Genomic DNA, 68,814 nt, shown 5'->3' with positions numbered 1-68,814 from the left:
CAATCGATTCAGATGACTAATAAATGTGTTCAAGGGAAGAAAAAGGTAAGCCAAGTATACCATGAGCCTAGTCAAATGGCCAATAAGTCCACCAAGTGCACAAATAACAACATCTCGATTCACTGCACAGTCCAAAGCAGATAACCATGACTCTGTCGATGCGTTAAAGAACCCTTTAGAATGTATTAACATTCGAATTTGTGAAGCATCAGAGAAATCTATCCCAGAGAGGGGGGTCAGCTGCATCTTCACAGATCCTGAAGTTAAGGAAAGATATTTGTAAGTTTTCAAACTCTGATGTCTCATCAACTTGCTATCTGAGAAAAGAGTTATCTGCTGGCAAATAAAGAGAATAGTGTTTTAGGAGCATTTACCTGCTGAGGCATATTTTCTTATTGTCCTTTGAGTTTCTTTTGTGATGCCTGACAAAAGAGAATAGGTATTACTATATTAGCTCCTAAAAATACAAGGATTTGAAAATGAAGCATTTTCTGACCTGAGGTTTCATAGATTAATTCTCTAGGAGAAACCTGAAAAAAGAATAATAATAATGAATAACAGTTTCTGGTTCACTTAACCAATCAAAAAGGGCTACAAGAGCATACCTGCATCAACAAAGCACCCAAAGCTGCAGACGAGTCATCATCTTGGACTGAACCCACCCAAATTTTAAGGGCGGCATAGTCTAGGAAAGCAAATCCATAGACCTGGGAACTGCTAGAAGCTAGGGTAACCTGAAAGTTCCAAGAAAGGCTGCATCAGAATAGGAATCACATATGAAGAATGGTAATAAGCAAAATTGAAGATATTCAATTGCAAATTTATAATGTCATTTTACTTAAAAAAGTCCATACCAAAATACCAAGAGAAACTGCAAGAACAAAACTAATTGTCAGTGGAATCTAGAATAATACTATTTGTTTCAGCAAATGCATTATGCACCTCTCATCTAATATATTTGTCATGGTAATCATTCAGATTAGCTGCTCGTTTATCTGGAACGTTCAGATTAGCCACTCAAGAAGAGTTTTCTTGTAGTACTTAGGTAGAGGGCTTATTTTGACCAAGGATATTTTGGCCAAATGAAACTAGAATGTTAGTTGCTTCTGTAGCCACAACAAAACATAGAACACCTTTTCTTTGAGTATCACTTTGTTATTCCATTTTACATATAATTATTATTGCGTTGGGTATAAAAAATAAGTATTAACCACATAAAGGGTAGTCAGCTGCATGCAAGGGGAACTACCGAACTAGTACTAAAGCACAGATCTTAGGAGTGGGTTGCCAACTTTTGGTCTGTATGGCTTAGCCATAACTACATGATCTTTAACAACAAACATCATAGAGAAGTATGGTGGCCCAAAGACAGGTGCAATGCTAGAAGCAAACCTCTTTCAATGCCAGAAGGTGAACAGCATCAGTACCAATGTTATCAGCCGCAGTTGATGGTGTGGACACATGAACCAACTTTCTCTCGATAACCTTGCAGAAGTTTTTTAGGAGGAAAAATGTTACATGCCACTAGAATATTATTGCCTGTAAGGAAGATATTTACACTGCATCACAAATATGAGCACATACTGAATTATAGAGTTTTGTGTTGCACAGGGTATATTGCTACTAATTTAAACCCATCCAGAGTACCATAATTGTGTCTTAAGTAAAATTAAGTTTCCGATGCAGCAAAATGGAAGGATGAAAAATCACAATGTACATGACTATGTGCACATTTGAACAAAAGATAGCCATACCAGAACAAAGAAAATTGGATATGCAACTGAGAAAAGAGAGGTTCTAAAAAGGTAGGCGCATGCTTGCTACTTCTGCCACTAGCTAAGTGATGAACAATCAGTGTAAACACTCAGAATTAATGGTGTTTCATCGCAGTACTGAATACTTACAGAATGTAATCCTCTAGCTTTGGCCTGGTTTGCAGATTCCATTTGTTCTATTCTTCCAACTTTATACCTGGAAATAGGTCAGATTCATGAGCAATAACCTCACCGCTTCAGCACCAAAAAAAGAAGGTAAAGAAAAGGAAGAGGCGCTATCATGGATGTCTTGCAGACCATAAGGTTCAAAAGAAATTTTATGCATTGTAGAAACCAATGAACAGATTTGAATTTCATGAAAGCAACATAACTAACATCAAATTGTAAAGGAGTCAATAATGCAAGAAACCCCTCATTATTGCCACATCAATAAGGATAGACACATTGACCGACCATTACCAACCTGAAGCAGCATGAGCTTGCTGATGTTCAAGATAATGTTATGATAACAAGATAAGCATAATCCTGAAGAACTACATAATTCTGGAAATGAACAAAACCAAACAAAAACATGAGCTATTGAGCTTACCCCCTAGCTACAAGCTTATCAACAGCATCATCTATACCACTTTCTGAAATGCCAACCTATAAATATGAAGTTAATGTCACTACCATTAGGAAATAATCATGACTGAGATGAGATAAAGCATGGAACTGTATTATAACTGTTAGTGAGGTAGTGATGCATTAAATGCCAAGAATTTAAAATTTTAAATCAAGATGGTTGAAAACATGACAAAGTGGTGCATTGCAACAGCCTGAAAGCATTTACCCAAATCAATTCTGGCTTCCTGTCATCCCACACAAGAGCAACACCATATTTTTTTTTTGTATAAGTAGCACATTACTACATAAAAGTTTTCATAAAAAGAACAAGCAGGCTAACATGTGACCCCAGTCATGGAATCAGTCGCCTCCTTTGTCTCTGGCATTGCTGTCAATCTCCAACCTAGCTGCACCAGTCTGCCTCCCAACACAGGACAGCCGTGTATCGCAAACTGGTGGCAGTCCGTCACTCCCACCCACTACCGGGAACTACTGTTGTTGTGCTGCAGGCCACCACCACCCACCAAACACAAGTTGGCGACCACCTCATCGTGCCACCATACCATTGCCTCCCACACTCCTACAACACGGGTCCCAGATTTACCCAAGCACTATCCCCTACCCCCAAAACCCAAATCTAATGGCAGGTGCAGGCAAATGACCGTGTTCCTAACCCGCAAGGAGATCAGCCTCATGGTAGATTAAAAACAAACAGCAACAAGGCCTTTTTGTCCCAACTACCAAGCAGGTTGGGGTAGGCTTCATGTGATAGACTTATCAGGGAAATAACGATAATATAGACTGGATCATAAGATATATGATCCAGTGGTTGTCTGGTTCATGTAACTTCTTAACGAGCAGCACAATATACTGAGATGTAAATGAAATACTTCAAAATTTAGGTGTAATGTTGAAAAGTTCAGAGCAAGCATTTGATAAGCAATACGTACCTGTCGGCACTTGCCCACCCCATTAGCAGTCATTTTCCAGTCAAATTCTTTTTGGCCAATCTCAGCATCTAGTTCATAGAGCTCATAAAATTTCCCCTAGCAATGATATATCAAACACTTTAAGTAGGTTATATACTTATAAGACCTCTAATACTACAATAAGGAGTGCTCAACATAGTTTCGGGGGGCAAAGCAACGCTTCAACTCTGGAATGAACAGCCTCAGTGCAATAGCAAGTGAAGTGCAAAAATGGAAAGTGCAGAAACTTTTGTAGGATAGTAATCAGAACAAAAAATGTCAACATTGGTTATAATGTATAATATCTGGTGATATACATCAACATCGTAAAACAGCTAAACATTATGAACAGCAATTGGAGAATTCCACAGTGAGCCTATACTGAGAAACACTCACTCCTTATGTGATTAAGTAAATGGCTCAGTACCATACAAAGTTTTGTGAGATATTCATCAAACCAAAGAAATAAGTTTTCATGTGTCCTCAATAGAGTATGTTATATGCCATGAATTGAATCATCAATGATGAATCTTACCACTTTGAAAAAGAGGACAACATCCATATATTTGCACTTAATATTCCAGTATTGCTTTTGAGATGTTGACATTTTTCTCAATGCATCAGGCGGAATAAAAAGAGTACTCTTGTCATAAAGTGGATCATTTGGCCGCCTTCTATTTGCATCCCTGATGGCAAATGGATTCAGCCACTCAAATTTGCTACGCGCACTATCAGCCATTTCATCATGATCCTTCCTTTCAATAGAACAATGAGCTGATTTCATCTTCTTGTTCAACGCCCCCAGAGGAGGGCATTGGTTGTTGGCATCCACACTTTGGTCTTCCTGAACTCGCTTCAGGCGAGGAATAACTGGCTGCATTGCTGGTGTTTCTGGTTTCAGAGGACTAGAGTCAAGTCCTGGAAATAACATAGCAGATGCTAAGTTATATTTACTGTTCGTAAGCAGAGAGGAATTCTTTGAGTGATTCTTCAATGGAGTTTCATTTGCCTCAAGTTCTGCAAACAAATTTGTTGGTCTAATATACAAAGGATCTGAAGACCCTGAGCATAGCATGTTTGAAGGTTCCTCTGCACGAGTAGTATTTGAATTTTGCCCAAATCCTGTCACCGCTGCTCTAGTGTATTGACCATTAGCAGAAACCAGTGAGAACTTCTTTGATGAGTGCTGCAAAAGAGTTTGATCTGAACCATAGCCAGTTAGAGGTGTATCAGCACCATGAGCAAGCCCTGGGAAGATTTTCTTTGAGGCAACCTGGGAAGGAGTTTGCACATCAAAGTTCTCATTTAAGGCTGTAGCCTGAATGCAATTAGTATGAGACTCTGAGAATAACTTCTTTGGATACTCTTGAATAGGAGCCTGATTTGAGCCAAGTTCTGGCAACAGTGTGCTTGCTCCAATAAATTCATCAGTGGAAGACCTCAGTGAGTGCATTTGGGGCTCCTGAGAGGGAGCCATATCTCCACCTCCTTCTGAGGAAAGGATTGTTCTGCTGTCTTCGCCGTAAATAGGTCTTGAGAACAATGCACCTGAGCACTCATTTGAGAGAACTTGGTTTTCCACAGGCAAGTTTTTCCCCTCCAAATGTCTAACCTGGGAAGCATATTGATTTCTGCATAAAAGAGAATCAAGCATATTCAGGATAGCAAAATAAGGTGCAAGTGAAAGAGTGAAAGACAATCTGTTTCCTGAGTTCGTAAGCAAACGCTTGGTCGGGCCTACGAGTTAATGGCATGTCTGCAATGAAAAATACTACGAAGCAAAGATATATCTGACCAAGAAAAAATACATGAGATGCAAATGCAAGTCCTACTCTAAAAAACTATGGGCAAGTAGCTCAGCGGAGCACAGCAGTGAATTCAAAAATCAAAATCTAATACACTTTGAGGCTAACAATGACTGAAACGGAGTTACCTAATTGCATATGTGCAATATAAAGACATATATCATGTAGAGTGGTATCTAATAACCCACAAAATGGAAGCCAGACTGATGAATCACAGGCAGAGCTGCAGTAAAAACAGATGAACATATATGGTAAAATCCCTGGACAGTCGCTACTAGACACCTCGAACAATGCACATCCTTAAACCCAGCACTGATGGGTTAGATCCGCACTATCACTCGAAACCCAGAGCTCCTCCCAGCCCAGCAATCCGTGCCTCGCGGCGACTCAAACAGACGGCCTAACCGACGCCCAACGAAACCCCAAAACCCTAGCCTCCCACCACACTAACATGGCGAGTGATTATCGCGTCCGTCCGTACCTGGCCTGCGGCGGCGGCGGCGGAGGGCGCACGAGCCTCTCCAAGATGCCGGCGATGGACCCCATAGGGGGCCGCGTCGGCTTCTCGGGAGGCGTGCCCTCCCCGGAGGGAACCCGCCACGACGGCGGCTGCTTCTGGAGAAATGAGAGGATCGACTGCTGCTGCTGACGCCGCCGCGGTTCCATCGCTCGCTGAAGGGAGGCGCCTCCTACGGCAGGGTGGGGCAGCTACCCCAGCTACCGGCGGCGCAGAGACACACCCTCTCCCCTCCCCAATCCGATCTGGCGGCGGCGGCGGCTGGGCCCAATCGAAGGGATGCCGGGAAGCGGAGGCGCGGAGTGGACGAGCTCGGGGTCGAGGGAAGGGGAAGGGGAGAGGCAGCAACGAGGGCGGGGAGACGAGGGAAGGTGTTTGTTTGGGGGCAAATTTCGAGCGGGAAATTGGCTAGTGGGAGCGAGAAGGCCGCGCCCAAAGTGAAAGAGGTGACGGGTTTCCCATTTTCCGCTGTCCCGCAAGGTTTACGTTTTTTCAGATAATGAGATTGAAATACGTCTGCGTGTTTGGTTTGGGAAGTGATCCCATCCGGAATTAATTCATCCAGCATGTCATATTTGCTTGTAAGTTCGGATTATGCTTTGATTGTACTCAATCCATCCTAAATTATAAGTCGTTTGACTTTTCTAATATCAAATTTGATCACTCGTTTTATTCAAAAATTTGTACAAAATATCAATTCTTTTGTCGTCGCTTGATTTGTTAATAAAAATTCTTCAGTGATGACTTAAATTTGACTATATTTGCATAAATTTTTTTAATAAGACGAGTAGTCAAACTTGAGATCAAAAAGTCAAATGTCTTATAATTTGGAATAGAGTAGTAGTATTTGTTAGTGAAATGGAGTGAACTAATGTATTGTTTGGTTAGTGGAGTGGATTTGATAATGCGCTCGTCTGATGTGGTTTCAACGAGAATGAGGTGGTTCGTGACTTTTTGCCTACTGGTGGAACGACTCGATGAGGATGGGCTAAGCCCGTGCGTCAAACGTTTTGGATCGTCTTGCGCCCTTCCATGACGTGAACCAAACACAATGAGTCCTCCTTTGGAAGGGGAGCAAAATTCAGGAATTGAAAACCTCCATTTAAAAACTAAGATAATAATTAAAATAATATTCTTATAGATTACCCGTCCAGAGAAAAGTCCGGGATCTCAAAGGTATTGGCGTTTCCAAATTAGACTTGAAGATGTTTGCAATCTTCATTGATAAGGGGATATAGAGGCTTGAAGAGCAGGGACAAAAATGAGCAGAGCTCCAACAGCTATGGAGACTGGGTTGTTCGGTTGATAAGTCGGCTGATGGTGTTTTGTTGTGAGAGAAAACATATATCATGACAGATAAATTGTGCATATAAGTTATATTTTCTTGAACTTATTAGCACTGGCTGATGGTTTCTACGATTGATAATTTGGCTAATGTTGTTTTATTGTAAGAGAAAAACATATACGGTGGCTGATAAACTATGCTAATAAGTTTAAAGTTATAGATCTACCAAATATAGTATATAGATTTTTATCATCAAATTCGTGACGTTCCCACCGTAAATTGCGTGGGCACGTGTTGGGCACAAACCCAAAGCACAGGCGTGCGTTGGGGCACATTTCGATGGCCTAGAGCGTGTGATTTTTCTCATCATCAAGACAATAATAAGATAAAAGAAAAGGTACGAGGAGACCGTGATTCGAAAATTATAATGTCCACATAGCACTAGCAAGACGGTAGAGTTTCCTGAGAATTTTCACAAACTTTTTTTTGAACGTAAAGATTAGATTTTTCACAAACCATCGTATATCGTTCGTTTCACAGTTCATCTTTCGAATTTCAGCAAACAATTTCAGAGCTGCTCCTATCTCCCAACTCGGCATGCATGCTGCAGGAGATTGCTCCAGGTGCAACGATGACTGCAAATATATACATGAATTTCTTGGAATTCCATGGCCATTTTATCTCTTCTGAAACTCCAGCACTGGACAAAGCCTGTTTGTTTGAATTTATCAGCTAAATTTATTAGTATAACAAATCAGCAAATAATACTTTTTATCATGATTTATTAGCCAAACGATGTCAGGCTCGTAGGCTGTCAGGCTCGTAGCGGGTATCTCGCCTTGTCCTGGCTCGGCTCTGTCAGGCTGTGAAGAAATCTCAACGGAATTAACGGTGAGCTGATGTCGGCATCGACAAAGTTAGGCCACGGCTGCCTAAACGCTGGCGGACCATCATAGTCCGTGTCCTCATCGGGAAGAAAAACGGAGAGCCAAGGTATTGACAGCGACAGGATCCGAACACCCCGGCCCTGATGACGAGTTTTGGACACGAGCCGCCTAAGTCTGCCTGAATTACCCATGCTTTCAGTTTCAGAGTGATTTAGTTACGGTCACAACTTACGCGATGCAGAGCCTCTGCCTCAGCAAGCAGATAAACAAGAGTATATAAGTATAATAGCACGCTTTAAGCAAGCTAAATGCTCACGTGGAGGAGAGAATAAAAACAAGCTGTAAACTTAAGCCGGTTTAAATACAAGAATAAAAAAAACTCTATAAGAGAGATATATATTAATATTAAAGAACTAATTATTGTATGAGTGAGCTATATTATTAGTCTTGTTCAGTCTCGTAGATTAGCGGTTGCAAACATATAAAGTTTATCCTAAGTTCTCACGCTTTTCCAGGAAAACACGGCTGCTAAGGATAAGACTACCAGTGTCGATCCGTTGCAATTACGGAATGATGACAGCCGTTGGAAGAACAATTGGAGCGACCTTGCCGTATACACAACGTACAGTTCGACATCAGTTTTCTCCCCCTTCTATAAAGATCGAAACGCCGTACAAAGTTGGCTTAAACTTCGTCTAAAAAAATGTCATCAGCAGGCGCGCGATTTTAAATTAGCGGAACGGCGAAAAATTGATGATGCATCGAGATTTGGTCTGTTGGTCTTTGGTCTATTCGAGGAGGCGACGCTTTTGTCGCTATAAAAAGGTGCAAGCCAGCCGTTCGCGTCCGCAGCAACTGAGCTCGCTCGCTCAGGTTCAGCTCAGCTAGTCAGCTCATTCGAAGAGCAAAGGTTCGATCGAGTTCGGCCATGGCGACGCGATGGCAGCGCTGCGCGCAGCAGCTCTCGTCGCACCCGTACCACTCCGCGATATCGTCCTCGCCGTCCTTCTCTCTCGGCGACCACCACCACGACGACGACGACGACGACGGTGATCACGCCGCCGGCAACAGCGTTGCGCTTGCGCCGCACGACAACCTTGGCGCGCTGGCCTCGCCGCGGGTGGCCGGCGATCTGCCCCCGGGCGCGGTCTCGGCGTCCGACCGCTTCTTCGTCTCGCCGGCGCCCACGGCCTCCCTCGTCGTCGACGACGCGGCCGCGGGCGAGGTCCACACCCTGCGGGGGGCGGCGGTGCTGGTAGAGACGTACTCGAGCGACCCCAGGGCGGAGTTCCTGGAGTCCATGGCCGACATGGCGGCGGCGTGCGGCGCCGAGGGGATGCCGGAGCCGGAGTACCGGGAGTTCATGGAGGAGCTCCTGTCCTGCTACCTGGACCGCAACGACCGCGGCGTCCACCGCCACGTCCTCGCCGCCTTCGCCGACCTCACCGCGCGCCGGTGGCCGCACAAGCGGAGGCGGCCCATCCTGGGACTGATGAAGATGAATCCGTGTGTTTCCTCCGGCAGATGGTAAACGATCGGATTCGGATAGTTCGTCGAGATCCAGCTGTAGAGATTTATTTACTTTGTCGCAGGTATAAAATCAAATTTTAATTACTAGTTCATTGAGAACTAGAAAGAGGTGTGTACCCTGGCTAATATATAGCAAGTTGAAGTGCCGTGTTAAAGATAGTCGCTGTGTCCCTGAAAGCTTCAACTCCTAGAATCCGTATCAGTCAATTTTTTCTAACTTTAGCTAATTTTATAGAAAAGAGCATCAATATCTATGACATAAAATAAGTATTTTACGAAAATATGTTCTATAATAAATCTAATGATGATATTAATTTGGTACTATAAATCTTAGCGTTTTTTTCCTATAAATTTGGTCAAAGTTGTAAAAGTTTGACTTAGGACAACTATAGAAGTTGCAGCTTTCAAGGACATAGGAGTAAAATTGGATGCTTTTGAAAAACAATACTATCCCCGTTTCTAAATACATAACGTTTAGGATAAACTTTCCCTCAAAAACGTTTAGGATAAACGAGTACTTAGTTTAGGTTCTACACGTCATATGTTTAAAAACAAAAAGCGAGTACTGTACTCCAAGTTCGTACAGCTCCTTCGGTCTCAAAATATAATACCTTTTGAGTGTCTCCTAAGTCAAACAATCTAGATTTGATAAAATCTATATAGATTAAAGAAACTAATAACAACTACCACATAAGAAAAAATACGTTTCATAATAATTAATGGATCTAACAATGCTCATCGTCAAGTCATTTTTTCTATATATCCGATCAAAGTTAGAATTGTTTATTAGAAATAAGATAAAAGTTGAATAGCTTGATTTAAAAAAGTTATTAAAATTTCTTGTATTTTAATACGGAGCAAGTATCAGCCAGACTATCGGTAGAAAATCACTAGCAGATTCATACATCTTGATTTATTAAAGTAACTGTACGGGGATAGCAAAAGCCAAAAAGCTTACGCTGTAAAATCTCTAATGCATATGTATATAAGTCCTCTTGCGTATTCTACTTATTAAAAAAAGGTATAATTCACCTCTGTTTATTGTTTAATCTTCATGCAATTCGACAGGACTCATCATATATAACCCATTAAAAAAGGTACGAGTCAATTCTTCTCTCTCTCTTGATTGAGTTCACTTTCTGCAAGTCGTTTGAGGTGGATTTTGACTACTGGAGAGATGTCTTGAAAAAAAAGGACTACTGGAGAAGCCCTTACACAGAACTGCCATGTACACACAGCCACAAAGATTACTGACAATAAATATAAAATATTGTAGGCTGAGAGCCTGAGATAAACCAAACATAAGCACCACTTCCCTTAAGAATGCAGCAGGTCGCTCAGTGCAATAATCAGAATTCAGAAGAAGCATTCATCAGCTAGATTTTTGGGTGCTCCAGTGGTGATGCGTCACAGTCTAGACGCATTTACAAATCACCATACAAGTGGGTCAGAGGTGCCCCCATGACTTTGTGAAGATAACTCATCGGCAATGGGGGAAAGTGCTGCTGCTGTCTGTGTCTGAACCTAGTGGAAGTGGAAGTGCCTAGTGACGCTAAACCTGTGGAATTTCAACCACTCCCACAAGGCAAAATGCAAAATACCACATGACTAACTGAACCTCAGCTAAATTACTCAGTTTCATCCTCTGAGTCTGCAAAAACCTGTGCAAGATCATCTTCAGAGTCCCAAAAAGTAGTGTAGGGCTGCTGGGAGACAGACGTGGATTTTTTTTTTCTTGGCCAGATAAAAGTGACCATAGTAAAAGCTCGAATGTTTGATTGCCTTTTTGTATTGATGAAATGATCAATAAAGAAGCTCCTTGCAGTAATTGTAGCTGACAGGCCTACATTCACGCAATGAACGGGTTTGGGAAGTGTTAAGCTAAAACTTTGTCCTTCTCCAGACGTTTTAAATGCCTCTCTTTTTATTGTAGAGACAAATCAGATAAATCAGCCGCACGAAAACAATACTTGATGCGAAGGATAATGCAGCTATTTCAAATATTATATAAGCATTGTTTTAAACACCTCCCGTACTAATTACAAAAAACATAGTAAGTGGAAATAGATAGGAACTTAGGAAACATATCAGCGGGTGTTTACCTTTTGAAACTTCTCCACAGCTGGAATTTTTTTTGTCTTAAGATGCTCTGCAATGGAAGATTCAGCAGGGCCATTTCTGGATAACTTCTCCTGTCAACTTCTTATGTCAAATACTGTTTCCAGTAAATATTGGTAACTGGTTTTGTCTAACGGCCATCCTTCACCTTCCAATTCTGCTTAAAATTAACCATTACATCTTTTGTGTATAATCTATGGCCAATAGTTGAATCATCGTCATACCTAACAAGCAGGAGGATTTCATATGACAAGGTCAGGAAAAAAGGGATAACAAGGAGTTATTGACTTATTTCTCTGGAAATTGTAAACGAAAGGATAGGAACTTTAAAATGAAAGACTCAATGTCCAAAACTGTGAGATAATAATAAAAAAGCTGCCAGACAAGACTACCACATCTGAAGCACATGTACATCCATAGAATAGAAGGGTTCTTATTAATGTATACATGTCAAAACTCTGGTTAGCAGCCATGATGTCATAACGTACTTGTAATCATCCAGACAATTGAGAAGCACCATGGCAAACGAGGGCAGATGCAGGGTGAAAAAGAGATGTGAAACTAGGATCAAATGGTAAAAAAATAATTTGACTAACACTGCATCGCTGGTTGCACGCCAAGTAGCTTGACAAGAAGAAAACTTGTAAAACTTTATTTAGGTCCTGTTTAGTTCCCAAAAATTTATTAAAATTTTTTAAGATTCTCTATCACATTGAATCTTTGGACGCATGCATGGAACATTAAATATAAATAAAAAAACTAATTGTACAGTTTACCTGTTGTGAGACGAATCTTTTGAGCCTAGTTAGTTTATGAATGAACAATAATGCTATAGTAGTCAAATCCAAAAAAAATCATCATCTAAACAAGGCCTTAGACTATCTTTTCATTTACCCAAAAATGGAAAAGAAAAGGAAAAAAAGAATGGGTTGGGCTTTTATTTAGTAGCCCATCTAAAAGCCCATTAATTCAGCGTAAACCCACGTCCCGCGCACCCAGCTTAAAAAAAAAACACTGCTCTAGCGAAGCACGCAGCCTGACAGCCGCCGCCGTTTCTTCTTCTTCCTCGCAGTCGCAGCGCCGGCGCTCCATCTTCTGCTCCCTCCCCCACTCGCGCTCGGCACGCAGGCGACGGAGGCGGCGCTTGGGCTCGGGCACTCAGCGACGGCGGGGCAGTCCCAGGCTCGGCGGCGGCGTCAGCGGCTCCCACTCCCGCCTCGCGCCCTCGCCTCCGTACTCCGCACACCGGCCGGCGACCCTGCGTACGCACCTCCCTCTCCCCTTCCACCTCCGCTGGACCGTTGACGGCGCCCGGCCCCTGAGGCTGCGCTGCGCGCGGGCGACGGGCAGCGGGAGCCAGCAGCCGCTGCTCCACAAAGGCGGTCGCGCCGCTTTGGGAGCGCTTATGCCCCATTGGCCATAGCGAAGCACTATCCGTCCGCTGAGCGCTTCAGCACGCTGAAACGTACGCTTAGTGCCGCTTTTTGGAACCCTTAAAGATTTATCGCTACTTTCAAATAGCTGTGATGTCAAGTATAACCAATGCCAAGCAAGCATAGGGTAGTATTAAGTTTTAGCCACAGGATTGCAAATTGCAGTATATAATATATTTTTGCTTATTATGTTTTAGAAAATATAATCTTAAGAAACATTAGCATAGGGTATTTTTAATCCCCCCTCCCAATTGAGTAGCTGATATTTATTTCATACTCTGAACTTCGTGATGTGTTGCTGATTGTGCTCATTGGCTAGACTTGTTTATGTAATGTTTCGTTTACCTTATTATGCAGTATTGTTGAGATACACTGAGACTTCTTTCTTTGGGTTCTTGATCTCCTGGCATGTCCAGCTGTATAGGAGGATCATGTTATTCTGCTCATCTACAATCATATCAAACTACTAACTGTTGTCATGGTTCAGCTACCTGTCATGTTTGCTCTGAACTATCCATTATCTAGTTTGGAGGACCAATATGATGCACTTTTCGAGAGAAACTACTCATAACCCTCCTTCAGAGAGTGGAGTTCTAGAGGTCCTGTTTGTTTGTGTTTAAGAGTCCGGAACTACACATATAGTACCTGCAAGTCCGCGGCCAGTTTATTTTCCGTCCCCTCTCTTGTATTCCCTTCCTGTCCCCTCTCCTGTAGTCAAATTGTCTGGTCACTTGGTCTGATTGGGATGGGGAGCCAGCAGCTACAGTGGGTTGCCTGCCTGCTGGAGTGCTTGGCTTATTGGAAATCTAGAAAAGATGAGCAAAACGGCACAATGCAAGAATGAAGGGAAATTTTAATGCTAGTGCCATGTTGCTACTGATTTTAATAGTGCGTTTTATTTATTTTTATTAAAAACTTTGTGTGAAAAAGCAGTATCCATATCCTCCCTATGCCCATACATGTATATTTATCCATGCTGTATAATACATAGGTGCCAAGAGCCTGTGCTTTATCTATGTGTGCAACATTGATTGCTTTGCATGTCTCGGTTTATAAGGCTAATTGATCTTTTGTAGCTTTTGTATCCTAATGCGTAACTATTAGAAGCTGTATACATTTATGTTATTGTGCTTATTTTGACATGATTTTGTTGTTTTGCAGACTAATTCTCCAGGAAAGATGAGCTTGATATCCCAGAACGCGGTCCAGAAGCGCCGCCTCAGGAAGAGTGAAGGTGATGATGACAATGACGAGGACATTGGCTCTCCGACCTCCATAGATGCAGAGGGTGGGAAGGAAGCAAAGTTGAAGAATCACAGTAAGGAAAGGAAGAAGAAAAGGACTAAGGTCCAGGAGTCCCAGCAGAACAAAGAGGAAGAGGAGATGCGGCAGCTGGAGAGCTCATTGTTTGGTTCCCTTTATGCACCACTGGAGTTTGGCACTGAGGTTGGGGCTGCAGTAGTAGCTCCTGACCGGGATGCGCCTTTGTTTTTCACAGATAGGTCTGCTGGTGGTGGTGGCATGGATTATTTTCCTATATATGAGGAGGATATTTCCCATGAGGATGAGGAAGACGTGGTGGGTATCAAGGGGAGGAAGCCTGTATGGGTGGATGAGGAGGAAGAAAGGACAGAGGTGGACATCGTGAAGGTTTCAAGGTTGAGGAAGCTGAGAAAAGAGGAAGATCAGCATTTGATTTCAGGGAAAGAGTATGAGGCCAGGCTGCGTGGGCAGCATGCCAAATTGAACCCCTTCACTGGCTGGGCTGATATGGACCGGAAAACTTCTCTTCCTGTTGCGTCAGATGGTGAGTCTGATGATGAGGGTTGTGTCGATGATATCCTTCAGAATAACGATGAGCTTGTTGTCAAGGATACTGTCAAGCTCTTACCTGGGATGCTGGAGTTCTCAAGGCTCGTTGATGCCAATATCCAGGATCCGTCAAATGGTCCTATCCATTCAGTGCAGTTTCATAGGAATGGGCAACTGATGCTTGCTGCAGGTCTGGACAAGCATCTCAGGTTTTTCCAGATTGATGGAAAGAGAAACCCCAAGATCCAGAGCATATTTATTGAGGACTGTCCAGTACACAAGGCCTCATTTCTACCTGATGGCTCTGAGGTGATCCTATCAGGCAGGAGAAAGTTCTTCTACTCATTTGACCTGGTGAATGCTGCTGTTAGCAAGATTGGACCTTTGACAGGGCGTGAGGAGAAAAGCCTGGAGAGCTTTGAGATATCACCTGATTCGAGAACCATTGCTTTTGTCGGTAACGAAGGGTACATCCTTCTTATTTCTGCCAAGACAAAGCAGCTCATTGGAACCCTCAAGATGAACGGAAGCGTGCGTTCACTGGCTTTTCTGGATGGTGGAAACCAGCTGCTGAGCAGCGGTGGAGATGGCCATGTTTACCACTGGGATCTCGGAATGAGGAAGTGCATCCACAAGGCTTTTGACGACGGTTCCCTGGCTGGCATTTCACTTTGCACCTCGCAGGACAGCTCTTTGTTTGCCACAGGCTCCACCAGCGGCATCGTGAACGTGTACAAGGGGGACGATTTTCTTGGCGGGAAGAGGAAACCACTGAAGACGATCGAAAACCTGACCACTGACATTGGCGAAATGAAATTCAACCATGATGCCCAGATCTTGGCGATCAGCTCAAGGAAAGAGAGGAATGGGATGAGGCTTGTGCACATCCCGTCGTTCAACGTGTTCCAGAACTGGCCAGGGCCTCGGTTCAGCCTTCACTATCCACGGTGCCTGGATTTCAGCCCTGGCAGCGGGTTCTTGTCTGTTGGACATGCAGGTGGAAAAGTCCTGCTATACAAGCTTCACCACTATAAAAACGCATGAAACTAGGATGGTTTCTTGGCAAAACCCAGTTTTGCATTATATTTGTACTCTTGAACACTCCATGAATCAAGTGTATGCTGATTCATTCCAGTCATTGTGCTTTATGCTTTGCTGCCGCTGGTTTTGATGCTTCGTACAAGCTGGCAATCTCATACATGTCTTTTGTAGTCATTCTGCTGCTATTGCTGTTGGTAAACTAGGCTAATATATGGAAGTAATCCTGTTGGTAAACTAGGCTAATATATGGAAGTAATCCTGGAGGCTGGAGCCATGTTATGTGAGTATACAGGGGTATATTTATTGCTCTGAATCTGAATCCTTTGGATAGGAATTAGGATGTATGCAAGCATTGTTATTGTTCTGCGCGCCATGTTATGATTTATAAGCATCTTGTCGGCTGTTACCATCAGTAAAAATGTTAACTGAATTTCTGTGTTGCTTTGATCGTCCAATGCAGATGTTCGCAATGTTGGTTGTTGCCATCAGTAAGGATGTCAACTGAATTTCTGTGTTGTGTTGATCGTCCAATGCGGGCGTTCTGTAAGGCCTTGTTTGGTTCCTCTTGCTAAATTTTAGCCAGCTAAGTGGGACTAAACTATTTTAGCACTTTTTTAGTCAATGTGTTTGGAACTTTAGCTACTAAAGTGACTACAATTTAGCTAGCTAAAATTTAGCAAGGAACCAAACATGCCCTAAAGCGATGCTGTACAAAAGTTTTGCGTACTGGACCTTTCATCGGCAATGGCAACGGTCCAGCCTGTACCAGTACCAGCCATCTTCCGATCAATTTTTGGAAGTAAAAAAGCGGACTACAGAAGTGCACGAGCCTCTGAACAACTGCCAACAACCAAGATGATCTTTTTTTTTTGAAGTACTCAATTTTATCTTTCAATGTGATTGAAGCGCAATCAATTGACACAACGGTACAACTCCATTTCTCAGTCTAAAACATGTGAAGGTTTTGAACCAAAATGGTTCAATGGTGAAATGTTCACCTGAGAGTTGTGCAAATTTGTAGTGTACAAGTTCACCTGAGATTATTAATATATTTCTGGTAAAGTCAAGATTCGAGACTTAGTTATCAGAAACACACCAGCTTGTATAATAACTTGGAGGGTATGACTGAAATATCATAATGGTTCAAAATGACAACACTAATCGCGGAAAAGAACACAAGGAATTGTCTCCACCCCTGAAGCCCCACGAGGCTCTAACTTCATTTCAACGGCGGGAGTGGCAATGACATGAAGAGAAAAGACGGTGTGAGAGAAAACATTTTTTTTCCCTCTTGGACCCAGATTATATATAGATGAGAGCAACTCCTTCCAGTCGGTCCTAAGTGTGAAGGAGCATGTCTTATCCCAGACTAAAAACAGTTTGGAGTAGGTCCTATCCACACAATAAATACTCTCTCCATTTCAAGTTATAAGTTATTCCAAGAATCTTGGACAGTCAAAGTATCTCAAGTTTGACTAAATTTATATGATCAAATAATATCTATTATGATACCAACTAAGTATTAGTAGATTTTTTCTTAATTATATTTTTATAGTATACTCACTTTATGTTATAAATTTTAATATTTCTCTCTATAATTTTGGTTAAAATTGAAAATATTTTTCCAAAATTCTTGGAATGACTTATAATTTGAAAATGGAGGGAGTACTCCCTCCATACCCATTTTAGTTGACGTTATGAGCAACTCGGTCATTCTCGCGAAGCCTGACGTTCTGGTCACGCGGGCTTCTAGCTGGACGTTCTTGCCCCTGCCTCTTCGTTGGCCACGCGCGGCTCCAGGTTTCGGGTCACGCGCCGCCTCCTTCCTTGTTCGGCTGTAGCAGCGAGGCAGATCACGCGCCGCCTCCTTCCTCTCGTTTCCTTGCTCTTCGCTTCCTCGCCATGGAGTCCAGTGGCGCGGGTGCTGCTCGCCACGGAGTCTGGCGTCGCTGGTGCTGCTCGCCATGGAGGACGTCGTGCTGGTGCTGCTCGCCGTGGGGGACGTTGTGCCGGACTCGAAGGAGGTCGCCGTGGGGGACGTTGTGCCAGACTCGGAGGAGGTCGCAGAGGACGTCGGCGAGGCGTTGGACTCCGTCGAGGGGCTAGACTCCATCGAGGTGCTAGATTCCATGGCGTTGGACTCCATTACGTTGCAAGACGTCGAGCCGCTGGACAATATGGAGTCGTTCTCCATCGAGGCGGAGGACAACGTTGAGATGTGGAAGGAGAAAAGCTAATCCATGGCGTTCAATAGTAGGCAAGCAAGGCAGGGAGTAGCAGCAGCAAGCAAGCAAAGCAGAGAGTCAGAGAGTAGTAGCAGCAGGCATGGAACGAGTCATCGTCCAGCCGCTCGCATGCAAAAAAAAAAGAAAGAAAAACAAAACTTGCAAAATGAAGCAACAAGCAAAACATGCGGCCAATAGGAATCGAACTCCAAACGCATCCTTGACCCTTTGCGCGTTTGCCAAATGAACTGATTTATTTTCTCATACAAAGAGCATCCACAGCCATATTTATTAGGGACAGACATGGAAAACTAACCCCTAATTAATCACTCCTTGGTTACCACAATCATGTCTTAAACGTCAAGAATTATGAGTATGGAGGGAGTACATAGGAGCAGTATAGATACGTTCATTGCGAACGCTCTCAGGTTGCTTTCTCTCCCACAAAGCGGAGACTAAGACTGGCTAGGAAAATTTAACCGCCACGCGTGGTCTCTATTTTGACTGGATTCTGTATCTTGATTGAATTCGCTTTATGCAGCCGTTTGAGTCGGTTTACAGCAAGGACGATGATTCGGTTTCAAAGACAACCTGAGAAGCCCTGATACGGGCAGTCGTTCGTCAAAGAGCCTGCATGTACAGAACTGCCATATACAGAGATGATGGCAATAAATACTCCTAATAAAGGCTCTGTTTGGTTAGCTTGCTAAATTTTAGCTAGCTAAAGCTGAAGCTCCAAACACATTGACTAAAAGAAGCTAAAATAGTTTAGTTCAATTAGTCATACAAGAGTAGCTAAAATAATTTTAGCTAGCTAAAATTTAGTGAGGGGAACCAAACAGGGCCAAAGTATTGCAAGCTTATCTGAAGTTGCAGAGGCAAGATATTCAGGCAAACATAAGCCCATCTCCCTTAAAATGCATGGATAACATATTTTACAGCTGGTCGCGCAGTGCAAGAATCAGAAGCATTCATCAGCTAGATTTTTGGGTGCTCCATGGTGATGCGTCGCAGTCTAGGCGCATATGTACATACAAGTGGGTTAGAGGTGTTTCCATGACTTTGTGAAGATAACTCATCAGCAATGGGGAAAATGCTGGTGCTGTCTGCATCTGATTTCCGCCAGCCGGTACTAGTGGAGGTGCCTAGTGACGCTAAACCTGTGAAATTCAACCGCTCCTACAAAGGCAAAATGCAAAATACCGCATGTCTAACTGAACCTCAGTTAAGTTACTCAGTTTCATCCTCTGAGTCAGCAACAACCCGTGCAAGATCATCTTCAGAGCCCGAGAAAGCAGTGTCAGGCTGCTTGGAGACAGGTGTGGGCCTTTGCCTCAGCGTTTTCTTTGTCATTGGTGGAGGGGTGAGCTGACCTGGATGCATAGTCTCTTCATCATTCTTCATGTTTCTTTGACTCCGACGAAGCCCTGCACGAGGCTTGTCATTTGCCAAACGGGCAGCAAGACGGGTTCTCTTGCGTGGTACAAACACATCCTCCTCTTCCATGTCGCTCTTGTAGGAATCAGAAACATTATTTTCTTCGTCACTGTCAGCGGAGCTGACATCCCTGTCATTATAGTCTCTGTCTTCCTCATCACCAGAGCTCAGGTCACTTAGATACTTGGCATCCTCCTGTCCTACAGTTTTTTTGTTTTCAGAACTGATGTCAGATCTTCCATTGGCACCTTTGTCTCCATGATGTGAAGCACGTTTCTCTTTTATTAATGCCTCATGTGAATCTTGTTCTTTTCCTTTCCTAAAAAAGGTACAGTACAAGTCTTTTCAAGAACAATGCTTTGTAGTTAACTAATAAAGGAACAATCGATAGAATTTCAAAAGATCATTTAGACATTAACTTATTGAGATTGCAATCCATAATTCATATGTTATTTCTTTGAAGCTAAAAAGGCAACCTCAATTCCCACTTCCCAGAATTTTCTATACATACTATCCCCGAATGTCCATCAAAAGTATGTGCCATGCTTTTCCTATACAAAAATATAACAGGTGCTGATGCAATAGATAAAAATACTAGGGAGTGCTGGAATGGCCCGAACTTACTGAACAGCTCTTATCGCCTCCTCAATGGAACGATCATAATCAGCTGCACACAAAAGATATCCAAGATTCAGAAAAAGACAGTTGGTCACAAAAATGTCAATTTTATTCAAGCGTTTTTTTGAACCCAATCAGAATAGATATTGGCAGCAACATGCAGCAGATACCACAGATGTTATTCTGTGTTGCAGTAAGAATTGTCAACATCATGGACTCACAATTAATGGTTACAGATAGTAGGAAGTTAATTTGGATGCATTTATAGAATGTCAATGGGATTCTGACAGAAGAAATGAGGGATGGAATTGCCACATGACATTCAGCATAACCATCAAGCTGACAGTTCACACCCCAAAGATTCTTGGCCAGATAAAAGTAACCATAGTAAGGCCTTGTTTGGATCTTGTCAGATTTACCTCAGTCCACTTGTGTTGGAGTGGATTGGGGTGGAATTTAGTTCAAGTTCCACTCCAACCCACCCCAGCACATGTGGATTGATGCAAATCCGACTACATCCAAACAAGGCCTAAGTTTGAATGTTTGATGGCCTTTTGTGTTGATGAAATGATCAATAAAGAAGCTCCTTACAGAAATTGTAGTTGACAGGCCTACGTTCACGCAATGAACGGGTTTGGAAAGTGTTAGCAAAAGCTAAAACTTTGTCCTTCTTCTCCTGACGTTTTAAAAGCCTTTCTTTTTTCTGTAGAGACAAATCAGATAAATCAGCAGCACAAAAACAATACTTGATGCGAAGGATAATGCAGCTATATTTCAAATATTATATAAGCAATCTGTGTTTTTAACACCTCTCATACTAATTACAAAAAAACATAGGTGGAAATAGACAGGAACTTAGGAAAAGTATCAGTGGGTGTCTACCTTTTGAAACTTCTCCACAGCTGGAACAATTTCTGTCTTAAGATGCTCTGCAATAGCTGATTCAGCATGACCCTTTCTGGATAATTTCTCCTGTCAACATCTTATGTCAAATACAGTAGTAAAAATATAAGTGCACATCAAATATATATATACATATATATACACATATACATATACAATATATATATATATATATATATATATATATATATATATATATATATATATATATATATATATATATATATATATATATATATATATATATATAAAAGCAAAAGCCCTTACTGATATTTCAAGAAACTCATCAAGGTTAGTTGCAACTGTTTCCCAGTAAATATTGGTAACTGGTTTTGTCAATCGGCCACCCTTCCCCTTCCAATTCTGCTTAAAATCAACTGTTACATCTTCTGTGTATAATCTATGGCCAATAGTTGAATCACCATCATACCTAACAAGCAGGAGGATGTCATATGACAAGGTTAGGGAAAAAAAGGATAACAAGGAGTTATTGACTTATTTCTCTGGAAATTGTTAATGAAAGGATAGGAACTTTAAAATGAAAGACTCAAGGCCCAAAACTGTCAGATAAGACTACCACATTTGAAGCACATATACATCCATAGAAGAGTTCTTAATGTATACATGTGAAAACCCTGGTTAGCAGCCATGATCTCATAATAAACTTGTAATCATCCAGACAATTGAGAAGTACTACCATGCTAGCTATGCACAGGAGGCAGATGCAGGGTGAAAAAGAGCTGTGAAACTAGGATCGAATGGCTAAAAAAAATCACTAAAGCAGCATCGGGGTTGCACACCAAGTGTGGTTAGTTTGACAAGAAAACTTGTAAAACTTCATTTAGATTATTTGTTCATTTACCCAGAAATGGAAAAATATTTCTTATGGTTCAGCATCTGGATCAGATCGACCAAGTTAACTAAGCATACAAAACAGGAACAGGATAAATATTAAGTATAAATTATACAACACTTTCAGCATACTCTAGTTGTCCAGAATACTGCAGATAGCATCAAATTCCATTCTGAACTTTCTGTTCAAAATTTCCCAAGTCATCATATCAATCTATTTCACTTGCAGAAAGATATGCCATTGTTTCATTACATCACATTCTTTCTCTTACTGTTTTGAAACCTATTGATGCGGAGCAATTTAAATTCTGAACATTAGCACTTCATTGACTGGAGATGATAGATGAGAATTGGACAATGACAATAAACAGAAAATGACTTACCAGTATATTGTCCCACTACTGCCACTGCCTAGTTTATCTTTCCGAAAGTTGGAAATATGCATTCCTTTCTTCATTTCATCATTAACATACCACACCACATCATTTTGCTGCATAATAGATAATTTCAGTCAGTTTAATGTGCAGTAAAATACTAGATTTTTTATTTATTAAACTAGCAAGACTGAGCAAAATTCTTAGCATACTGAAATTTGACAAAAATGAAGCATTTTTTCACAATCAGCTACCTCAGATCGGACTTCACAAAGCGCTTTTAGTATCAACAACCGCTTGATTGGATCTTGCTGCTTATACGTCTCGACTTCCTTCCTGCAAACACAAATAGGTTGAAGCAATAAAATCATCACAACATTAGACAAAATGCATTGGTACACCAACACATACCCTGGATTACTTCTGAATGGGTTTGCTCCTTCGGCAACCTGAAACAAAAATAATATCAAGATTTGGGCAAGGCAAACTCCTATAATTATGTCATGGAAAAATACCTATCTAACAACATACCCACGACCACCAATCTGTTAGCTTTTTGGCAGTTACTATAATCCATCCATCCTCATCATGTAGATGTTTGTTAACTGGAGGTATTCCCTGGCATATTAGGTATCAAAGGTGAGCGAACAACATATCAAACGAACATAACATGGTCCAAGATAAAACAAAGCGGATATTAATTAAGTCAGAAGCAAGACAAATTGTGCTAAAAATGTCAAGAGACAAAATTTCATCCTTTCATATGCAGAACTAGAGTAAAGCATGGAGTAAAAGATGCAAAAATTTGGTAACTAATATGCAAACAAGGCAAGATGCCCCACATATGCACCATACACAAATGCTGACTATGTGTGCATGTTTGGTTTCCACAGCTAAGTTGTGTGAGACAGAATGACAGATAGGTAGACACTAAAATTCACAGAAGACCTTCACCATGCTAATGTAATAACTTCAGAAAGATGAACAAGAAACTTGCAGTACACTGAAAGGAAGATTGGACCAAAAGAAATGTGGCTACACATTTATATAACAGTTTACAAAACCTGTGTTTTTGTTGCTGTTTTAATTAAATCATCAGATAATCAGATACTACTTCTAGCTTCAGACAACAAGAATGCTCATAACTACAAGGTGTCATCTAGTTAGGGCGGTCTTCAGGTAATAAATATTGGTCATTTTTTTTTCTCTCTCTGCCTTATCCCTACCTCCCACACCCTCCGTTCGTTCTCTACCAAGCAAATCACGAGAGAAGTAGCATGCGGGCGGTGGCTGAAAACAGAAACACACGGCGCTGCAGGTGAGCGCGTGTGGCGGACTGGCAGCTGGCATGCCAGCGATCACACATGGCGCTGCAGGTGAGCACACGCGGTGCTGGCAGGTGAGCATGGGCGGACGCACGCAGCACCGGCAAGCGAGCGCGGCGGCCGGTACGCGAGAGCGGTGTTGCAGGTGAGCTCGGTGGCCGGTACGCGAGAGCAGCGTCGCAGGTGAGCGTGGCGCCCAGTACACAAGCGTGGCAAGCAAGCAGAGCTCCAGCACGGCAGCGCTAGCGAGCAAGGTGGTGGCCTGCGAGCTAGCAGCTGCGCAGGCAAGCGCACGTGATAGAAACAGACGGTTTCTTCCCAACGCCAAAATCGTCGTTTCTTCGTGCCTCGGTTCGAGCGGAAACGTCATTTCCCTCAGAAGAAACGGTTCATTCTATTCTTCCTCTCTTTCCTTACTAATTAGACTCCCATGTCAACATTTTGCTTAGTTGGCAAGTCATTTACAATCAACTCTCCATTGGGACTGCCCTTATACTTGATCAAAAAGAATAAGGCAACCACATATTTTTCAGTTTATCAGGAAATGGGAGCTTGGGTCAAACCAAGATATAAACTATCACAACCATGTTTTGTACCAATTGAACACATGATAAGAGAAAGAGAGAGAAAAAAGGGAGGAAGCTAAAGTGCAGCCTGTCGCACTATAGGGTGAGCGCGCGCCACGCAGCTCCAGAGAGACCTTACCACGCCTGCCTCCTCCTCCCCCTCCCCAGCCCCCTGCGATGCCGGCATGGGTTGCCCCTGCCCCAACCTGGCCCGGCTGCCACCCGCACCGGCAGCGTCGCCGCCACCTCCACCTTGCCACCGTCTCTCCCATCCCCGCCGCCTGGCCTGCATACCTCCCCATAGCTTTTTTTCTAATGCCGCCAGGGATGGGGAAGAATAGAGGTGAGAGAGGGCATGGGGCCACGCCATCACGCTGGGTTAGAGTTTGCCAAAAAAAAAGAAGGTGATTTATATGGTCTCTGCAATTTTGTTGTTGTTCATGACGGGACTAACACACTAACACATCAGTCATCAACATAGAAACCGTTCCTCTACACAACTAGTCAAACCTGCACCTAATTTTGAACCAAAAAAAATGCAACTCTACACACACTGGCGGATGCTAAGCTATATGCATAGACGCTCCACGAAACTGAACAAGTATAAAGAGCGGGGGGGGGGGGGGGGGGGGGGGGGGGGAGGGGGGGGGCGAACAAACCACCTTCAAAAGTGCAATGTGGATGCGAGCTAGGTCGCGGTTGTTGGACGCGAGGGCCATTTCGATCTCATCCGCGGAGAGCCGCAAGTCCGCCTCGATCACCGGCTCAAACACCTGCGACCCAAGCAACCAGAACAGGAGTCACACTCAGCGCGGGCCGAGAAAAGCCGAATCGGCCCATGCGATCCGCGGATCGAGCGAGGGGGAAGAAACCCTAGGCTCACCCTGAGGAAGTTTAGCACGGAGGCGAGTTCCCAGCGGCGGCGGAGGAGGACGACGGGGTCCTCAGAGGCGGCGGCGGCGGCCTCGTCGGGAGCCGCCGCGCTCGGGGGCTTGGCCGGCGACGATGCCTTGGCGCGCTTCGCCGGCGAGGCCATTGGGTGAGAGAGAGCGGTGGGCGGGAAGGGGAGAAATTTTTGTGGGCGTGGAGGCGGGCGGGAGTTGGTTTTAGGGGAAGGGAATGCTTGAGCGGCGGGCGGGCGGGCGGGGGCTGGGGCCGGGGCTGGGGCGAGCGAGAAGGCACTGGGGGTGGTGGTGGGGGGATCCGGTCTCGGCGGTGGAAACGGTTTTATTATCATTCGTGCGCGAGGTCCTGTCATGGGCTTGGCCGCGGTTGGGCGTGCTACTTTCAGGCCCAACGTTAATCGTGTATGAATGATGCAACACAATAGGAAGTTTATGGGTATTTGATAAGTGGTTTTGGCACATCTAAATAAAATACCTAACCAACAAAATTGCTTGGCTCGTTTCAATGCCATGTAAACGCTACACTAGTGGCACGTTGTTTCCATTTAATTGACTATTTGTTCCGGTTGATTAGTGTTTTGCCCTTGTATAAACGGTTCGTGGCCGGCAGTTTAGCATTTAATGTTTATATAGATAGGGTAGAAAAGCATCAATATGTCATATAAATTATGTTAAGGTATCTCTTGTGGCTAAGCTCTAGAGTAAACACAATGTTAAAATGATCGAGAAAAAGAAGGCTAGTGCTGAGACTTGTCTTTATGACGAGTGGGTCATTTGATTTGACGGAGACGTTTACGACAAGATTGACAAAAAGGGTGGTGGTTTGCTACAATATTAGGTTACCTTTGTGTCAAGATCGACCTTATGCTCATTTCCTTACGACATTTATGCTACTGCACTTCCTTTCAATTCTTGTGTGCCTGCATTTTTTCTAAAATGGCATGATAAATTAGAATTATAGAATTGGCTCGATGTTGCAGTAATCATTTTGCGATGTGTGGAACACAATAGCTGAATCTTAATACGGAGCTACATAGGTAAATGGAGGCTTAATTGAGCAAACTTTTAATTTTTTAGTATCCTAATTCACCGCCCCCCTCCTTATGCACCAAATTCCCTGTAGTTATGTACAAGGGCGCAAGTGTAACAGACCACTAAGCTGTGGATTTAGTATGTAATCCAATTGTTTCTACCTATTAATAAAATGAAACGCAGCTCTCTTACATGTTCGAGAAAAAAAAACTGTAGAAAATAGTCATGGGAATCTTCTACGCCACTGGGTAGATTTTTATTAACAGTGTCTGTGCTTAGTTATTCATTTTGCGTTGAATGTGTGAACTCCTTTTGCAATTGGTAATATATCAAAAGCGAAAGAAATGGCAATAAATCCACGTAAGCCTTCACCACAAAATTATGGAGGACACAGCTCAAATTTATCAAAGGAAACACAGTACCATAATGTATACTACACGGCCTTCAGTATCCAGCATCCATCGAAAATCAAGAACTGAACATGCTTGAATAGCAGGAGGTACACATGATCCTATTAGCCAGAAAACAAGGAGCATTCAGTTGCAACAACAGCCATAGACCTAACGACGGAATGACTGCTGCCCCCCACCGGCTGCAAAGTTAGGGGAGCCACCATATGTAGCTCCAGATCCACCGAATGGCACACCACCTCGTCGCCCTGACACGCTCCCAGGCACATAGTATGATGATGCAGCTGCTGGATTTATATATCCAGCATGGGCTGCGTAGTTTAAGGATCGTGAGATTGGGTTCTGGAAACGCGGACCAAAGTTTGAGCCCCTAGCAGCCTTGGCAGCAGGGAAGGGATAGGGTCCAGCTGCGCCTCGGGATCGCTTGTTCTGGAATCTGCTCGGGCCAGCTGCCTTCTTCCTCTCAGACTTATCTTTCTCCAACTTCGCTAACTTCTTCTTCATGACCTCTATAGGACACACCGATTGTAGCTGGCAGGACTCAACACACCTTATGATGGACCTGTACGCATTGCCCTCCAGGTTGTTTGCCTCTTCCTGGAAAAAAATTGAATCCATCTTGAGCATGAGCAATTAATTACAATAACAGATAATACAGAACGACATTATTCAGAACCCAAGAGCAAAGCAGTCCAAATAACTAGTATAACTGCATATGAGATACTATCAGCTACAAAGGGGAGAAGATTTTTGGTGAAAATCCATTCAAGACGACGATGAACACATCAAAAGCAGAAGAGAATATCAGGGTGGTGCACATGGGTTTAACAATGTCAAGGTCCATTAAAAAGGAACTAAAGTACTGTCGCAATGAAGGTTTTAGCGCTGAAATTAATGTTGTCATTTCATCAGCATAAGGAGGACAAGAAGGAAACATTGAGGATTACAATCTGAAGATGATGGGTGACTGAAAGTCTTCCCTGGGATGCATTTTTTTTTCAGGCTGTGGGTGGTCTTAGCCGTTGGCTTGTTAGTGTTTCTGGACTGTGGAATTTAATTGTGCTTTGTAGTCAGTTGTAACTGGCTTTAATTAGGTTAGTTTGGGAGTTTGCCTAGCCGGCTGAACCCTTTGCATTCAGAAATAAATAAATAGACTAAATACAAGATTATGCAAGACTCCTCACAGGTATCTGGGAAGAAAAAAGGGCTCTGCTCATATTAAATGATTTATTAAGCAATCAATAACAGAGTGATTGAAATAAGGGCAAAAGAGAAATACTTACAAGTGCAGAACTGGAATGTCTTCCACTTTTCAACACCGCCTGGGCCTTATCAGTGGAATTTCGCAGATAGGATTTGAGGAGAGGTACAGGTGGAAATCTCTCAAGCAAATCAGCCTCATGGGCAACAAATATAGCCTCTATAACATTCCCTGACTTTATTAGTTCCTCAACAATACCTGAAACCAAAGTAGCTTTGTCAACTATTGTTTCTCATTCAAAAATGTTTGTTATTAGAGTACACTTGAATTGAACAAAATACTAAATGGAAGTGTCAGATATGACAAAATTCAACATATATTTTAAGGAAAGCCTGGTTCACTTCTCACCTAAAAGAAGGAAAATCTTCAATTTAAAGTATGCACTACCTCAGTCTGGTTAACAGACTCAGGAAGCACATACTGTTGAATAAAAAAACCTAAGATTAGAATAAATTATCTTAAACTTGAAACTATATTAACTTCAGTAAATCAAGATGCACTCTGCCAAGACAAATTATTACAAGCACAAACACAGTTGAATGTCTGCCAACTTCAGTGTAAACTGAACAATCCATGTTCTGCATACTAAGGCCACTTGAAAATCAAAATCATGATGGCTTTCAGTTCAATAAAATCCCATGGTAATTTCAGCAGTCTACATTTTTAAAATGCTCCAAATACTCAAAATATGGGTGCTGTTTCAGCACCAATGGTAACATCATCACCAAAAAAATTCAGCATGTTTCACATGGTTATTTAGATCCAGAAATCAAAACATCAAAGCAAGCATACAGAGACATTGAATACGCTGACAAAAGGATTATCTAAAATAAGGTGTTCAGATGGAAATCCTAAATCCGACACAAGGTTATGAACTCGCATGTCTCATTCTTAAACAAAGATTATTGATTTGTTAAGTGAACTTAAGAAATAGCTAGAATAACAGTATGGAATTTTGTTCTAACAATCTAACCGCAGTAGTTCTGCAAATACCATACAATTACAATCACAATTCAAATAACAATCTGATCCTGACTCAGATAAATAAATATAACTTATAATAAACAAAGGTTAATAGATCATCACCTCGTAGGCTTTCCTCAAATCCAAGCACACAAGCAAACCTAGCAAGCTCCCTCTTCCGTCCATTAGCAACAAATAGCCTTCTCAAGAACTCCTCATCGAACTTGTCCTTCAATCCAAATGCTGCTACCATCTGCACAAATATCTGTGCCTCCGGTTGTTCTGGTGCACCCTTATTGCCTCCTTCTCCCGTCTTCCCCTCCATGGTGCCCACTGCTGCTCCCTTCTTCTCACCCTCAGGTCCAATTTTCTCTGCCCGTTCTCCCTCCTCAGACACCTTTCCCTCTGCCCCTTCTCCCTCCTCAGACACCTTTCCCTCTGCCCCTTCTCCCTTCACCTCATTCCCTTCCTTCTCTAATGCCTCAGGATCCTCCACTTCCTCTGGGTCCTCCTCGTCCCCTGACACAGGGGATGTCTTCTCAGGGTCCTCTTCTTCCTCCTCCACCTCCTCCACCTCCTCTTCCTCTTCTTCTTCTTCCTCTTCTTCTTCTTCCTCCTCCTCCTCCTCCTGCCCCTCCTCCTCTTCTTCTTTTCCTTCTTTCTTCTCTGTTGCTCCTGAATTCCCTAACCCATCAGCTTCGGCCATCTCTACCTCTTTGTCCTCGGAAGAGAATTTGTCCATATTAATCCCAAAGCGCTCTTGCCACTCTTTGGTTACTGCAAACGCCCTCTCAACCAATGTATCTCCTATCTCAGGAGGCTTCCGGTCGTTGGAATCGAGCAACGAGCGCAGCAACATGCCGAGCACCCAGCATTGGTCCTCGCCGACGCCACTGCCAGCGGCTAAGAAATCGCTTACCACGTCGAGGACAAGGCGGGGCGGGTCGACGGCCATGGCGACGGCGGGGCCGGCCTCCTTCCGGACCACGGCGAGCTCCCGGCGGTGTGCGGCCATGAAGCGCCAGAGCGCAGCAGCATCCATGCGGCGGCATATCCACCGGAGCGCGCCCTTGATGTCGCTGGGCGGTGGCCCGGTGGATTCAGTCTCGGCCTCAGCGACGGCGGCGGAGAGCGCGGCGGAGGCCTCGGAAAGGCGCGCGGGGACGGCGGACTCGCGGGCCTCGAGCGCCGCGAGGGACTCGGAGGTGGAAGCGTCGGCGGCGGCTAGGGCTTCCTCGAGTGCGGCGGAGCGGGAGGCGAGGTCCTCCTCAAGCGAGGCGAAGTGTGCGAGGGCGCGCGACCAGGCGCCGTGGCAGTCAGCGAGGATCTGCTGCTGGGAGTCGAGGTGGGCGAGCAGACGCCGGACCTCGCCCACGGCGGCGGAGTCATCGGTGGTCGCCATGGCGGTGAGGGCTGCGGGGAGGGAGGATGGGGCCAAATTAGAAGAGGAGCCGTCTGGATGGACTTGTTTTGTTGCCGTGGACATGGAAGTGGAAGTGGGCTTTGTTCTCGATTTATATTCGGGCTCCAATGGGCTTACTTATGTTAACCGGATTGGGCCTAGCTGGCCAAGTCGGTTTGGAAAAGGAAATTTTATGGGCTCATGAAGATGGACATACTTGTTTCCCTGGTGTTGACGTGTTATGTACTATTATCCCTGAATAAATAGATTTATAGAGTTAAGTCAAAATTTTAAATTAAACTTCGACTGAAGGAAGAAAGCTTTTGAATATGTGATTTTCTTTGTCAGGGAATATTCGATACCTTTTTCTGTCTCTCTCCTATAAGGGATTCAATCGGAAGGAATTTCCTCACTTCGCTTAGAAAAGTCCATCAAAAAATTATGACATCAAATTAGTACCATTAAATATATTCATAGAATATATTTTTTGTAATATGTTTATCGTAGAAATAATTGCTCTTCTTATAAAGTTAGTCAAATTTAAGATAATTTCACTTGTACGGGTTCTAAAATTGATTTATTTGAAGACGGATGAAGTATTTATTATCTATCTATCTATCTAAGTCGGCTAGGTTTCCACACAGAGAGATCCATGCATTAGGCACGAGGAGTGACAGTGAGAAGTGAAAGGGATGTAGCCATGACGATGCCTCTAGACAAGGGAGTGGAGCCCATAACGTCATTGTTGAGAAAAAGGCTTTTTCCAGATGACCCCTCGCTCAACTCGAATTTGCAAGCGGTTGCCACCATGGTATCACTGCCCGTAGATGTCACTTATGAGCATGAAGCCATCTAGTTCTCTTCTAAAGTGAACCTATGAGAGGATAGATCTAGTAGTTACTAGTTAGGTAAGGAGCAAAGGATCGCCGGGGAAGCAAGCACTAGATGAAGAGTCTAGAAACAACCACCATACTTCATGGTGCAAGAGCCACGTTAGAGAAAACAAACTTCATTGTCTATTGATGTAGCCCAACACCATCAGGGCATCAACTCGTAGCTACCATCCATGGAGCATGTGGTTGCTAGAACCACCTGTCGTGCAAACATTCCAAACATGGCCTCTGTCATGTGCCACCATAAGCCTAGGAACAACACCCCACACTTCCACTTCCTTGGCTACACCTAGACCATCGTGACACCACCTAAGGACGTCCCAATGCAATTTTTGGTGGGAATCCACTCAATCAGCCAAGGGGAAGGCTGGTCTAACCACGACAACGATAAATCAATCTTCAGCGTACGAAAATGGGGACATTGAGGGGAAGAGAAGTAGTGCTCCAATATATGTCATTGTCCTTGTAGATGTGGACTTCCTATATGCGCACCAACAATGGTGAAATGGCTATGAGAAAGACATAGGCACGGGGACAATTAGTATTAGGAATCTAGCAACGTCAACTAAATCAATCATAGTAACAATGCAAAGGGTCCAATTGTTGGTGATGTCTCCTCTAGGCAATTCCACAATTTGAAAAAGGAAAAATGACAGTGCTATCCAAATCCTCCAACAACTCTAATAAAAAAAATCTCTAACTACTTGGAAAAGAAAAATCCTGGCACCGTCGAAATTAACCCTCCAACCATCAAAAGGACAAGATAGATCCTCTAGGTAATAACCGAAAAATGCAAGTGATCTATACAGGTTTTCTTTCTCAACAAAGGCAATTGCTGTGTTCTAGACTTTGCATAAGTTTTATGCACAGCCATCTATTACCATAAGTTCAGCCAATGAATATAATCATGACAAGATTAAAAAAAAACTTAAAATTGTAGTTCATGAAAAGTAGAGTGGAAATTCACGGCAGGGGATGGCCGCTTCATTTCATCCAATCTGTATAATCATCGTACGTAAGCAGGATATATTCTCCAGTTTTCACGCATTTGGAATAGTCAGCACATGCACTTTAACGAGACGTGCAGCCTTCTGTACACGTTTGGATCTCCCCTGCATCGACAAAATGGAGCAAGCACCATGAACACTGTTGTTTTCAACAGCAGGCACCAGGCACCAGGCCGAGACGATGACGTACTGTACATAACTGAATGCAGTGTCTGCTAGTACTGCACACTGAGTCAGCGGACACCCACTGCAAGCACAGGATCTAGCTGGCGGGCCTGGCGGCCGCCACATCTGTTGTAACGTCAGTTTCGAGTCTGTTTACAGGTCTCCTCCATGAGGTGTATCCTAGTCCTCTGACTCCAGTCTTTAAAGGAAAGGGAAAAAAATAAAACAAAATTAAGAACATCGCTGGATTCAGAGCATGACAAACCCCAGCCCAGCTCATTGGGACCGATCGATTCCGCCTGACAGCTTTGACGAGCTGCTAATTTCGCCAACTGTTGCTGTCAGAAACATGACGTATTGAAGTTCATCAATTCATATAGTTCAGGCCCTTCGCCCAAAGACGAAACCGCCGTGCATCTGAACTCTTATGACCTGACCAAGCATAAAGTACCTACAGTTTGCATGCATGACCGAGAACTGATCCAAATTACTCACCATTTGGCAGTCATAACGGGGCACTTTATGCTTGGTCAGGAAAAGGATGCTGATAATTAAGGCGACTAAGATACGGTGGAAGTGGAATGTATGCTTGTTCGTTTGGCCTATAAGTTATAGGCTTATAGCGGAAAATATTGTTGGCTGATTTGTTGCGAGAGAAAAACACTACTAGATGGCTAGCAGATTCGGCCGCTAAGTTCAGACTAAATTTAACTAATTTTTAGTTGGCTATCGATCAGCCTTTCTATCAAACAGACTCGAATCATGCTGGTGTGCAGGCGGCGGCCGAATCGTTGTCGATTAACGTGCTGCCCACAAGCCGTCCAGCGAGTTTCTTTAAGGTATCCAATGCAAAGAGGCAGCGCCGGGCACGAAGCAGATTCATCAGTACTACAGTCTACAACACTGCACTGCACCGTGCACCCTCTCACATGGTCTCACATGCATGGGATGAGAATACGAGATCACTCGGACTGTTGGCTGTGCCTGTGCTACTCAAGCCAGCAAGTAGTAACCTCATGCAGAAGCATTTTATTATTCATACAAGATCTAGCTCATAGCTCATAGCTCATACTAGCTAAGCTAGTTTTGGTCCAATTAGTGAGATAGTTGTTAGTTGGATATTAGCTAACAGTTAGCTAGATTATTAGCTGAACTTGTTTGGATCCAAACGAGCTAATTATTACTACCTCCGTTCCGAATTATAAGACGTTTTGATATTTCTTGATCATTGCTTTTTCTATATATCTAGACATAGTACTCCTTTCATACCTATAAAGAAAGTTGTTTTGGGCAAAATTCGAGTTATTTTTCTATATATCTAGACATAGTACTCCTTTCATACCTATAAAGAAAGTTGTTTTGGGCAAAATTCGAGTTAAACATTAGTAATATAAATCATGAATAACTTTTAAGTTGTTGAGTTTGAAAATATAAAAACCCCATATGAACATATTTGTCTCGAAAAATACTTTTATAAAAATATACATATTCCACTTTTTGATAAATATTTTTATAAAATAAAGAGTAAAAGTTAGGTAATTAGGTTTTAGAGACCATGTTATTATTCTAAATAACTTTCTTTACAGATACGGAGGGAGTATATTTCTAAATGCATAGCAAAAGCTACACATCTAAAAGAACTAAAACGTCCTGTAGTTTGGAATTGAGGGAGTAGTAGCTAAGTATATATTAGCTTCATAGATCTAAACCGGATCTAAGATTGTCTCCAACAGAGACAACCTAAACGCGAGACCCATTCGGCAGTATAGGTCGCGCACAGTAAAAGAGTACACACCCAAATCTTGTCCTTCTCCAACATAGCCTGAGACCAAGCCCCAAATCCTGCCGCACACACAGCACAGCAAGGTCGCGCCCCGCCGGAGCCGCGTCAGTCGTGCCCCGCCGGAGCCGCGGTCCCGCCACGCCATCTTCGTCCGCGCTCCCGCTGCAGCCGGCCGAGCTCAACTCACTCCTCTCCTTCCTCCACTCCGACCTCGTCCGCGAACGGTTGAATGAGATAGAGAGGCCGGAGATTTACGTATGCAGGAGAGAGGAGACACTTTTTTGCGTTTCACATCGCAGGCTATGTAAAATAAGTACTCCCTTTGCATCTTTTGTTGGAGGCGATTGTTTGTAAACAATGAATTTTACGTATGCGTCCTAGTTTGCCAACTCTATTGGAGTCGGTCTAAAAGACCAACAAGAACCTGAAGTTTGCGTGGTCTTAAAAAAAATAGGATCATATTCCATTATTTTCTGGATCAAGCTAGCTAGCTGACGATGAAAAGCATAAGGGGCTGGGCGGGGGAAGAAGAAAGTTGGAAACGGCATGGATCTTTCCTAGGTAATCATCATGGATGGCACCACGCTAATTGCTGATGCACGCAAGCAATCAGCGTTCAACAGAGGACAGTCCGCCTGGTCCCATGTGATAGCTGCCTGATGACCACCTGCGCTCAACTAATCACGGATCGTCGTCTTCATTCTCCAATCGATTTATTTTTCTTGTAATGACGACTAATGACGCAGAAAGGGTTTATTATGCATGCAGCATGGTCACATGCACACCAGTGTGGCACACACAGGTACCAGCACTGCAAATCCATGATGGCAATTGCCAAGCTAGCTACAAGTGACAAGCCACTGGTATATCACTAAGCTTCCTAGCAACTTCTTTTTGGCTAAATGTAGGTTTCTATTCTCTCTCTCCTCCCGGGACAAATTAATGCCAGCTAGTTCATTTCAAGGCAGATTAACTAGTATTTACCATTTTAACAATTATTTTACTTAACCCCAGCTACAGATCACCAAGACACTGTGGCTAGAATTACATCTAGTCCACAAGATCTCTCGTATATGTCGGGATCGACAATTCGGAACTGTACAATGAATCATGCATTGTGTAAAATACAGTACAATGCATGTTTCCTGTTGGTTCGTTCACTGTACAAGGTTCATGACCGTGTCCAAGGCACCAACAAATGGATCAGTTTGAAAAAAAAATGGTTTTGAGGTTGGAACAGAGGAGAATCCAATGAGTCGGCTAGTGCTAATATAACAGAGATCAGGATTAATATATACAGCTAATAGAAAAAGGCACTGACTGAAGCTGCAAATGTTAGCAATTCAGAATTCAGATATGCATCCCTCACTCACTTGGCCGGCCGGTAACGTGCGCAGCTATGTACGATACCCTGATACTCCAAGTTGCCGTACCCGTATCACCATCGCTGCTATACTATCCGATCGATTCCGATACGTCTCGATATGGCTTGATGGCTCCAATACGACAGCAGGAAAGTATCTTTTGGGAAAATACAACTTAAAAATGTATCAATTAAATTAATCTCGATAATTTTGCCATATTAATTTCGTGTGTGTGTGTGTGTTTCAATAGCTTCAAAGTGAAATAAAATAAATGAGGTTGAAGGAGAAAATCCACTGACATACATATATATTGTTAAGGCCTTGTTTAGTTAGAGATGTGAAAAGTTGTTGGTTAGCACTTTCGTTTTTATTTAATAATTATTATCTAATTATGAATTAACTAGGCTCAAAAGATTCATCTCGCGATTTACAATTAAACTGTGCAGGTGCCGCAAGATTCGATATGACGAAGAATCTTTATTTATTTTTTTGTTTGGGGGTGAACTAAACAAGGCTTAAGTATGTATGTGTAGCCATACCGGTGTATCCATATCGTCATGATGTCATATCCATATCAGTGTACCCATATGGCCATATCCCAAGCATAACGTTGCATCATAAATGTGCAGTAACGGGGAATGCAAGATAGTGCCAGTTTTGAGGGGATAGATAAGATATGCTGTTCAACAACAATCATGAACCGCAATACATGCTTGAAGCCACTTGTGACTAAACAAAACACAGCGTTGTATAAAAGAAGTACACCAAGATGAAGTGCATACGAAAAGAATGCAGCTAAAGATTCCTTCTCACAGCGCGTTTGTCTTTTAAGAAGATGGGCACACCAAGATTGCTTCTTCTAGAATACATTTAGTATGTGACCTCTCGCTTTCAAAGAGAGAGGGACAATTGGTTAAGCAGCAACAATGGTGTGACGCTAACCCCACATCACATCAGCCTAGCACGACACACACACATGCAAATTTTCAAGATGTTAGATTAGGATTTAGGATGAAAACATTTCATGTCCCTTTTGCAATTTTTTTCCACTCTACACTGCGAAAACGGCGAGCTACTTGCATCACCCACTCTGATTGAAGGTGAAGGCGTGTGGATTTTTCCTGAAAATGGTCAGACTCAGGCAGCATACTTTTATGATGAATCAATCAGTTTCTTTAGTTTGGTCAAATTTGCAAGCATTTGGTGCATTGAAAAAGCGGTGTGTACAGACTCCGATCAACTTCACATGGAGCGACCCACTTGCCTAATGTCCAAGAAACATGTTTGACCAAGCGGTTCATCCATTATACATAATTTGGTTAGAAAATTATATAATATATTAGCACTATGAATTTGTAGTCTTTTAGATCTTATCTTATCCCAAAAGATTCCTAAAACTGACAAGCATTTTTTCCGGTAACATTCAAAACAAACCAATCTTTTCATCAAGTCAAGGTATAATGTTCAGAACAAACTAATTATTCGTCGCACCTTTAGTTAGCAACAAATCAAATCCTGAGGCTGTAGAACGTAGTATTCACATGTTTCTGTGATTTTGCTGTGGGCGTAAATGTGTTTGTCATATGTGGTGGTATTTGATTGCTGGCAACTGACAAAGTACAGAGTTTGACCAAAACCAATGAAGATTTGTAGGAGATATTCATCAGTGATCCGAAAAAAAAATGAATGCATGTACAGATGGGGATGGATGCTTCTGTTTTCACAGTTCACGGCACCAAAATTGGGGGAAAAGATAAACAAAAAAAAAGGATCTTGCCGCCGGGCGCCGGCGACCGGCGGTCACTACACGGCGACCCTCTGGAACACCCTGGAGGGGACGGCGAAGCGCGCGGAGAAGGATCGCGAGAGGTTGTCGGGCTCCACCCACGCCTCGCCGTCGTCGAAGTTCTGCGCGTAGCTGTACGCGTCGTAGGGCTCCCTGTGCGGAGCCGGCGCGGCCGCCGGCACGCAGCCGGTGGAGCAGAGCAGGATCCGCTTCTTCTCCCGCATGATGCGGCGCCACAGCGCCCTCAGCCTCGCTCGCGCCGACGGCCGCGGGGCCCCGGCAGAGTAGTAGGGCGTCCGCGGGCCGCCGACCTTGGAGGAGGAGGAGGATGACGAGGAGTGGAAGACGACATCGTCGTCGTAGTAGTCGTCGTCACCGTCGAGGTCGAAGCCTGCGCGGACGAACCCCCGCCGGGAGATGGAAGGCGCGCAGGAGCAGGAGGCCTGGCGCTGGAACCGCGGGCTGTAGCCGCCGCCGTCCATGGGGACGATGAGCACGGCTGCGGCCTGCGAGACTGCGGGGCGCGAGGAGAGATGGCTGCGGCGGGACTGCGAATGGGAGGCGGGAGGGCCGGAGTGGCCGCGCCGTGCGTGTATATATGGGAAAGGGAGACTAGTGTGGGCGGTGGGTGGTTTGGGGGATTTGGGATGAAAAAAATCATTTTTTTTTTTGCGAAACAAGAAAAAAAATAAAAAAAAAATTAGGGCTTTCTAATCACGCGTTGACTAGGTTCTTCGTGGAATCGTGGTTGGCTAATGACAAAATGCTCGTCATAGGAATCACAAGCCATGCCACGTTTGTTTCCATGAAAATGGAATGGATGTGTTTGCTTGGACGACCCAAAGGTTTTCTCCTACATACTTCGTGCTACAGCTAGCAAGTTAGTAGTATCTTTTCTCTCACTCAATGTAATGAAGTATTTGATTGTTTTTTATTAGCATAGTACTAGATCATTGCAGAAATGTACTCCCTACGCTGGCTAATCAATGTGTTCCCTTTGTGTTTTTTCTTGCTTATATATACTTAATTAGTGACTAAGATGTGATTCTGATACAGTCACAAAAAAGAGAGAGAGATGTGATTCTGATACTACAGTTGGTGAAACTACTCACAAACCAGCAAATACGAATGAGCGGGATATACGACTTGTTGCACAGTACTCGTGCCAATGATAATGAGCTAGCTATTTTTGTTGAATTTAATTGAGTTTGGCCTAACCTCTAAGGCCCCGTTTGGCACGGCTTCTCCAGCGGCTTCAGGAGCCGTTTGGAGTTGTTTTGTGCCAAACGGGGTAAAATAGAATGGCTCCACCAATGAAGCCCCTAAAAACGTACTCTCACAGAGCTTTGGGGTGTGAAGGAGCCAAAAATAGTGGCTTCGCCCGGCTTCACCTCATCCTACGTAGCGTTGTGTGAGAGCACATTTTAAGGAAAGAGTTGTTTTGCCAAACGGTTTACCAAAATGGCTCCAGCTCTACCGATAGAGCTGTTTATGGAGCTGAAGCTCCAAAAAACAGCTTCGCTAGTGAAGTGGAGCCGTGCCAAACAGGGCCTAAGGCTCTAAGCACGTAAATTTCAAGGTCTATAAATGCTTGTGCAATAAAGGATTAATCCAGTATGGGAATCAAATTGATATGAGAGATTGACTCAGTTTAAATGAGTTGTTACTATGTACATCTTTTGTGAGTTTAAGAAAGGTAGAAGGTGAGGTGCACACATGTATGCACGCAGTGACGTGCACAAACAGACAACATGAGTGGTATAACACAATGAAACTTTTGCAGCTCTAAAATCTCGCGGTAGTTCTATATTTACCTATTTATAAAGTATAAGAAGTGTGAGAGTGAGGAATAATGGGCCAAGGATAGAACAAGAGTGAGTGACAAATAGATTTCTAAAGAGAATAAAAATAAAAGACGATTTTTTCACCCTTTACTACTACATATAAATTAAAGTATTTCCATGAAAATGGAACGGATGCATTTGCTTGGATGACCCAAAGGTTTTCCTACATACTTCGTGCTACAGCTAGCAAATTAGTATATTTTTTCTCTTAATTTAATAAAGTATTTGATTTTTTATTAGAATAGTACTAGCTCATTATAGATATGCACTCCGACCCGTGTCATCAGCCATGAGGTAGTATGCTGCTGTGAGATCGCCCTCTTTGGGCCTTGTTTAGTTCCAAAAAATTTTACAAAATTTTTCAGATTTTCTCATCACATCAAATCTTTACGCATGCATAGAGTATTAAATATAGACGAAAATAAAAACTAATTGCACAGTTTGGTTGGAATTGACGAGACGAATCTTTTGAATCTAGTTAGTTCATGATTAGACAATATTTGTCAAATACAAACGAACGTGCTACTATTCCTATTTTGCAATTTTTTTTGGAACTAAACAAGGCCTAGTGCTTGGATTGGGGCAAAAATGTTCAATGAAGCTGCATTCAATTTATGGATTTGTGTGTTTGGAGCTACCTTCATGATCTTGTTCTCAGTGCTAATGAGATGCAGATTGGGCTGGTGGTTCTCTATGTGAATTTTCTTGCTTATATATACTTATTAGAGCAACTCCAGTAGCCCCTAAAACAGAGCCCCTACTTTTCATTTGGGTGCTCTCCCTACTTTTGGGTGCCCAAAATTTTTACTTTCACTCCAACAGTACCACCTAAATGAAGGCCTCCAAATCCAAACTGGCAGACAATGACAGGTGGGACCCACTCGTCATTGGGTCAAACATTTCGCTACCGCATGGCCACAAGAAGGGGAGGCTCGACGCTCACGATAACCATGGCTACGGCTGCTCCCGCTCATCGAGGAGAGGCCACTCTCACCGGAAGGGATGGCGGCGAGGCCCAACGGTGGAGGTCGGAGGTGGAGGGAGGGAGCGCGGTAGTGAAAATTAGCGCTGGAGGGAAATGGGCGAAGCTGCGCTTGTTCGGTGTGATGAGGTAATTGCCACACCACGCAGGATGAGGGCTGGACTGTTGGGCCAACAGAAATGGGGGCTGCAGGGAAGATTTGGGTGCCCACCCCAAATTGGAGGCTCTAGTAGGGGCCCTGCTGGAGTGCTGTTTTTTGCCTGGGCACCCATATTTAGCTATAGGGGCTCAAGTAGGGGCCCTGCTGGAGTTGCTCTTATTGACTAAGATGTGATCCTGGTACAACAGCCGGCAAAACTACTCATGTTACCAATACTTAGAGCCTATTTAGATCAATTAGTACTAGTTACTAGCTGGCTAAAAATTAGTCCAAACTAGCTAGAGTTAGTTTGCTAGTTGACTAACAACTAGTTATACTCTTGGCTAACAAATTAGCCCTCTGTTTGAATGGACGAGAGCTAAAAATTAGCTGGCTAATAATTAACTATGTGCATCAAAATAGTATTGCTTTAGTCTAGAAAAACCTATAATTTGCATGGGATAAAAGAACATTTTTTGTTTGGATCAACTTCTTTTTCTTTCAGGGCAATGTTGATCTATTCGTCATAGACAAGATTGTTCCTACTCTACATGCTTTTGGATGTCAACTTTTGGGAAATTTAAAAGTATTTTTTTGTGTGAAAAAAGGTCCTTTCACGTGGAAATGTATTCACTCTTTTCGAGGCCGTTTGAGACTATTTCCTTTGCATGTAGAAGAACAGTATTCGATCGGAAGGGAGAAAACACCGTTTGTCGTCACAAAACACATATGCGCGACTTTGTTAAGAGTCTGTGCAGGTAAGAAATCAATTAGCTCCATGTTACGGATTACTACCTCCTAACCTGTTAGCTGTTACTTTGTCAGTACTCCACCAAACTTTTGCCCCGTAAGATAAAGACCAAAGCACATTTTGGCGCTTGCTCAGTCTAGATTGGCGGTTTGTCTTGGTGCAGACTCAATGCACATCATTACCCATTGAGTACTGGATCACTTTGGAACCAATGCAAGAGACTGCTCAGTTCATAATTGCCAGCCCTAGCTTAGCTACCTCCACCAAATCCAATTCTACTGAATGAATGTACTTTTCCTCATTTCCTTGATTTTATATGGGTGTCTTCTATGCTGTGCGCATATTTATTTAGCCATCATTTCTATTATTTGGCAGTCTCAATACTACACCAAGCTAGCTAGCTAGTCCTTCTCTTGCCAACTGGTGCAGCATAAAGACCTTCAGTTAGGCCTGCCGTTTGGCAATGGCAGGTTCAGCTTAGCCAATCATGCATGGACATGGACTCATTTCATTTGGAGGATGAAACTAATAATCGGTGTACTCTGTTATGTTATATATAATCGGAGTTGCCGTTTCACCAAACAGGAATAGAGTGACGGACTGCTGCATCGGCTACATGCTTGTTGATATATACTCCTACTTTTGTATGAAAACGAAACGAGCTGGACCGATACTAACTGGGTTTATGAATGACATGACAACGAGTGTCAGTTGAGAGGGAGACGGCATGCAGTTACATGGTCCTGTCACCCTAATAAAATCTCTCCTTCTAGGAGAGTTCGACGAACTACAAACATGCGTTGAGAGGGAGACGGCATGCAGTTACATGGTCCTGTCACCCTAATAAAATCTCTGTTTCTAGGAGAGTTTGATGAACTACAAATATGCTAGCCATCCTTTTAAAAAAGTTGCAGATCTCCAGGCATCAGAACTGAATGAAGAAAAAAAAAACTCCAAATGAACAGAAAAAGGGAGTAGCGGCTGGTGTTCAGTTCAGACTTTCAGAACGCCAAATTTGACTAGTGGCATCTGCAACTCCAAGCATGTGTCGCTGCGTCGCGTGCAGATCTCCAGGCAAGTTTGTACGTGGCCCGTGGGAGTATTCAATGAGGGCAAGGATCCAAGTATCTATCTATCTGACGGTCAAACGAAGCAGGCCAGATTCGTGGCAAGTTGCAACCAAAATCTTTCAAACTTGTTTGACTCCAGATTGCTCGAGCCGAGTCATGCCCTTGCTTTCACAAGAGGAGATGGATGGCTGTTCAGACATCTCTGTCCCAAGAACTGTTCCCAATAAACCAGATCAAGTCAGACCATATGGCCCTGCTGTGGTGGCCATAAACCTGAATTTAGTCTAAAACGAATATGCAACGCTCAGCAATACTCACAAGATCTAGCAATACAATGCGATCCGAACATTTTCGTTGACAGTTTGAACTTTGAAGTATTCGGTCGTGGTGATCCTTCCAGTATTGTTTCAATGATTTTTTCCCTTTAAAAAGGGGCAACTCCCAACGATACAATGATACAGGTAGCCAACGAGGAATAATTACGACATCGACAGCAAGTAGGAATTTTAATGTGGTCAGGACAGCGACCTCTGCACAGCTGAGGTACAGCACGCAAGAGTAGATTTATCCAACAGGCCATGCCCGCCCCGCCAGACCCAGGTCGAGCTGCTAAAATGGTTGGCTCAAGTTTGAGCATGTTTTGGTTACTCCTCTTGACTAAAAAAAAAGGAGTGTAGCAAAAAGTCGCAACGCCCAACAACTCACATTACAGCAAAACAGCCATATTACCACTTGTTAATTGTTATTGCCCTCTAATACCTCAGAAGATCAATGTTCCAAAGAACAAATGTTCATGAAGCAGAAACCTGGTTAATATATACCTTCACTTAGTCCATATGACTATATTGTATAAACCCGTAGTTTTTCTTCATGGACGTATGAGCTTCAGAAAACAGAGAATTTCTGGAATGCATCCAGGCTGTCAGTGAGCAAAGAGCTTAGTCCTATACTGTCGGTTCCACTCAAGAGTCTGGGGCAAGATGCTTCAGGCTCTGGGTTGCCAGCTGACTCATGCTGAAAGAAATATCACAATATACATAAGAGTTACATCAGTAATCACAAAACCAAAGAAGTCTAAGCATCCGAAACATATCAATGTTGTTAGGGTCATAATCGGTACCATTGAGGGCTCTGCATTAATACCATCGCCCAGTACTGATGTTTGACCGTTTAGTTCCTCCATCCTACCATCAGTAGCACATTGCTGCAGAAACAAAAAGCTCATAAGCAACAATGTTTGTGACAAGACAAAATATTACAAGAGCACCTGTACCTGATCATCTGTGCCAGTTTCTGGAATTGCACACAAGACAGATGGGGTCATAGCAGCCATGCTGTTGCCAGGAACTGAACTTGATGCTTGTGAAGTTTGATTCTGGAAGGCAAATGCATGGCAAGTTTCTTCAGCTTCCCAAAGGGAAGGATTTAACACCTTTGGTTGGCTACTTGGTTGCTGACGCGCAATCAGTGAAGCAATAGCAGCATCAAATGAATCACATGTGACAGGGATCTGCTGGAGACAAGTGTTATTTTGTGAAGGCGGTTGCTTGCTGTCTTGAGAAGGCGCAGCTTCAGATAACAGTGCTCCAAAACTAATATTAGATATGGAGTCAAGCCAAGAAAGTGGTGCCACCTTGCTTGGATTATCCTATTTTGGAATCATATAGAGTATCAGCATTCAAGTACAGATAATGGTAATGAATAAACAATAGTATTTGATACTCACCACCACTTGTGAAGTATTTGTTTTATTCGCAACAGTAGGTGTCACAAAATTATTAGGAAATTCACCCGAACCAGCCAGTTTATGTTCATCGAAAACAAGATCAGGAGGCTTGCTGCCAATACTCTTGTCTGTGGGGTGTGCTGTTGCCAAGGATGGTTCACTACTTTGTTGCTTCAAATCAGAGCCAAACCAACCATACCTTCATAATAAATAAGTAATATTTAAACATCAACTTCCACAATTGATGTGCATGGGTACAAACACAAAAATGAAATACACCAGCGTTCCTTATAACTCGTCTCATAACGTCATCTAGATCCATATAAATTCCTAAAGTGCACATCTGGGTCACTAAACTTGTTAAGTATGCTATTCAAGATCCAAATCACCCTAATCAGAAAAAGCTTGCACATGTGGCACACAAATACAGCACCTAAATTGTAGTATACATGGTATCGGTGGCAGCCATGGGCACATAAATACTATAATAGAGCAGGCAGCATCTGATCTCAAGCTCCACACTTAAGTGCGACATATGTAATTACTTGCACATTAGGGTGTTTTGGACCTCAAGTACTACATTTAACAAGTGGGGACCTACATGTGCATAAGTGCATTTTAAGTATATAGGGACCTAAATACACCGTAGGACAAGTTCATGAACCACCAATGCATTTTGCTCCAAACAAAAATAACTATTTATAGAAAACAAATTGAACCTTAAACGAAATGTTGAAGGGGAGCCAACTGTAACATGCACATCAGCTGCTGTGCAAGAATCCTCAAGAGTCCATCTTGCACTGCCACATATAGTGTCCAGTCTAGTATCATTAGGGAAGAGCATGAGCTCGCCTTTTGCACACTGAGAACTGCCCCATTTTGTATTCAGATGCTGTACAATTGAGGACATCTTCTTTCGAGGAGCCAAAGTCAATTCAAGGTAAGGGTTGTGTTTTTCCTGTTAGATTGAATGAAGTAATAAGCAATGCAAATATAAGAGAGAGAACCTTCAAACAAGACTGTATATTGTGGCATGGTGCTTATATGAAGCTCTACCAAAAAAAATTGAGGTGCAGAGGTACTCACTTGCTGCATAATCTCTTGAATGGTCTCATCTATTGGGAAAAGTTGAAGTTTGATCTTTCCAGAGGGATTAGGTGGCCGAGCAGATAACATGATAGCATCACTGGATGGTGCTTGCATAAGACTGCCAGTCTTTAATGCTATCTTGCTTTCGGTATGTGATTCAAAAGGAGAGAAATCGGCTCCCTTTCTGCGCTTTGCAGCCATATTGCCTGCAAATGATGCTCTTGATAAGTTTAGAAAATTGATGATGTCCTTATGACACATTTCCACAAACTTAACAGTTTGTGCAATTGTTTCAATTCAGTTGCATCTACCAAGAAGCACTTATTCATACTTTGACTTTGGTCTGTGTTAGATTACGATTTCAGTAGATAATTGGGCATGCCAAAGAAGACAGAGAATTGATAGTGCCAACACATCACCTGATGATTTGTTGATATGTGCACTAGCTTTCAGGCTTTGAATCTTATCAGAACCAGATTTGGTATTTGCTCCTGTGCCAGATGCATTACTTTGATGCTGATGAGCTTTCATTGTTTTGCAATATCAGCAGCAGCTTCCAGTACAATCTCCCCTCTTCAAAATTCGAAACACTTCTCCTGTAGATAGCAAGTTGCGCAATCATTTATTCAATGTAGTCACTGTTCATTGAAGTTCATATTTTCTTTTATTTTAAGGGTTTGGCTTCATGGCCATGGCTCAGGAGAGGAGCCTTCTCACTGAGAGGCCAGAATATGCACTGGCTGACAATCTCAAACCAGAAAAGAGACAACTAACACATCACTGATCATACTAAAATCCAAACAATAGAAACTGATTTCTACCCCATGTTTATGATAACTACTGGGGCTAAGCTTAATTCACAAACAACAAGTGTATGAAATAAAACACGCACTTCCAACAGTACTAAAATTCCATAACACTGTTTAACACAATTTCTGATTTTTATTGTATAAAACGAAGCCGTTGATCAGAATTTATGATTTCCTATTATTCTAGCTCCTCAATGCACTGTGATATCAATCGAATGCTTCCTACAGTACTAAGATTTCCTGATCAATTTTAACACATGTTCTGAATTTTCTTGCACAAAACCACCCAATTAATCAGAACTTCAGAAGTTATGATTTCAAACAATCCAGCTCTTCTATGCACTGTGATATCAACGGAAGACAATCTCCAAGAGTATTTTTCCCAGCGATTTTTCACTTCTACGCTAAGAAATTATTTCATTTCTGAATCAAGAGAAACAAACAAAGGGGTGAATGAAGTTAACGGGAAATTTTGGTTCCTTCCCCAATCCAAAGCAGTATGCACAATACGTGAGCCGAACCCTAAACCTAAGTATCCTGACTCCGTGATCCTCGAATTCTACTCAACAATCCAGCGGTTCAGAATCCCGAAACGCCCCGGATCAAGCAAGTCCCAAACCGCATCAACCCGGAACCCTAAGTTTCGAGGGGGACAGACGAGGCATACCTGACCCTAGATCTCGCCGATCCTGAGCCGCCCCTGAAGCAACGAAACCCTAGCTCCGCCCGACGAGACACGGCCGGAGCGTCGGCCTCGTCCGCCACAGAGCAAGACGCAGAGGGCGGAGGGGAACCGAAGAGGAGCGCCGACGCAGGACCCTTTAGCGCCGGAGCGAGCACGCTGGCGGCCGCTTCAGCGAGCCCGCCGGCGCGAGCGCGCGGATGGAGCGGGGGCAGGGCGCGACAGAGGGAGGGAGGAGAGGTGGAAATTTTCAGAGATTTTGAAGTGAAAACACGAGTGGCCTCGCTTGCCGCCTCCACTCGTCTTATCACGAAGCGCCAAATTTTCTCCAGTGTCGTATGCATTCGGATACGTAGAAACGTACGCGTAGACACGTGCTGGGCCGGGACTCTCTACGGAGGGAGTAGGCCTGTGTGTAAGGGCCCATCAAACGAACCCAGTGGCCTATTGGGCCGGCCCTGCGGTGGAAGCCAGTGGCGCGTGATGCCTCCGCCGGCGCGGTGTACCAGCACCCGGTCCACGGAGCTGGCGTAGACCAGCGCCACACGCGACACCACACCATTCGCCAGTCGCCACGCGAACGCGATTGCTCCACCGCCTCCTCGCCGTTCCCGACTCGCTTCTCCCGGACTCAGCGGGGTGAGGGGACGGGGGAGGCCCTTGTGAGATGGCGGCGCACGCGGCGAAGAAGCGGAGGCCGGAGGAGGAGGAGGAGGCGGCGGCGGCGGAGGAGGTGCACCTGGCGTTCCGGGGCGCCGCGAACGCGCTGTCCCAGGTGTACGCGCATGCCGTCGCGCACCAGAAGGCGTCGTTCGTCGCGGGCGAGCGCCGGGCCATGGTGTGTTCCCTTCCCTCTGACTGTTCGTTTCTTCCAGCGTTTCCCGTTTCCCCCTCCGATCGGCGGCCCGCGTCGCGCGGACGCTGCGATCTTGGCGCGAGTTCTTGGCGGTCGGGGTGGTGTCTGATTGCATATTACGCGGAGCTTAGGGGGAGATGAGATCTTGCTTCGGTTTTCCCGGGGTTGATAGTGTCATATAGGATGGGGAAATTTGTTGCTTTTGCTGACTTCTTGCGGAGAATTTAGTATGGGATAGTAGAATTTGGGCGGAACGTGCCACCGCGCCTGTTTGTCAAGTTTACAACTTTACATGCTGCAGCTGGTTACTCCGAAAGGAAGATGGTGCAGCGATCTCTGCACAATAAAGAGGCAATTTGGGTGCCGAAGTAGGTTTCAATCTTTGGATGCCGTGTGCAGAGTCGGGGAAACGTAAACGTGAACACAAGCTAATCAAGACTTGCGGGCTGGTTGTCCTTGAACAATAAAGGGGCTGGGGCCTTGTAGGTGTTCTCCAAATGCCTGTCTGAATTCTGAAACCTAAATTGACACAAACTAGCATAATTGTTGGGACTTGTCTAATAGTACTGCTCTTGAACGTCTCGTTGACTAATCATCCTCTTCATGGAGCTTTGACAGGAAAATGTACATCAATGGCTGTCCAGTCAGCTTGAAGAAGCTTCAGAGGTGCCTGTTGCTGCTATGCTTGCATACTTGCAGGTTATGTTAACATCTTGTCTCCGCCAATTTTCCTAACAGTTATGAAACCTTATCGATAAACTAAGATGATGCCATATGTCTTATGCAAGGACCACAGACAAATCTATTACTAAGTGTTGAGAGATTTGCATGTTGTCACAGCTTTTCACTTTAGGTTTTTGACCTAATGATAGGAGTTTAATAGTTGGACCTGCTAGAACTAAGATATGTGCATTGCATAAGATGTACTGTTAACAAATGTAATCCATGAATCTAATAAGCCTGAGAGAACATAATGTTACAATAAATGTGTTGGTCCGCATATGTGATTCTAACACAATTTTCTATGATACTATGGGTTGGAGTTTATTGTGCCTTGTTAAGCTCCAAAGTACTACTGAGAGTAAACTATGAAACTATTGTAAAATGATAGCTAGTGCCTTGTTATGCTCCAAAGTGCTACTGGGAGTAAACTATGAAACTGTTGTAAAATGATAGCTACGCTACACGTAAGCTCGATGCTGTCTAATTGAGACTCGTATATCAGTACATACACCATTGTCAAGTGAAATGTTAAAGCTGTTGACTGTTTCCATTGCAACCTCTTGGCCTTGAGACCTCATTTGGAGACAAAATTGTTGCCTTTTTAGTGTAGTTGCTGCTACTGCTTCTGCAGTATTCATATGTCCCAAGTCCTTGATGGTTTCTCTTCTGTACGCAGAATGAGATTGAGCACCGCAGAGGGGATCCTGTAGCATCTCCGCAGCATCCAAGTCAACAGCAAACACATAACATCCCTCCTGCAAATGTTCAATGCAATCCCTTCTCGTTTGGGAACATAGCTGCTGCGCTTGACTCCCGGATGGATGAAACAGACCAGACAAGCAATTCTGGCGTGCCAAATTCTCTTCCCGACCCTTTACGGCAAAATTTCCACTCAAATCATTTGATCCAGGCTTCAGGGTATGGTTCCAACAACTCATGTCCCAACAGAAATGCACCTCGGAACAACCAGTCGCCACAAAATCAGGACTCTGTGAATTGCAATTTAACTGCTTCCATGGATATGCATTGTGATGGTCCTTGAACGTGAGAACCATATGAAAATTTGGAAGCAATTTGTCTTGGTTTGTTCAAGGCATCTGGATCTGATCTTCACTGGCTGAAACCTCAAAAATCTCAATATTTGTTGACCCAGAACGAGAAGCCCATCGGTTAGAGATGGTGTGTTTGCCACCAGCTATGTCTCCGTGTATTGGATTGTTGACGTTATCTGCCCTTACTGACAGAATGTACATGTCACACAGAGACCCTCTTGGTAGGCAAATATGTTGATTGCACAGGTTGGAACTTGAAAGCAGTATAATGGTTGGTTACTGCCGCCTTCGGCATCAGTCTTTTCCTTATGTAGCAACTAGCAAGTGCAAAGCCATGCTCAGCACTTTGTGGTGGTGGTTTCTTCTGAACGAATTTGCTTGCTGCATTATGTGTAAAAGCTGCATTTGCAGTAGCATTGTTTCATTATTTTTTTCCTACTCCATAAATGTGATCATGAATTCTTGTAACATCTCTTTTCATCCAAACATGTATTTTTACTAATATTTAACCTAGAACTAGAAACTGGAATGAGCATTCTCGAGGACTCGAATACAGCAGACTCATGGTTGCTCATTTCTTATCACAGCAGATTGTCAAGTCAAACCTTTCAGAATTATTATCTGACAACTTTGACAGGCCAAGGTAATTTTGTGATACACGAAGATCACGTTTCTGAATATATAAGAACAGCAAAGACTAAACCCCAATGTCGGACATCATCTGGCATTGGACCTAAGGTGTACAAAACATGATCATTTAGCATTGGTCTAAAGACGTTCATGTGATCTTAATCTTTTTACAAGGAATATATGAATGCCACAATCGCTAACTGTCTTTTAGCTGTGGTTGTGGGAATTTAACGGATGATCCGTCTTTTAACTGTGGATGGTCACTCGGTCCCAAAATAAGTGACACTTCATCTATAAATCTGGACAATATATGTAGCTAAAGTGCCACTTATTTTAGGAATAGGACGGAGTGTACCGGCACTCGCAGATCCAATAAGGCGTGTCCTCGTTTTGTGGTTCATCTTCACCGTTTATATAGAGCAAGTATAAACAGGAAAAAATATGTTTTACTTCAGTAAATATATTAAACAAGTATAAAAAGGAAAAGATATGTTTTGCTTCTTCAGTAACCATATTAAACGAAGTTACAAGTATACAAGTTACGTACAACTCAAGCAGTTAAATAAGCTTGTACAACATCTGACGTCAGGTTGAAATGAAATCGCACAATGGGAGCAAGTCCCGTATATGCTTTGGAAACCCCATCTAATATCAGCTTAATCACATATCGTGTGAACAAACCGGCGAGTCGTCCTTGATCGAGAGATTAGCGTCCTACTCGCCGGCCCTGCATGCAGCTGCTGCCAGCACTGGCCGTCAAGTGGCCTCCGATGTCAGATCCGGGACTGGCCTTGTCAGCAGGGGAGAGGGCAGCCGAGCTCCTTCGCCGCCGCACTGAGGAAGGCGAGCGTCAGCCCGGTGGCACGGCGGCTGTGGGCTTCCCATTCTATGCACCTCTCAACGTCAGCTTGCCAGTTGATGATGCCTGCGGCCAGGCACCGGTAGGACGGGTTCTGGATGCCATTCCGCTGCTGTTCCCCTTGGATGATCTTGCTGGGGTTCATGGATCCGTTGTTCAGGATGTCACGGAGGACGGACATGCTGAGCGCACGGACGTGTGCACTTGGGTGAGAAAGGCAGCGGATGGTGGTTGATAGACGGCACTGCAAATCATATTCAGTTAACCTGCTGAGTTATGAAGGAGGCATGGTTTGGCATTTTAATGAATGAGAACGAGGGTAGATAAAGATGGCATGCCTTTAGCAGATTACAAAGGCCATCAGCAACCGATAAACCTGAATCTCCCCATTCAATAATAAGATGCACTGCTCGAGCAGTTACTTCGAGAAGCTGCATGTATCCACCAGACAAAGCGACAGTCAGCAGGCATATATATCATGCGAGTTTGTAGTGCATGGAAATGATAGTTGGTCATGTTTAATGACAGCAGAACATAATGGAACAGAACAGACGATTTTTGTTAAAGGTATTCTCGTGTTACGAAATCTGATGAGCGAAAGAAATGTCACCTCAAGTTGTGGCAAAGTACAAGCTTCCCCATCAACAAGCATTCCATCAGTAGCACGAAGTAGAAGGTCAGAGGCACTAGCAAGTATCACCAAAGCTTCAGGGCTGTCATGGTTCCTCATAAGCTCAGCTATAAGCTTCACTATACGTTGGTTGACTCTCCACATCTTCTGACCTTGTTCATCGTCTCTAGCAATCCAAGGCTGCAAGTCCTTATCGGCCTGCGAAAAAAATAAGCGTCAAGAAAGATGACTAGGAAGCGGGTGCATATTCACGTTGGCATTGTAGTTAAAATTTGTTTTGAAATAGAATTGTCAGAAACCAAAAAAAATAAGAATGGCTGTTTTCAAATAAATTAATCAGAAAAGGAAAATGAATTTGTTTGAAGTAAAACAAACAAAATTTAAACCAAAATTAGTTTTGACCAAACATGCGAATATAGCAATATCGTGACCTGGAGAACGATGGCAGTTGAGGCCTTGGTTGGTGAGGCTGAAACGACATCACAAAGTGCATCCACAACCTACACATGAGAAACAAGGATTGTCATTTAGCCATCAGAATGTTAACAACAATATTAATGACTTCATACTGCCACACAGGCTTATAAGAACACATAAATATACCTTCCTCCATCCTTGGTGAGCTGATGTACTTTCTGCAGACATCTGCATTTCGGGAGAAGCTATGAGCTTCTGCCAGAGCAATGAGACAACAGAGAAGCACAGCTCTTGTTTCTCAGATAATACAGATCTTAAGAGAGTTTGTGAACCTCGGTACCCCCCATTCCGATCCATGGTAAGGAAGTTTGCCAAATCAGATGCTTCCACCTGTAAGCTTGCAATGGATTTCCCAGATGTACTTGCAACATCGCCATTCAGTAGAACCTCTTCTGCACATTTCAAGAGTGGTCTTGAGAAACCATTTTTCTTATGTGATGTTGAACCATTCTTGTTTTCCAACTTGACACTATCCGATGAGCTGGTATTGTTTTCCTCACAGCGATGTTGATTATCCTTCTTTACTGGTGTAAGGGTCAGGTGAGCTTCAAGAGGCTCGGCTTTGTTCACAATGGAGGACACTGTTTTACCATGTAAGTCAATCAAATGGTAGAGGGATGATGCCCTGGTAGAAATCTCAGCATCCCGCTTACATCTCATCATTGCAGAGAGTGAAGTAAGGCACGGCCTAGACCGACGAAACAACTCAGAAACATGAGCGGCAACCATAGCTGCTGCAACTATTTCATTTGAGCTATAGCTCCATGAGGTACCAACTGATGATGGCTTCAGGGAGAAAAGGGCTTCCAAGATGCCAAGAATTCTGCGAGTATGAAGAATTGCTGAGCTGATGCTACTGCGTGGCTCATTATTGATCCCATTGTTTTTTCCAGGTATGATAATCTTCAGGGAATCCTTTAGATTTGAATGCGATCCATTCTTAGAAATGCAAGGGAACAGGTCGAGCTCACAAGATAAGGCAACAACTGCAGCTAGAACATATGAATCAAACGTAGCAACAGGGCCTTGTCTCTTCTTACATCTGCTTCTTCCATTTGTTAATCTTGAATGCTCAGTGGCTTCCTCGTGGGAATGGTTATCACTACCAGTTGGTCTTTTGCTGCCCCCTGGCAAAGCTTGATGGCTGACACAAACGGTTAACACCACAAATAGCAATCGGGAGGCAAGGTCCATTGAGGCACAAGATTCAACAAAGAGTGAATGTATCATTGTGTGAAGTTCAGCAACAGCAAGGTTCTTAGATTGACTTCTTGGCTTTCTAGATTGCTCTGATGTTTCAGAAGGAAAAGCTCTCCTAAGTATAGCTTCAACTGTTGCCACAAATATCCTCATCAGGCATGCTTCAGATGGACTTCCACGAGGTAGATACTCGAATACTTTTAATAATGGTAAGTACAGGCTCCATGACAGTGTAGGTGGCTGAAGCGGAGCAGCTACAACAATTTCAGGTAAATCAACTGCTGATGAACTTAGCGGTAGCAAACCATAGGCAGCTTCCCAGATGGTACATATTCTCCACTCAACATCAGGGCCATGAGCACACAACAAAGAAGCAATGCCTTGTGCAGTGGCATCGATAGTGGCCTCAGATGCAGGAACTTCCAACTTCCAGTAGTTAAAGGTGCAGACAGAAAAATGAACAATGCAAACAGTCAGCAATAAATCAAGGGGAAGCTAATTTCCTACTTTGGGTTGTTATAATTATAACATCAAAGTAGCTGAATATTGTAAAAGATTATATCAAAGAATATATGGTTCAAAGAACATCGTAGATCATAAAATAAATAAATAAATAAATAAGGAACTAAGGTACCATACTATATCAGCACGTATAAATGTGAAAATTCTTTATCCAATACACATACAGATTAAGTGTAGACATTGTATCAATTCACTGCAATGTTTTGGCTGATCAAATACCCTAAATAGTCATATTAAGGTGTCTTCTGCCCTGAACTTAGTTTGACAGTGATAAAACTGGCTAAAAATGTTGTGTAGAGAAAAGTTTAGCTGTGCTTTCACTAGACAACAGTTAGTGTCTGAATTGTCATCATATCCATAGCTTCTTTAGAAAGCTTTTAAATTGATTTTGAGAAAAATTGTTGCATACCTGCTTCTTATATGATGATACATAGCCACCCAGTGGTTCATGGTGTACTTCAACTCCTTCGGCATGTCTCAGTGGTGGAAAAAGCAGCGTTGGTTGGGAAAGTATTCGGAAAAGCAAAGCAGCTGCTGTATCAGCAGCAATACCAGCTCTCATTGACATTGCAGTTCCAATCGCACGCAAGAAATGCAGATGCATCCAGTTCTTTGGAAGCTACATAAAAATAAAGTATCACAGTTAATGAAAAATTACACAAAAATATGTGGTTGGACAATTTTGTATCATAGGCAACTTGATAATTTTGCACTCGAAGGATAATATGTGAAGTATGTCATACCCGCATGCCAGAAGCATAATCTTCGGCTGCTCTAAGTAGCTCAACTAGCTGTACTGCTGCATCAAGTGCGTCCGGAGCCCATGATGGTGGTGCTTCGAGAAGACCAAAAAGCAACCTTTGTGTAGCACTTGGTGTAGCAATTGCATAGTATCTGAAAAGAAAATAACCCATTAAAAATATTATCTGGAAGTGGATTAAGCATCGCAGTGAACTGGAGCTTACCTATGGAACAAGCGAGCATATGGTTCAAGAGGGGGCAGGCCAGCCACCAAATGCTCGTCCAAGGGTGTTGTTGGTGGAGGTAGCAGAAGTGCAGGAACAGCTGCTGCTGTTAAATTTGCTGTCTCATAACGAGCTACCTCCTCATCACAGACACTTAATATAACTCCAGCTCCATTAGCAACAGCCCATCTAGGGGTGGAAGGCATAAGCTGTGGGTGCTTCCCAGATCCTCGGCTGCAAGCTAAATCACCCAGGGATATGTTACAATTTTTTTCCATACACAACAAACATTATCAAGTACTACCTACATCCCACAATATAGATACTTCTGGGTTTGTCCTAAGTAAGACTATTTTAACTTGGACCACGTTTATAGAAAAAATAATTAAAATATTGAACACCAAATAACTGCATGGTGAAAATCATTTCATGATTGGTCTAATGATACTAATTGGTGTCCTAGATATCAATATTTTCTCCTATAAATTTGGTCAAAACTAACACAGTTTGACTTAGGACAAACCTAGAGGTAGCTATTAAGGGATGAAGGATTATATGAGAAAACAGTCCTCCAAACTCCAGGCTCAAGAGTAGGGAGAGAATGCATACATAAGAAAGCCCCCTGGCCCACACACACCACCACCAAAAATAAAGAAAAGAAAAAAAACTGTCCACATTCCACCCATTAATAGATGTAGATCTCAATATATTATTATAGTTTATCCCTGTGGGATTTTAAAATAGAACAGTTCCACTGCAGAAATTGAGAATCCAAATTTCTAGCTACATGCTCCATCCGTCCCTTATTAACTGTCGTTCTCGCTTCTCAAGAAGTCAAACATACTCAATTTTGACCAAATATATACAATAAAATATTAATATTTATAATACATAACTAGTATCATTAGATATATCATTGAATCTATTTTCATAATAAATTTATTTTGAGATACAAACGTTGCTAATATTTTCTATAAATGTAGTCAAACTTAAGAAAGTTTGACCAACAAGCTTCCCATGGCGACAGTTAATAAGGGACAGTATGATATCTCTACATATAAGAAAATGAGATATTTTTTGTTACTGTAATGCTGCAAATCTATAATATCAAGATAAAATATTTGGTGGTTGATTTTATACCGACCAGTAGTTGGAGGCTTCAATTCTCCACCAGCAGCATATTTTCCCATTACACCCCCACACCTGATAAATGTGAAATAAAAACAAAGTGCTTAGCCTCTGTTACAAAGTACAAGTGTATTCAAGCAAACAATTAACTTTGAGCAGCAAATTAATATATTCCAACAAGCTGAAAAGCATCTCACAGCAGAGGACAAACAATTCCATTTGTGCATCTGCATCACATCACAGTAACTAGTTATTTCTGAACTATATGTCCTCATACTATTCCTAGCGGCATGCTTGAAATCAGTAAATTGCAGACATGGTTGCGGTATAGACTGGATAATGAATTCCTTCCCTTCTGTATTATCATGGATTCATGGCTAGCTGTTTGTTGAATTCCTTGTATACATTGTTTATGATATACTCATTGTTGATAAAAATACATAATCTGGAGTTTTAAGGAAATTCAATAAACAGAAAAGGTCAAATACAAATAATATTACTCACCATCGAAAATAGTCGCTTCGAATGCCCAAAGGTGCAGCTAGCAATATGTCAGTGATCCACGGGGTTAGTGGCCTCAATGGTTTCCGGTCAGATTCATTTCCTGGAGAATTATTAGATTTCTTATCGGTCGAATCACTAGATGTTGCCTGATCAGATGTGCTGCTACATTCAGCTTCACTATGTTGGCGCTCAACTTTGAATATTGGCCTATTATAGTGAGTTAAGACTCTAAGAATTTCTCCACAGGCCAAGGCCCACTGCTCTGAGTACTCTTGCTGCGGCAAAAATTATTAATGAGAAACAGTATAGAATAGTGAAACTCAAAGTCAACACAAAGAGAACAACTGAAACTAACCAAGATAGTAATGGCCTCACCTCAGAAGTATGGCTAAATAAAGAGATGAAGGAGCTGAATGGGGGACCATGCCTATCATAGCACAGCGTCCCATCTATGATGCGTGAAAGAATTGGATGTACAACAGCATGACCATGCTCCGGATGATGAAGAACAAAAGTTGCTGTAAAATGCAAGTAAAAGCAATGTCAGATTCTTTCTTGAATTTCCTGACAATTGTCCATAAGAAGTTTGTATTACCCAATACTTCATCTACCAAGCGACTTTCTTTTGATGGATAGGAACTTTGAATGAGCTGCACAGAAGCAAAAAGAAAGGGTAAATAAGGTAAACACATCTGGCATACATTTTGCCACAACAAATACTAAACTGTAGTAGGAGATGAGGTACCTGAGCTACATCTTCAGGGAATTGCTCGCTGTCAGCTGTAAACTGGCCAAAGTACTCAACATAGGCCAAAATTTGTGCCTTCAAACAAAAAATGACCAAAGGTGTTTGTGATCTACATCAATTATCATGAAAATTATAGCATAGACAACAAAACTCAAGAAGCAAGAAAGATACCTGCTTCTGCTCCACATCCTGGGGTGGAGGCCAGTACAATGATGTGAACTGGAGACCATCAATCCACTTCACATTTGAATCTGACATGCTTGGTAGCTCAAGAGCCTGCCCAAGAAACTAGAAAGGCTCTCAAAGGGAAAGAAATAAATTACACACGTTGATCCAATAACCAACAAGGGCACCTGTAATCAACACCGTGTTGAAGTTGCCAGTCAGTTCATCCATCTATGCCACCAAAGTCCTACTCTTAGTAATGCTACTTGCCTCGAAACCAAGAAACTTTCAGTAAGACACAAGTTCTCCTAAGTGTACTGTTAACTTCTTCGATCAACCCCCACAGAGGGGGGGCCTGCATCCCCCAACGTGAACAAGTATCATATCAACCAATCCCAAACATAGTTGCTTAAAAACCTCTGCATTAGAAATATATAACAAAAAATAATAGGGGTAAATGAATAATATTGAGAATTAATATTTAAGAATGAAGCAACTAAACAACAAATATAGGAACTAACAAAAGAAATGAGATGAAGCTAAAACAAAAAAATATGTATAATCTGCTGATAGATCCTTTAAATTTTTTAAGATACAATAAATGCATGATCAAACAAAACTATTACTAAAATAGGGGATGAGAAAATTTCACTTATCTTTTTAAGGCAGTAATTTTCATTTAACAACAAATATAGGCAGTACTTATCTGAAATTTCAGCGCCACAATCCAAAATGGACACTTAAACTACATTTCTGGATCACATAAATGAAGAATCAATTTGGTAAAAGCATTTTAAAATATTCAAGATGATGGGTTTTTTTTCGAAACCATCCGCAAGGGGAAGACGATTTGGGAATCAACTATTTACCCTTTATTAGGAAGTTCTTACAGGTGCCTACATCTAAAAAGCCGTCCATTAAGGTTCAGCAATTTCGAGGACTCAACTTATCACCTAATTTCCTGTACTGACAAACAATTCGTAGGAATAGGATGACTGATATGGAAGTTCAAGGTAACATCCTTCTATTTTGGATAAATAATCTTGTATGCTCAACTTGCATATTCCTAGTACAGGTTGAGGTCAGTAATTGTCTGGTATAGTTCATCGTCAAAAAATACAATCAAACAAACAGGGTAACCAAAGCAGACGTGTTAAATAAAGGATTAACAACAGAAACCTTTACTGGGTACAGTTCCAAAAGATTATCCACGCCCTTATAACTTCACAACCGTAATTACAGATTCTCCACTGTTTTTTTTTAATAATTCTACACAATGATATGACACCGTAAATAGCGAGGCCAAGCTCAAATCCACACTATTTGCAATCAACGAGCTAAGGATCTAGTAGCCGAAACAAAAACCTACAGAAATTCATAGTCAAGTGCATCCGCCACGCATCGATCCGTCGAGGATAGCCAAAACAAAATATGGTAACTACAATCAATCAGCTCAACCTCGCCGCCAAAATTTAAACTCTTCGTCGTCCAATCCTCCGCGTCTCTAGTAAATCTATCACCAGAACCCCCGATAAAACCACCTGCTCCTAAAAATATCTACAAATCCATCCGACCAGCTGGCACAGTAGCCGCGAACGGATATCCGTAAATCAACGGGCAAAACCGCAGTAAATACTAAATACAGCGCCGGAAACACGAAACCCGCGCAGAAAAAAATCCGGGAAAAAAAATCAGGAGCATTACCTCGACGGGGGGCGCTCTAATCTGAGGCACTCCGCGGGCAGCCGGCGGCGTCCGTGCGCAGATTTCGCGGCGGGGCGGCGGGTGAGGCGGAGGGGAAGAGAGAGAGATGGCGAGGAGCGAGGAGAGGCGAGAAAAAGATTTTTTCGCGATGCGGGGGGTGGTGGTGGTGCGGCCGCGTTATTTCACCCGCGCGCCACAAGTGGAGGCCCACGCGGGTCGCTGCAGTCACCGACAGGTGGACGCGAGGTACGTGCAGGCCCACGCGTCGGCGGGTGGGTGCCGCTGCGGGTGCGGGGGGAGGGAGATACTTATTCGGGAACGGCTCGAGCTGGGGCTGTGGGCTGGTGTGGGAGATCGCCTCCTGGCGCTGCTGACATGGCCTTGATATTTTCGGGGGCGGCATGGCATGGGTGCATGACCCCCATGACATGCATCCATCCATCATGCGCATGCCCCCTCTGAAATTGCGATTTGCACCTCCGTTTGGGAATTAAATTTTAATAGCCCCCTGTGTCTGGTGCCTGCCTTTTCCAGTGGTTCAACACTAACGGGGTGTTGGTGTTACCACTTGCGATCTTGGTGGAGGCACAAAGAATAGATAGTTTCTTGATTTTTATAACAAATATCCAATGATACTCCTTGGGTCAAAAAAACAATTCTCTTATTTTGTGTTTTATGCTTATCTTTGGTCGCGAACATGCAAATTTTATCGTAGTTTATTAAGAGGAAAGGAGTTTTTAAGATTACACCCAGAGCGCCCAAGCAGGCTAGAATAACGTGGTTTGGTGTGCGAGTGTCAACCTAAACTGAACTTCCTAATCTGTTGCAACACTCGCAAAATGCTTAGTTCTATTACATATTTGACTATGTAGCGACGGTATAGCTACAGCTGCTTAGACAACTAATATACTCTCGTGTCGCTTGGCACCACCTCGTGGCGATGATAACGACCGAGAAATAGTTCATGCATGGCCGCCCATTTTGAGGAGGATAGAGGGGCCTTGAAAGTTTCCTCAAAGATCTTGAAGTCCGACTCGTCCGGGTGATCTTGACCCCCTTTTTCACCTTGAATTGGTCCAAATATGTCTCCTTGAACATTAGAGATTATGTGACTCTGAAAAAAAATTCAACATAATTCTACATGTATATCTTAAGTAAATGTTTTTGAGCTAATTAATTATGTACATTTAACTTACATGGGATGGAGATTATATTAGGTAAAAGAAGGGATTAGACGAACAAGCACTAAATCCTATAAAAACATAAGTATTAGTAATTAACTAAATCATGATTCATTAACAAGAAGTAAGCACACATAATACTAGATTTCTTGTTGTCCTAAATAAACAAAACTAAATGGTTTTTGAAAATAGTGGTGCTACTGTTTGAACTTGGAAGTTAGTACCATGCATGGTGCGCGTGGATGCTACATACCGGACCGTGAGACACGACAACATAATAACATAACCTTTCCGGCGCATAAGCATTTTTCTTTTTTTAAAAAAAAACGGGAGTTAGATAAATTTTGATGCTTTGTCAAGGGCGAGCGAACAAGCAAAAAAGAAGGGTCTCATTAGAAAATCTGGTAAACGATAAGCCAACGTGAGACTGGACTTTGCTGGCCTACCGGCCGTCCGATGCGTAGAGATCGACGCGATCCGACGGCCGGTGTTAGAAGCGTGCTTTGACAATGGACGTCGTCGTCGTCCACCCTGCTGTCTTTCATTCACTCACCCGGTGATAGAAGAATTTTAAAGAAGATGGCGGATGACATCAAGGGGGCGGCAAAGGCAAGTTGGACGATTTGTCGATGACGAGCGGTGATAATTGGACGGTGGTGGTGCGATGTGCGCACTACGGCTTTTTAATTGTTCGTCCACTATCATGGTGGGGCCCCCGGCCATGCTGCCTTTGGCTAATTTGTGCTTAGGCCTTGTTTAGTTCCGAAAAGATTTCGAATTTCGGTACTGTAGTATTTTCGTTTGTTTGTGATAAATATTATCCAATTATAGACTAACTATGATCAAAAGATTCGTCTCGCGATTTACAGCTAAACTGTGTAATTAGTTTTTATTTTCGTCTATATTTAATGCTTCATGCATGTGCCGCAAGATTCGATGTGACGAAGAATCTTGAAAACTTTTTGCTTTTTGGAGTGAACTAAACAAGGCCTTAGATTAGATCCGTGATTATTAGGTCTGCTTTGGATGCTTAACAAAGGCAGGAACAGCTGGTTGTTGTTTGCATGCTCTTGCTTTTTCCGAGGGCCGGTGCATATGGTGGTTACACTTACACAGTGTGTGTTGTGTGAGAAATGCAATGGGCAGATTTGACGTGCAATCATGCATACATAGAGGAAAAGCTAGGCTTTAATAGGTGAATTAGCTCTGTCAATAACACATCATTAAGGAAAAGGAGTAGTAGTAGGAAGTACCGATGTCTCTTCAATTAAAACAAATTAAACTGCAATAGTAGTAGTCCATATAGGAACAGTTTTTTGCTTGGAAGCACACGTGCATGCTTTTTTAGTATCATAAACACCGTCAGTTGTAGTTTTGTATATGTAAAGACACGTCTATTCACACACGAATACATCACCGTAGTCCCCTGACGATGAGCGCCATACTTATGACTCGAGCCAATTTTGGGATCAACAATGTCATATGAGGCTGATGAGTTATGTACAGTACAGCATGCGCAAAGTGACATTGCTTGTCAAGTACTAATAACATTGCTTTGTTGGTAGTACGAACTTGCTGGGAAAGAACTGACCGTACTGGCACATGCCAACCAGCAGATGAGCCCCAATTGTCACCACACACACGTTTTGCAAACCATGTACTCGTACACCAGTATAAGGTTAGTAGCTATCGGAAGGAAATAAATAATGGACCGTACTGACATCAAATTAAACCAATTTAAAGTTACGTACACTAAGCGCCAAGACTGCATTACGCTACGCGTCGCCGTCGCAAGAATCTCCGGTGAAAAATATCGAAAAGCAGCTTTCAGGTCCCGACCGAAGTGTCTAGAACCATCCAGCTTGCATATCTTCCTCTTCGCACTAGCTACTCCTACACACTTCTGCCGTAACGGGATTGTTCGCGTGCGCGTCAGCGCGTGGACTCCGTCGCGGGCCACGTTGCTGTCGCCGGATTCGTCCGATCAGCGCTGGACGGCCCGCGGGCGGCCACGGGACCCCCACCCAGTTGACCCCGTACGCGACGGCGACGGCCGCCGGTGTGCGGGCCCCGCTGGGGGGTGTGCGTGTCGACGAGATGACGGTCCAAGCGGGCGCTGTCGGGGCGTCGTGGGCCCGGCACCGTGCGCGCCGCGTAATGCTCTGTATCTTTTGCTCGGCAAAGACAAGGCGGAAGATTGTCTTGGCCAACTAGCCACTCCGTTTCAAGATGAGTGTGATTCTAAATTTAATCTTTTTAATTTAACTAAGTCTATACCAGCACATGGGCCTTGTTTACTTCCACCTAAAATTTCAAAATTTTTCAAGATTTCTCGTCACATCGAATCTTTAGACGCATGCATGGAGTATTAAATATAGATAAAAATAAAAACTAATTGCACAGTTTGGTCGAAATTTACGAGACGAATCTTTTAAGCCTAGTTAAGACATGATTAGACAATAATTACCACAAACAAACGAAAGTACTACAGTGTCACAAAATCTTTTCGTCCAGGAACTAAACACGGCCATGGTATCTAACAGATTTACGGGATGTTTAGGACTACTCCACAAACTTCACCGTAGATTAGCTCCACAAAAAACTATAGAGTTTATAGAGTACTTCTTTAGCTGCTCTCATAATTCTACCTTTTTTTTCTCGAACTGGGTGCATGGAGCTGAAAACATGGAGTAAAGTAGTCCCAAACATCCCCTAGGGCCGGCTATAAGGGAGGGGCACGTAGTGCGACCGTCGGAGGCCCATGAAGCTTGGGGCCCAAGACAATATAGGTAATTAGTACATATGATTTCCTATTTGGCATAATAAGTATTTGAAGATCCAAAGATAAACCAGTCAAAGCTGTAGATTACTCTTTCTTCCGGTCTTATTGTACATAACGGTAAGAAAACATCAGGTAGTACACACGCCATCAGAGTAAGCAACACACCAACAACCATGATGGATTAGTATTTTTAATTTTTTTTTCTTATTTGTTTTGTGTATTCGCTATGCTCGTATAGTGCTAGGGCCTAGCATTATAAATTTATAATTCAATGTAGTTATCTAAATATATTAGATGTTGCCTAAGAAGCATTTGTCGAGTACTCAGAAAAAAAGAAAAACAAGAAGAACAAAGTATTGTTATATTTTATGAAATATACATATATTACAAAGTAATTTTTGTTATCCGTACTATATACAATAATTTTGATATAAAAATTAGTTGAACGAGCCCTTATCTTCTTACTTGCCTAACGACCCTTAAAATTATATAGCCGGGGGCTTAGTATAAACATGCTCTATGATCAAATTGTACGGTAAAAAAATTAATATGCTTAGCATAATGATTGATCAAACTTAAATCTGTTTGATTCCTTAAAAAAACAAGAACCACATTTTTTATAGGACTAATGGAGTATGTTCAAATACTTCATCCGTCTCAAGAAGGTGAGATTTAATTTTATTTTTAGTCAAATTATCTTCGTTAGACCAAGTTTAATTTAAACAAAAAAGAGTACAATGAAATACCTACTTGGTGTCATAAACATTAATATTTTATTTTATAGATTTGATTAAATTTTAAATAGTTTAACTTAGAACCGACCAAAGTGTTATTATTTGTTGGGACGGATGTAGTATGTGTACATTTTGTTTTGGTAAAGGAAGATGACGATGAGGATGACCATGAAGAGGAAGAAGTACATGAGGATGAAAATTCAGACGAAGACTATAATCAAGTACTTACCAATGAACTGAATTTCTCTGCTCGGGTTTCTATGATGTAGGACAAGGTATCTGTTTTGTACCTTTGGAAATACTCATTATCCCTTAGTCTTAAATAAATCAATTTCTAGAATCATGCTAAGTTGAGTTGTCTTAAATTTGATCAACTTTATTGGAAAAAAGTAACAACATATGTGACACAGAATAAATATATTATAAAAATATATTTCATGATGTATTTAGTGATACAAATACGCTTTTATAAATATTTAGTGTCCTTTTTTGTTATTTATATCCATTGTTCCAAAACAAACATCTGCATTGCCACTTTTGTTAACTTAGTGTACTAGCTGCTACGATCTAGGATTTGTTAAGTAATCTGTATGGCCATTAATGATGTGTGTCTTATCATATGCAGAACATATTGGATCTTGAACAGATTTCACTGTGGTCTGTTCGACTCCACAAAGAACATCAGCGCGCTGCAGTGTGTGGGCATACCATTCTATTCTAATATGCCAACTGCATATGGGGATAATTGAACCTATTGCGTAAAGGAAATATCTATTAGTGATTTATTTGTGAATTATGTTTCTTCTATTAGTTTACTAGCCAAATATGCCCGTGCGTTGCTACGGGAGCAAATATACGTTTGTAAAAAAATGAGCACTTTGTTATATTTATTTGTGTTTTATCCTTTGTATTAAATTTGATAATTTTTAAGCTTTTACAACTGACTTTGAAGCAGACTGTCCATATATAGTATATATACATGCTCTTAGACTTTTTAGGATTTTTATTTCATGCGCAATGGCGCCTTATACTCTCTGGTTGAAAGGAGCCTAATAAACTTTTGAATTATGATTTTTAGATTTGATTTTGATTTCATATAGATTGTATAAGTTTCTGTCAATTTGTCAATTGTTTGTGAAAGACAAGAAGCTAACAATATACTTTTTATTGGTAAGCCGAAGTCTATGTGAATCTTGAAATTGATTTTTATTGTGCGTTGCAACGGGGAAAAGCATCAAATGGCCATAGAAAGTTATGACATAATGTTACATTCTATTTATATTTATGTTTTTTTATAAAATTTAAAGTCTATAATTTATTTTATTGATAACCATGACATCTATGGTATTAGATAATTAATATTTAAAATAATATATAGCTTGGAGACATATTTATTTAATAATAATAATAGAAATTAGTCAAACCTTCTCTTACTTTAATATTACCTCTTCATATACCTTAGGATTATATTAAAAATGAGAAGTTTGTTGGTAGCTTTATTTTTTATTTAGATTAGGATTTCTATGAATATTATATATCAATTAAATGTATGTAGATTATAAACACATGGACTTATAAAGTGTTCATATGACATAACAACACATCATGCAAAGGTAGTGTAAATATCCTCAAGCATAAATTTAGTTAGATTAGTAAATCAGTAAGATATACAGGAATTGTGCTAAAACTTTTACCACAAATCAAGCATCACAATAAATAGGCTATTATAAAATTTTCATAATAATTGAAGCAAGATAACTACAATTTTAGTTTTACACTAAAAAGCATAGACAAGCATCTACTAGCAAAAAAATATACTAAAATTTGTGATTTTTTTGTTTACTATATGGATCTAAATATGTGGAGCTAAACAAAATTTGTTTTGTAATTTTTAGATTTTTCTATGAATTACTATATATTTATTAATTTTTATAGAAGATTTTGCATTAGGAACCTAAAAAAGGTTCTATTTTTTTTCCTCTTCCAGTCTATGTACGGGCCGATTGTGGATGCGGTCTATCTACGGGCGGCCAATTGGCTGACAAATTTACACTTAGGCCCCTTGAAAGGTCCTAATATGGCTAGAGGGGGGTGAATAGCCTATTTTAAAAATTCTACAAACTCACTAGAGCAAGAGGTTAGTAAATAACAAAGCGAAGCTTTTTGCTCTAGCTCTAATAAGGTGTTTGCAAGCCACCTATCCAACAATTCTAGTTGATATAATCACTAGGCATACAAGAGCTATGTCACTACTTACACTAGAAAGCTACCTAAAGTTTCTATACAAGAAGAAAGCTACTCTAGTTTGCGAGAATGTAAAAGAGATGGTTTGAACTTTATACCGCCGCGTAGAGGGGATGAACCAATCAATAATATGAAGTCCAATCACCGGGAGAAATCCAATGAACAATCACAATGGAGACACACAATTTTTCTCCCGAGGTTCACGTGCTTGCCGGCACGCTACGTCCCCGTTGTGTCGACCAACACTTGGTGGTTCGGTGGCTAAGAGGTGTAGCACGAACCTCGTCCTCACTAGGACACCACAAGAACCTACCCACAAGTGAGGTAACTCAATGACACGAGCAATCCACTAGAGTTACCTTTCGGCTCTCCACCGGGGAAGGTACAAGACCCCTCACAATCACCGGGAGATGGCCACGAACAATCACCAACTCGTGCCAATCTTCCTCCGCTGCTCCAAGCCGTCTAGGTGGCGGCAACCACCAAGAGTAACAAGAAAACCGCAGCTAGAACGATCCCCAAGTGCCACTAGATGCAATCACTCAAGCAAATGCACTTGGAATCACTCCCAATCTCACAAAGATGTATAATCTAAGAAGGAGATGAGTGGGAGGTGTTTTCTTAGGCTCACAAGGATGTCAAGTATGTTAGAATGCCAAGAGATTAAGCCCCAAGCCGGCCAAACATGTATTTATAGCCCCTCAAACAAATAGAGCCGTTGGCTCTTACACTGGGCGAAATACGGGGTCACCGGACGCTCTTAAAGGCGCATCGGACGCTCAACACCTGCGTCCGGTGCTCCAACGTCAGCCGCGTGTCAGAGTCTAACGGTAACCTGCATTGCACCGGACGCTGAGCAAGTTAGCACCGGACGCGTCCGGTGCACACCGGACTCATGCGCAGAGAGCTCCGCAAACACACAGGGTCACCGGACGCTAAGCACCGGTAGCGTCCAGTGCTCACTGGACCCATGCGCAGAGAGGGTCGCAAAACGCCCGCACACCGGACGCGCACCACCGGACGCTCAAGCCAACGTCCGGTGCCTTACCCTAGCTGGGCCAGGCACTGTTTGCACCGGACGCTCAGACACAACGTCCGGTGCCTCAGTGGCCAGCGTCCGGTGAGTGTTTTCCGCGACTTCTCCAAAATTTCCACCGGCGCAATAGAAAATATGCACTTCATTTTCTCGAAAAGCGTCGAAAATATGCACTTCATTTTCTCGAACCCATCCTCTCTCTACCCTTCAAACTCCACCTCCTTCTCAAAGTGTGTCAACACCACAATGTGTAAACCAACATGTGCACGTGTGTTAGCATTTTCACAATCATTTTCTTTGAAGGAGTTAAGTTAGCTCACTATGTTCTAAATGCATGCACATGAACAATGACACCTAGTGGCACTTGATAACTGCTTAGCCAAAGAATTCCCCTCTTTATAGTACGGCTATCTATCCTAAATGTGATCACACCCTCTATGGTGTCTTGATCACCAAAACCAAAACCCTAAGCAATACCTTTGCCTTGATCTCCATAGGGTTTTGTCTTTGTCTTTCTTCTTTTCCAAGTTGAGCACTTGATCATCTTGTGGTCATCATCATCATCATCACCATGATCATCACTTGCTCCATCACTTGGCATGTACCAACCTCATTAAGTCTACACACACTTAGTATAGAGGTTAGTACTAGGGTTTCATCAATTATCCAAAACCAAACTAGGGCTTTCACCCCTGTATTTTCTTTATTTTTACTATGCTCTAATGTGTATAGAAGATTTTGCATTGGGAACCCTAGAAAATCTTTTATTCTTTTTTTCCTCATCTACAACGTACCGGCGACGATTCTAAATGGAAACAGATAGGCAGGCGACAGACTGAAATTTTCTCCTTTTATAAATAGGTATAGATTTATCTTTTCTAGACATCACCATGGCGTAAGCACGAGCAATATACTAGTTATTACTAAGTTAGTCTTTCAATTTACCCGTGTCAACGGACCATAGCGATGCTATAGCAGCTCAGGAGATCTCTCCGCTAAATACTATGCCCATTATTTAGATCACTGCTTTTACTCTTTGTTAGGCTTATTATACGGAAACTTAAAAGTTTGTTGGTCATCAAGGAAACTCTATAGTTTGCACCTATATGTTTTTAGGAGGTTATTAATATTCAGTTCCATGTACCAATAAGAGCACTAAAACATGGTCCTATATATAGTGACTTCACGGTAGACATACACACATTTTTTTGCTAGGGTGTCAAATATTTCAAATTGGAGGAAGAAGCGTAATTTTGTTGTTGTTAGGTGATGGATGTTAGGCCTTGTTTAGTTTGTGAACGAAAATATTTCGTGATACTGTAGCATTTTTCGTTTGTTTGTGGTAATTATTGTCTAACTATAGACTAACTAGACTCAAAAGATTCGTCTCGTCAATAACGACCAAACTATGCAATTAGTTTTTATTTTCGTCTATATTTAATACTCCATACATGCGTCTAAAGATTCGATGTGACGAAGAATCTTGAAAAATTTTAGATTTTTAGGCGGAAGTAAACAAGGACTTACCGGCCGCTCTTATGCTGCTGGTTGTAGCCTAGTAGTATCGGTAACCCAAACGTAAAATGACTATGTCCAACGGTTTTATATTTTATCTTTGGCAAAATATGAAGTTTGTCATGTTTCAAATTAATATGGGAGGGAGAAGAAAAGGTTACCTTCAATGGTTTGGCAAAATTGAGTTGGCAAAATCCAAAATGTGGACCCAGTGGTTATTTTTTCAGGCGAAAATTTTCTTCGCGCCGTCGACTCTAAGGTTCAAGCAACAGCCGACACCAACACACAAACCCTAGACACCATGGAAACCCGATGCATATACTGGAAGGATGAATCCATGGTCATGGCGTACGTACCTCCCTCACAGCCTGCTTGATGAAGATCGCCTCACACACAGAGAAGAAAAACGCGCGGGGCTATGCAATGCCAAGCACAATACACGGTTGGCATACATGACAAACATGGCCAGTAATTTGCCAAGTTAACTAAAATACAAAGACCATTTGCCAGATAGAAGTTTTTAAGACTTTTTTGCAAAACAAGAATGCCTAACTAGGTTGAAAAGATCCGTCTCACAAATTACATGCAAATTATGTAATTAGTTATTTATTTTATCTATATTTAGTGCTCCATGTATGTGTCGTAAATTTTGATGTGATAAGAAATCCATAAAATTTTATAATTTTTTTAAGAACTAAACAAGACCTAACCCTTAAAACAAGGATGACTAGTTTTTATATGTGTCACGTTTGGAAACCATCCTTAGAAATATGGATGAGGATGTGTGTGTAGCATTGGCAAGTATGGCATCCTTGCCATGCTCAAAAGTGAGGGACAAATTTGGTAGGCATACATGCATGCTGCTGCATGGCGCATGCAAGCGAATTCGATGCCTGGCCGTGGCGGGCCATGCATGTGCGACACTCTCGTACTCTCGTCTACTACGGCACTTGCCCACGTGTGCCACGGCGGCACACTGTTCTTCCGGTTATCGGTCGACGTGGACAGCAAGCAGCGC

At 42.5% G+C, this 68,814-nt stretch overlaps 9 protein-coding genes across 13 annotated transcripts in view; 3 read left to right on the top strand and 6 right to left on the bottom strand.

Annotated features, from left to right (window-relative positions):
- The window catches only part of LOC8056514 (DNA mismatch repair protein MSH7), a 9,903-nt gene extending 3,840 nt beyond the window's left edge, over positions 1-6,063 (bottom strand). Inside the window, exons 1-10 of the mRNA XM_021455376.1 lie at positions 5,636-6,063; positions 3,885-4,980; positions 3,332-3,427; positions 2,365-2,420; positions 1,905-1,971; positions 1,393-1,485; positions 606-734; positions 497-530; positions 375-422; positions 61-257 (exon numbers count right to left, since the gene is read on the bottom strand). Of these exons, the coding sequence (XP_021311051.1) occupies positions 61-257; positions 375-422; positions 497-530; positions 606-734; positions 1,393-1,485; positions 1,905-1,971; positions 2,365-2,420; positions 3,332-3,427; positions 3,885-4,980; positions 5,636-5,820 (2,001 nt within the window). The 5' untranslated portion in view covers positions 5,821-6,063. The remainder of the gene's footprint in view (positions 1-60; positions 258-374; positions 423-496; positions 531-605; positions 735-1,392; positions 1,486-1,904; positions 1,972-2,364; positions 2,421-3,331; positions 3,428-3,884; positions 4,981-5,635) is intronic.
- LOC8056513 (transcription repressor OFP14) lies at positions 8,577-9,532 on the top strand. Its single transcript, XM_002457185.2, has one exon. It carries the CDS (start codon positions 8,772-8,774, stop codon positions 9,372-9,374), a length of 603 nt encoding a protein of 200 aa, XP_002457230.2. The 5' UTR covers positions 8,577-8,771; the 3' UTR covers positions 9,375-9,532.
- On the top strand, positions 12,520-16,141 carry LOC8078766 (U3 small nucleolar RNA-associated protein 18 homolog). 3 transcript variants are annotated; one of them, XM_002457184.2, is made up of 2 exons: positions 12,520-12,753; positions 14,099-16,141. In XM_002457184.2, the coding sequence occupies exon 2, from the start codon at positions 14,104-14,106 to the stop codon at positions 15,778-15,780; it is 1,677 nt and encodes a 558-aa protein (XP_002457229.1). In that variant the 5' UTR covers positions 12,520-12,753; positions 14,099-14,103; the 3' UTR covers positions 15,781-16,141. The 3 variants fall into 3 exon arrangements, with proteins under 3 accessions (XP_002457229.1, XP_021311320.1, XP_021311319.1); XM_021455645.1 differs by having other exon boundaries at positions 14,086-16,141; XM_021455644.1 differs by lacking the exon at positions 12,520-12,753 and adding an exon at positions 12,851-12,956 and having other exon boundaries at positions 14,086-16,141.
- On the bottom strand, positions 18,868-25,194 carry LOC8078765 (DDT domain-containing protein DDR4). Its single transcript, XM_021455531.1, has 11 exons — positions 24,961-25,194; positions 24,740-24,850; positions 22,718-22,804; positions 22,598-22,635; positions 22,441-22,522; positions 22,196-22,302; positions 21,228-21,390; positions 20,940-21,029; positions 20,649-20,760; positions 20,064-20,106; positions 18,868-19,758 (listed from the first exon to the last, which is right to left on the bottom strand). The coding sequence occupies exons 1-11, from the start codon at positions 25,111-25,113 to the stop codon at positions 19,233-19,235; spliced, it is 1,512 nt and encodes a 503-aa protein (XP_021311206.1). The 5' UTR covers positions 25,114-25,194; the 3' UTR covers positions 18,868-19,232.
- Positions 26,376-30,132, bottom strand: LOC8078764 (FRIGIDA-like protein 4a). Its single transcript, XM_021457457.1, has 3 exons — positions 28,772-30,132; positions 27,708-27,883; positions 26,376-27,021 (listed from the first exon to the last, which is right to left on the bottom strand). The coding sequence occupies exons 1-3, from the start codon at positions 30,048-30,050 to the stop codon at positions 26,575-26,577; spliced, it is 1,902 nt and encodes a 633-aa protein (XP_021313132.1). The 5' UTR covers positions 30,051-30,132; the 3' UTR covers positions 26,376-26,574.
- LOC8078763 lies at positions 36,836-37,630 on the bottom strand. Its single transcript, XM_002455011.2, has one exon. It carries the CDS (start codon positions 37,528-37,530, stop codon positions 37,066-37,068), a length of 465 nt encoding a protein of 154 aa, XP_002455056.2. The 5' UTR covers positions 37,531-37,630; the 3' UTR covers positions 36,836-37,065.
- LOC8056512 (TSL-kinase interacting protein 1) lies at positions 42,223-46,413 on the bottom strand. The gene is made up of 8 exons (XM_002455010.2): positions 46,126-46,413; positions 45,069-45,245; positions 44,647-44,855; positions 44,280-44,518; positions 43,561-43,759; positions 43,108-43,482; positions 42,955-43,038; positions 42,223-42,848 (listed from the first exon to the last, which is right to left on the bottom strand). Exons 2-8 carry the CDS (start codon positions 45,178-45,180, stop codon positions 42,720-42,722), a joined length of 1,347 nt encoding a protein of 448 aa, XP_002455055.2. The 5' UTR covers positions 45,181-45,245; positions 46,126-46,413; the 3' UTR covers positions 42,223-42,719.
- LOC8078762 lies at positions 46,679-49,329 on the top strand. Of its 2 annotated transcripts, none has more exons than XM_021456950.1 (3): positions 46,679-46,978; positions 47,615-47,662; positions 48,396-49,329. In XM_021456950.1, the coding sequence occupies exons 1-3, from the start codon at positions 46,808-46,810 to the stop codon at positions 48,759-48,761; spliced, it is 585 nt and encodes a 194-aa protein (XP_021312625.1). In that variant the 5' UTR covers positions 46,679-46,807; the 3' UTR covers positions 48,762-49,329. The 2 variants fall into 2 exon arrangements, with proteins under 2 accessions (XP_021312625.1, XP_002457228.2); XM_002457183.2 differs by having other exon boundaries at positions 46,681-46,978; positions 47,615-47,695.
- On the bottom strand, positions 49,844-58,566 carry LOC110433900 (protein GIGANTEA). 2 transcript variants are annotated; one of them, XM_021456948.1, is made up of 16 exons: positions 58,305-58,565; positions 56,789-57,019; positions 56,607-56,711; positions 56,433-56,510; positions 56,283-56,337; positions 56,063-56,205; positions 55,688-55,962; positions 55,200-55,258; positions 54,056-54,296; positions 53,834-53,984; positions 53,500-53,709; positions 51,495-52,994; positions 51,323-51,391; positions 50,871-51,089; positions 50,599-50,691; positions 49,844-50,504 (listed from the first exon to the last, which is right to left on the bottom strand). In XM_021456948.1, exons 3-16 carry the CDS (start codon positions 56,691-56,693, stop codon positions 50,196-50,198), a joined length of 3,489 nt encoding a protein of 1,162 aa, XP_021312623.1. In that variant the 5' UTR covers positions 56,694-56,711; positions 56,789-57,019; positions 58,305-58,565; the 3' UTR covers positions 49,844-50,195. The 2 variants fall into 2 exon arrangements, with proteins under 2 accessions (XP_021312623.1, XP_021312624.1); XM_021456949.1 differs by having other exon boundaries at positions 49,892-50,504; positions 56,607-56,788; positions 56,871-57,019; positions 58,305-58,566.

The sequence above is a fragment of the Sorghum bicolor genome, chromosome 3 (assembly GCF_000003195.3).
Source record: "Sorghum bicolor cultivar BTx623 chromosome 3, Sorghum_bicolor_NCBIv3, whole genome shotgun sequence".
Classification (NCBI taxonomy): Eukaryota; Viridiplantae; Streptophyta; class Magnoliopsida; order Poales; family Poaceae; genus Sorghum; species Sorghum bicolor.
This window is presented reverse-complemented; position numbering and strand designations above follow the sequence as displayed.

What these genes read in the sequence shown, in the direction of transcription:
- LOC110433900 (XM_021456949.1), bottom strand. Translation starts at nt 56,693, where the DNA reads ATGTCAGATTCAAATGTGAAGTGGATTGATGGTCTCCAGTTCACATCA. An exon ending in TATTTAGCCATACTTCTGAG is followed by an intron (nt 55,963 to 56,062) that starts GTGAGGCCATTA and finishes TTTTTGCCGCAG; the next exon opens with CAAGAGTACTCAGAGCAGTG. An exon ending in ATTGAAGCCTCCAACTACTG is followed by an intron (nt 54,297 to 55,199) that starts GTCGGTATAAAA and finishes TGGGTGATTTAG; the next exon opens with CTTGCAGCCGAGGATCTGGG.
- LOC8078766 (XM_002457184.2), top strand. Translation starts at nt 14,104, where the DNA reads ATGAGCTTGATATCCCAGAACGCGGTCCAGAAGCGCCGCCTCAGGAAG.
- LOC8056512 (XM_002455010.2), bottom strand. Translation starts at nt 45,180, where the DNA reads ATGAAAGCTCATCAGCATCAAAGTAATGCATCTGGCACAGGAGCAAAT. An exon ending in TTCAAGAGATTATGCAGCAA is followed by an intron (nt 44,519 to 44,646) that starts GTGAGTACCTCT and finishes TCAATCTAACAG; the next exon opens with GAAAAACACAACCCTTACCT. An exon ending in AAACTGGCACAGATGATCAG is followed by an intron (nt 43,039 to 43,107) that starts GTACAGGTGCTC and finishes TTGTTTCTGCAG; the next exon opens with CAATGTGCTACTGATGGTAG.
- LOC8078764 (XM_021457457.1), bottom strand. Translation starts at nt 30,050, where the DNA reads ATGGCGACCACCGATGACTCCGCCGCCGTGGGCGAGGTCCGGCGTCTG. An exon ending in ATTTGAGGAAAGCCTACGAG is followed by an intron (nt 27,884 to 28,771) that starts GTGATGATCTAT and finishes CTTTGGTTTCAG; the next exon opens with GTATTGTTGAGGAACTAATA. An exon ending in GACATTCCAGTTCTGCACTT is followed by an intron (nt 27,022 to 27,707) that starts GTAAGTATTTCT and finishes ATTTTTTTCCAG; the next exon opens with GAAGAGGCAAACAACCTGGA.
- LOC8078762 (XM_002457183.2), top strand. Translation starts at nt 46,808, where the DNA reads ATGGCGGCGCACGCGGCGAAGAAGCGGAGGCCGGAGGAGGAGGAGGAG. An exon ending in CGGGCGAGCGCCGGGCCATG is followed by an intron (nt 46,979 to 47,614) that starts GTGTGTTCCCTT and finishes GAGCTTTGACAG; the next exon opens with GAAAATGTACATCAATGGCT. An exon ending in CTATGCTTGCATACTTGCAG is followed by an intron (nt 47,696 to 48,395) that starts GTTATGTTAACA and finishes TTCTGTACGCAG; the next exon opens with AATGAGATTGAGCACCGCAG.
- LOC8078763 (XM_002455011.2), bottom strand. Translation starts at nt 37,530, where the DNA reads ATGGACGGCGGCGGCTACAGCCCGCGGTTCCAGCGCCAGGCCTCCTGC.
- LOC8056513 (XM_002457185.2), top strand. Translation starts at nt 8,772, where the DNA reads ATGGCGACGCGATGGCAGCGCTGCGCGCAGCAGCTCTCGTCGCACCCG.
- LOC8078765 (XM_021455531.1), bottom strand. Translation starts at nt 25,113, where the DNA reads ATGGCCTCGCCGGCGAAGCGCGCCAAGGCATCGTCGCCGGCCAAGCCC. An exon ending in ATGAGTTTCTTGAAATATCA is followed by an intron (nt 21,030 to 21,227) that starts GTAAGGGCTTTT and finishes AGATGTTGACAG; the next exon opens with GAGAAATTATCCAGAAAGGG. An exon ending in GCCTGTCAACTACAATTTCT is followed by an intron (nt 20,107 to 20,648) that starts GTAAGGAGCTTC and finishes TTTTGTGTGCAG; the next exon opens with CTGATTATGATCGTTCCATT.